The sequence below is a fragment of the Drosophila rhopaloa genome, unplaced genomic scaffold (genome assembly GCF_018152115.1).
Source record: "Drosophila rhopaloa isolate 14029-0021.01 unplaced genomic scaffold, ASM1815211v1 contig_178, whole genome shotgun sequence".
In the NCBI taxonomy this organism is placed as follows: domain Eukaryota; kingdom Metazoa; phylum Arthropoda; class Insecta; order Diptera; family Drosophilidae; genus Drosophila; species Drosophila rhopaloa.
Genome location: NW_025335059.1, coordinates 5,843,512 through 5,894,668, shown reverse-complemented (window position 1 = coordinate 5,894,668; position 51,157 = coordinate 5,843,512). Strand labels below are relative to the sequence as shown.

Genomic DNA, 51,157 nt, shown 5'->3' with positions numbered 1-51,157 from the left:
AAAATGTTGTATTTAATTTAGATTTTGACACAACAAAAATATTTTTTTGAGTATAAGCTAGGTAAGAAAACTTTTAAAATATGGGTATATATCAGCAATAAAGTGCGATATTGCCTACTTTACCTCTCTTGTATTAAGGTACATTATTATAATTGAAACTACAATCATTTAATGGACTTTCTTTTAATTGACAGTAAATAAATAGCAAATACTTTAAAAGGTTATTTAAATTCACGTGCAGTAAAATTGAAATGTTCGTATATTTTTAACAACTAAAAATAATTAGCCATTTTAATACCATGCTATCCACAAAATTTGTGAAACAATTAATCATTGGTGAATTAAGTTAAATATTCCCAAGAGATCTCCTTGAGTATTAATAGCATCCAATTTAACGAGCGTTACCTGATAGTCCCATCCCCACTCACAAAAAACTTAACAAGGGCGCATTTATTAAAAAAAATCCTGGGTTAACATGCTACAAAATGCCAACTTCCATCAGCAGCAAAAAATATTAACAGCATGTCAAGAAGGTTTTCAAACTTGATTTCTTTAAGTAAAAATCATTGAATACCCTTCCCAAAGATTTTTAAAAATAACGTTATTATAGAATATTTAAAAACTTGACAACAAACATTTATTTTTTTCGTACTTGTAGTTATTATATATGAAGTATTTTGAATTATAATATTATACTCCTTTAGTTTCCTTTTAAATTATTACTTTAAATGATACATTTTACAATTTATACTTTTAATAAAACACAATTTTGTATAACTTTTAAATTTACGTTACATGTTTTTACTACGCGTTAGTTATCCTTTGGAAGGGTATTGAAATCAGTAATGTTTCAATCAATCAAGCGAGAGCGGTGTGAAAATCATACGAGCTGCGTGAAAAGGAAACGGAAATTGCTGCGAATTGTGTGCTGTCCACAGGTAAACACATCCGCATCCACATATATATTTATATATATATATATGGTACGTATTGGATTCGCTGCTTGTGCTTGGGCAGCTGAAAATGGCACTTGATTTCAATATTTCAATCAGCGGTGTGCACAGTTAGTTAAGCTTTTTGCATACATTATGCAATTTGAGCGGCCACAAATGATGCAGCTGCAGCAGGAACAATAACATCATTAGATGCAACCGCGGCAGCTCATCGCAGTTGGTCTGCAATCCCGCCAATGGCGACATTAAGTCATCGATCCGACAAGTACCTGTTAAGGGCTTTCGCCGCATTTCGACTCCGGCTCCGTTTCGATTTGCAGTCCGGGATTTTTGTGTGCCGACTTCAGACAGAGAAAACAATTTACTAAAAATTGACTTGGTTTCTTACAATACTTATAAATCTAAAACAACATAAATACTTTTATAAAAACAGTTAAACATTTGATATTTTATGTGTTTATTATTTTCTTACACAATAAAACTAGTTCGTTATAGAAGTTAGAGAAGCCTTAGTTATATATTTCTTTATGAAATAATATTACCTTACAAATATTTCTAAGTTTATCTATCTTTAGACATTATTTTTACAGTGTATTGGGTGCCATTGGAGTTTTATTTGTTGCTTGTACTCGTTGCTTGTGCATATTGTGAATGCGCGCATTTCGAGCACGTGATTGAGATTTTTACATTTAAAACGTGACTGAAATATTTTGCAGTTTCGTCACTTCGATGCCTACCGCAGAAGGATACATTCTCGCCATTTACCATTCAGCCAGCCCACTCGTCCTCCATTATCCTTTCTCCGTTCTCCATTTCCCGCTCTCCGCTCTGCACTCTCCATCCCGATTCCCCATTCCCCATTTCGTATTCCGCATGCAATGAAATGTATTCAATACTCCGTCAATGATGTCCGAAGGACCGTTGGCCTGCGGCTGCCTTTTATTATTATTATTTTTATGTGCTGCCCTTCCATTTGTTCGATCCCCTCTCTGCCGGTCAGCGATGTCCTTTCACCTTTTGCACCCCGTCCCCTCCTGCGCTGTACCTCTTTCGTCCTTTTCAATCAACGGCAAATGGTCAAGTGTTAACTAGATTTAAATAATGCATTAGTCGTTGCTGAAATGTCCGTGCCAAATTCTCGTCAATTCTACTCTTAGAGGTTATTTTAAATGTAACATTGCAAGTCAGTGAGAAATCATAGAAAGAATTAGAAACTTCTGTCAAAATTAAAGTTATTCTTTTTCCCGTCACAAAAAAAAAGAGTTTTAAATCGAAGCCAGTTTAATAAATAGCAAAAGTACATTAAGAAAATTAATCATGAAATATTTAATTTTTATGTAAATATTATTTAATAATTAATTGGAGTAAAGTGTAGAAGTTTTCTCTTTCAATTAAATCGAAACTATCAAGACTATCAATAAATGGAAATGGCAGTGCAAGCTGGTGACATGTGTTTGGCTGGTGAACCTGACAACAAGCCGAAACAAAAATGGCAATTGAAAATTTTTGATTAGCCGAACCATTTGGGGCTTCGACAGGAAGTTTCCGGCAACTGAAAACTGCCACAAATTCTCAGTTGTCGTTGGTTAAAAACTTGCCAAAAAGGACCAAAGACAGTTGCCAGGCTGTAAATAAAATTTAATGAAATGATACGATAAAGTTGCGAGTGTGTGATTTACACACAGCAGACTCCAAGATGGTAGAGCACGATTGCATATACACTGTGAAAAATGAATCTTAGAATAATGTATTAACAATTTTTCATCTCTTTAAATGGTATCCATTTTTGGCAAAATAAGGATTTATTAAAAAGATTTTAATATAATTGGTGAACAATATTTCGAAAGCGGGATCAATAGAATGCGAAAATGTAAATATATTTAGTATGATTTTCAAAGTACATATTAAGAAAGTAAATAAATAAAATAAATAGAATGTATAAAATTGCTACAAACCTTTTGACCCCAACTGGTTTACCTAATCTCTTAATAATCATAATTTGATTGCTAGTCATAATTTCTTTCAGTGCACGGCTTGTTAGTCAAGTTTATTTTCTTGGGGTTTTGCCTTCCTTGTTCTGTAGAAGTCTAGCTCTCGCTCGTTCTTTGTCTCAGTGCGTAATTTCAACATTGGCAATTAAAATTTTGTATGAGTTGCTTGCAATCAGTGCACAAACTTGCCACGCACAAACAAATACACTCGCAGAAACACCCACACAGATGCCACGCCAAACACACACACAGAATCACATGCACACAGTTGCATGCGGCGGCAAACTCAGCTGGTGTCTGCATAATTTAAAGCATACATTTAGGCTGCCGGTCCTGGCTGTGTGATAAATGCCAACCAGTCGGTACACCAACACACACACACTCAATCTCACGAACACCCATACACATACACCCGTGCGAAGGACATCAGTTCGCTGCTGCTGACAATTTCAAACAATTTGCCGAGTCTGGCAAGTATTTTGGGCCTGGTTCTTAGTTGGTAGCTGTGATTGCCGTCTTCGGCGCTCTGCCTTGATTATAAGCCACGCCCACACTAACACGCAAACACCATGATGCACTGAGAATCATGGATTAATCAAAAATATCTATATGATTCCATAATTATTATGCTTTATAAAAAATGGGAACTGAAATCAAAGCTTTCAAATCAATATTTGCATTACTATCTTTTATTAAAACTGACAAATACAAAAAAGTCAATGTTTTAATTAAAGATAACTAATCATTTTCGATAATAATATTGAACTTTTAACTTAAAAATGTTTTTCGATTATTTAAATGCCTAGTAAACTATTTCTACGTGTATCCACCCAGGCGTTAACTCCATGTAAACTACGAACAAATGTTTAGAGAAAACTTGCTTCTTGTTATTCTGAATATTTGACAAACACTTCACATGCTCACAGCTAACTCCTGGAACCCCTTAAATTTGTTCAATTCAAAATCTCCATCAAGTATTTCAAATTCGAATTATGAGCACAGATACTTCATTTCTTCGCAATTGGAACTTTGCCCATGCGGAGTTTACATTGAGATTTATTTAATTGCATTCAGACGTTTTTATTTATATTCTGAGCTGTGTATAAATAGGATTATGAGCTGGACTAAATTCTAGGCAAGTCAAGTGATTGAGATTTTAGTGGATTGTTTGAATCTTAGTGAGTTTAGTGCAGTATTTACATGCGGTAGGCCTGTCGCATCATCAAATCAAAGTACAAATCGTTGTCGATTGAGGCACTAATGGTGGCATAGTAGTTGACAAACTCCTCGCGGGTTATCTGTAGTTTATTATGTTATTAAACAAATTATTATAAAATAAATTCAATCAATATACCTTTCCATCCAGGTTGCCACGACCTCCCTCAAAGTTGTGCAGAAAGTCGGTGAGGATTTCGTCCTCGGACTTTTCTCCGCTCTGGTACTTCGGATGCTCTTTCACCGAGTACACATTCTTAAGATCTTGAATGGTGATAACACCATCGTCATCGCGATCCATCTTATCAAAGGCCTGATCGATAATGTTGAGACGGCTCTGCGGCATTGGAGGCTGAAAAGAAATAAATCATGAACCCACATTGAATAAGTACTAGGCTTGAGCTTAGTAGGCTATGATTAATTAAGAGGCATTCTAGCATTTCGATGGATATTACTTACTCTTAATTTGAGGAGGAACTCGGTCATGTTGATGGATCCACTGCCATCCTCATCGAATCTAAAAATCGGGATAACTTAATACTTTAAAGTCCTAAATCAGAGGCACATCTGTCACTCACGTGTCGAACATCTGCTTGATCTCCTCCCCCGTGACGTCCAAGCCCGTGTCCCTAATCCCAGTGATGAACTCCTCCTCGTTCAGCGCCTTGCTGCCATCGTCGTCCATCGCGCGAAAGGCCCTGCCATGAGTTATCCAAAATTAATCGTTTACTATTGCATAATTCATCGCAGGTCCGATTGAAATGTCGTTAGAAGGCAGTAAAGCCATCATACCTGCCCAGTCCCAAAATGCCTGTTGCTCCGCGACTGAAGCAGAGCAGTCGCAGCTTGGTAATGGGATCCTTGTCGGCGCCATCTGTCAGTTCCCGGAGCGCTTTGTTCGCCAGGTTCGCCTCCAGGGTGTAAAGGTCTCCATTTGGGGCCTTTTGGTTAAACATTTCCAAACAAATATATCAGTTCAATTCAATTCTATGTAGTTGTTAGGTAATTTTAAGCAAAGCCTCTGTTTATTCACACACCCTGGACTAGTTTGTATTGAATCGAATGAATCGGAACTTGAACACCTGTGGCATTGAGTTACTTTTCTGGGAACTTTCTAGGCATATAATTAAAGAAAGTTCACCATAAATAATAGATTGCATGTAGTAATCATATGTTTGGTCTATTACGGCGATAGGAATAACAACAAAAAGCAGATATTAACTAGACTAGGCACAATCTATACCAAATATGGAAAGTAATTCAAATAATTTACTAAGCCCTTAACCATTTCAAATCATTTTTTTCCACAAATGTAAAGGGCTGATTATTATCGTAAAACCAATTAATTATGTTAAGTGTTAAGGTAATGAATAAGTTTAGTTATTTTACCAAGACCTTGACTTAAAAGTTTTAAAACTTAATATTTTTATATCTCTTTTTTAAGACCATAATGTTCATCAGTAAGAATTGAGTCCGAGTGAGTAAACATCATTATTTTCCTAAAGTATAATGTGGCCTTTCCACGGTAAGTAGTTTTACACCAACGCGCCGTAAAAAGTGACTAACAAAAATATCCATTTATGGATCAAGTAATTAGAGCTGCTGGGTAAACGCAAACCATATCAACACAAAATATCACTGGAGCCGCAGTGAATCATTCGCATCGCCTCAGCTGATATTTCTCAAGACGCTCACTTAAAGTTTCGTCACAATTCCAAGGCAGTGGCTTTCAATTAAGTGGATTTCGTTACTAGACAAGGGGGAAAAAGAAAGCAGTGTTGCGGGGTAGGTTTTTTCAATTTCGTGAAAGCCCTTTTAGCAATTTCTCTAATTGGAGTCCAAGGTGAAGGTCGCCGACCAAAAGTTGAGCCCCGCAAATAGCGAACAAATGCGGGAATAAAAAAATAAGTCAAACCCCTCACAACTTACCTCCATGTTGGGTTTGGTTTTTTTGTTTTTTTGAATAGACCTTTTCACTAGTTTTTTACAAAATTTGATGGAGTCTTGTTTTTTTATAGTCGCCCAACTGAATGGATAACTGCAAGATACTTGTTACTTTGGCGGCTTTGAAATGCAAACTGAAAGCGAAAAATAAAGCGGCGGCAATGAATAAACAGCCAGGCGCTCGTGGAGAGGGAGATGGGGAGATACGGCGATATGGGGGTAGAGCGAGAGGCACTGAGGAGTGGAGCACGGGGGAACGAGTGGAAATGAAATATGAGCGTTGCCGGCTTTTGTGGCGAGGGAAAAACTAGTTACTAAAAAGCATTTACGCTCATGCAGAGCAGACAGTTCGCCCAGACAGAAAGCCACTAGCCGCTCACTCACCTGACTCATCCGCCTAATAACTCGCTCGCACTGCCAGTGATGGCAATTTCACTCCACAAAAATATCCAAAAATTATACAAATATTAATATTTATATTTATTAAATATTTTGTATATCTTTAAGAATATATTTTATCAATAACAAAATATTTATATCTTTTGATTTTAAATTATAAAAAAATCTTGACTGTATTTCTATTACAGAAAAAATTATGCAAAATTAATCAAGATCGTTGGGCTTAAAAGCTATTTAATAACTTTAATCGTACTAAAATTTTAGTCCTTTTGGAACGAATAAGTCTTTTATATTTATATCTTATCAAATGCAGTAAGATATATTATTTTAGTGATATTTGGATAACTTATAAGCTTGTTTATAATTGTAATTTCTTTTTCAAATAGCTTCTTTTTGTTTATTACATTTTCGAAAAGTGATATAACTCAAACGTAATCGAAATGTTAATGGAAAAGAAGGAATTATATTTCCGACATCTAAAAACAGCTAGATTGTGAGCAGCACTGTCCTCGTACCCAATTCGGCCTTCTAAACATTTTATTTCAATTAAAAAGTGGCTAGTTCCCAGAGTCTACATACCAATTTCGTTACTGTGACTGGCCAAATGTTTACCTGCGACCAACACGAGCCGACAGAAAAAATACCAACGCAATGAACGTGGTCTGTAAAATTGATCTAGATAAAAAAATAAGAGCACCTAAAGGTATGCAATTCAAAGTGTCCAACAGTTTCAAATTTATTTGGTTTGATTTTATTGCACATTCAACCAAAATGGAAAGGTCAAAGTTAAATAAGCAATGGTTTTGATTAGTGTCATCCACAAGAGATCGTTGAATGAAAATGGAATCGTGCTCTATTTGGACTAAGTGTTATGCTTAAACATTTGCCTTCGACTCACAAAATGTAATGTAATTTGACGATAAACTTTACCTAGCCAATAACTTTTTAAAATTAATTTATTTTATTTTATTTACCTTTCCTATAAAAAAAATATTAACATAATTATGGGCATACACAATTAAATCATAGCAGATGATATCGTAATTTATTGTAATTTTGTAGGTGTACATCAAAAATTTCAACAAAACTTTATTACTGATAAAGCTTACTAATGTAAGGTAAACTTGAAAAATCGATACGAAGGTCAATAAGGGATCTTAAATTGTGTCCAATTACATTTAGAATATAAATGTGTTCTCATTGTGGTTTAAGTCGCTCATTATTGATTTTTTTTCAGGGTTGCCGTTTGTTTTTATTGTGTTTGAAAGTCGCGGGACTCATTTACTCGTAAGAGGGACATGTAATTTGCAAAATCTATTTGATTTGAGTTTCAATGGGAGCTGGCTTAGCCGCTACACGTGTTCCACGGGTCGTATGTGGCTAATATAGTATGCATACGCCCCTTTGGCACTGCCATGTCACTCGACCATTAACGGAAATAAGACGGGCAAACATGACAGCACAATATTTTCACTTCGACTCGTGTGTTTGTCTATCGTGGCCCATATAATCAGCCATGAATCATTGCCTGCGGCTAACACTGCGTATGCTTAATATGAATTCAAATAAACACTATGAACTCGGCATTTCGAACGGTTTATCCGCTTTAAGTCGCTGTTTTTGTTTGATAATTGATTAATTTATAACAACCTTGAGGCTCCAGCCCTTTGTGCGAATGGCCCTCAAGAACATTCCGCCTACCGAATGAAAACTCGACTAAATTCAGGTTGGCGGGCTTTATCACTGAAATAATATAAGCCGCTAAAGTAAATGAACCTAGGCAACAGCTTGGGGTGAACCACAACACACTAAAACGGTGACCAAGGCGTGTTGGTGGTGACTCATCTTGAGTCTCCGAATTAGTCGACAATTAGTCAAAGTAACCACAGAGAGAAAATAAGAAATCAAAAGATTAAAAACTTTAAATTAGAATTGAATATTTATAAGCCAGTAATATTAATAAACAAATTATTAGTTTATAAATTTATTTATTACTTTTTGATTAACATTGAAAAAAAACGAAATCACTTGAATAAATTAAAACTTTTGCTGCTATAAAAAATCCTTTAGGAATGACAGCAGTTTTTATTTCATTGCATTTTTTAGACACCTATAGAATTTATTTCAAAACTGCAATGATTTTTGTGGCACCCCCTAATGGCATATATGTTTTCACTGTTTTTATTGAGAGTTGCTATTTGTTACTTGCCTGAGGTCTTGAAATAACCTTTTCAGAGTCGAATGACCAGTGGAAATGACCTAAAGGTTTTTCACCTTGTCCACACATTTCCCCTGTTGGCTGACTGTCCGTCTGAGTGTGTGGGTGTATGAGAGGGGCGGTGGAACAGGGGGCGGGGCCTCGACGCCAGAGTGTGTGCATTGATGTTGTCAACGCATCAACTGAGCCTGAACTCAATCAGTGAATCACTTCACAATTCGCTGATCAAAAGGAAAACAATCATACGCATTTGAAGTGTCAGAAATTGCCAAAGAGGAAAAGCCGGAGCTGCGGGAGCGAGATGGCCAGACGTTGGAGGGAGACAGCGAGAGTGGCGAGAAGGAGACCAGGACCCTTTCGTCCTTTTTGCCATGTTGCCATGTTGACACACTCAAAACTCTGAGACTGTGTGCGAGTGTCTGACGTGTATTTTCTTTTTAATCAATTTATATGCAAATAAGTGAAATGCTTAACTGAATTTGAGCTGTCTCTCTGACTGACTGACTTGCCCCTCCCATTCAGCTACCCCCTCAATCATTTGGCTGCTTTTGCCTTTTGCCAGTTGCTTGATTGAAAACGTTAAACGCATTGATTAACGAAAGACGCAAAAGCGAAAGGGGCTGGGATTTAATTGAACTTGTTTTCCCGGAATTCCACTGATTGCAACATCCAGCTTTTCCCATCCAAAACCCAAGATCTTCCCCAGACTGTCGCAAACAGTTGTCTGGCCAACACTTCAGCACACACATTTTACTAATATGCCTTAAAGTCAGGCAAACCGAACTTAATTCTAGCGAAACAAGAACTGGAAAAAATATTATTATTATTAATAAATTTAATTATTAATACTAAGAATGAGAAATAATTATTACTAAAACATACAAAATTAATTTTAAATTTAGTTTTTAAAGCCTTTTGAATGGTAACTTTTTTCTCTCAGTGCACTAAGACAGCTCCGTATCCCTTGAGTTTTTCATCAAAAGCGAGAACGACTCTCACCTAATCCTATGGAATACCTTCATCACACCGGCGCCATTTTTGACAGGCTCTCGAAAATTTTTGGGACCTTTGTCTGTGGCGACGCCTGTGTGTAAATTGATAAAATCAACTTTATAACTTCATTTCATTAAGTAAACATTAATCACATTAACTTTTGTGCCTGGTGTCGGTCTGGGACTGGTGCCGAAATTAACCCTAAATGCTCCCCCCTCGTCAGACCGTAAGATCTGTATAATTTTAATAAGAAAATCTGCTTGTCTGCTTTTCACACGCTCTCGACCTTTGGACCACAAAAGGCAAAAGTCTGCCAGGAGTGTGTCAATACATATTCAGCTTTGTGGCTTTGTGCGAAAGGTTGTGGGTGGTGTGAACCCTTGAGGTCAAGGCGCATAAAACTTATTACTTAATTTAACTTGGGTCGGCCTGTGAACTCGACAGAGCCGAGACACCAAAGAATTTATCATGTTGGCAAATTTAATAAAATGCGAAATATATTTTAATACATTTCTTTGGTCGAACGTATCTGGCTTTGTCCTAATTTTCGAAATGAGCATCTGCATATTTCAATTTCCAGCAGATTTACATAAATTTCATAAGCCGAACTGAGTTGAATTGAGTTATTCATGAAAAGGGTTGTTTATTCTCTTTGCTATTATAGAATGATTATGGGGTTGGTACGGCATATAAAATGTATTGGGTATTTAAGGGATAATTAAAAGATGTAAGTGGCTTACTTTTTGAAAGCCTCAATATTTAAATTCAGCAATTCAAAATAATTTATAGTCAACATTTGATAACATTGATAATATTTTATTTTATAAATATAATTTATGCCTTTTTTTTAAATTTTAACATCTTATAAACTGCATTAAAAGAGCATTAAAATTCGGTAATAACAACTTAGCTTTGAACATTGTCCCTGCCGAACTGTCAACTTGTCTGGACCCAAGTCTGCTTTGGGTGTACCCTGTCTGAGTTTTGATTAGTTGGAGATGGACTGAAAATTATTAAAACTGCCATGACCGATCAGATGTGATGACGGACATTCGATGCACACGAATCGGTAAACTTTTTTCATTTGCTTGTCGGCCTTCCGAGTTGGCCAATTAATTGGCGGGATATTGTATGCAAAAAGTTGGGATGCGAATGCCAAGAGCACCGCATGATTTGATAGTTGTGTGCTTATTACACCTGCTGAGTTCTGCATTGGTTTTTTTTTTCTTTGGGTATTATAGGGTGATGTGTGTGGTTGCGTTGTCAAACTTTTCAAATTAAGCAAAGACTTTCTCTTGCACGATTTTACTCTGTCTCCCTCTCTCTGTCTCTCTTTGTGATGCTGGCGTTTATTTCCTAGTTTACTTAGTAACTAAATCACGTTTCTTATTTAAGCTTAAGAGCTCATTAACGCCAGGTTTCAACATTATCATAAAATGAGCCAGGAAACTCGGATCGGAGTCGCGTTTTCGGTGTCTGAGTTCCTGCCAAAGTTGTTTCTTGGCCCTCAACAATCTGTGCCGGCTAATACCTGCACACAAGCAACCACACAATCACATGCACTGAGAAAAATTAGAAATCAGTTGCAAAATAATTATTATTTTGATGTGAAATCAGAAATATTAGAAATAAACAGTTGGGATTGTTGCTTAAAAATAAGCATATTTAATATAGATATCGGCTGTCAAAAAAACACATGTGCTTACAAGAAACACGAACAACAATTTTGCTAAGCAGAAAAGTTTAAAGTTATTTTTTACTTATACCGCCTTTTTTTCTTACAGTGCACACACACATGCAGCCGTCATCAATCGCCATTGAAATTCAATCCGCAAATTCTAACGAGCTACGACGAAGGCGACGAAACTCACACGCACACAGGCACACACATACACACACACACACGCAGTTTGATGGGCACCGGCAATCAACATACATCAAACACACACTCGTGTGAAAATAAAAAAAAGGAGGGGATAGCGAATTCCTCACACGTTGCCATAAAAATGTAAAAGGGAAATAATATAAAAATAGAAAGTTTTCGCACTTCACGTGTCAAATCCTTTTTAATGAGTTTTTTGAAGCATCAAAAAGTTTGCCATTTCTTGCACACTTTTACAAAGTACCCGTCTTCTCCCACCACCCCAATTTTCCACATCCTGCCGCATCCTTCACCTTTCACTTTGTGTTGTTTTTTCGGTGGCCTGGTGGAAGGTTCTTCCTCCAAGTTTCTTATTTCATTTTGCGTTTTTTGTGGCGTCGCAGCAGGTCTTGTAATTTCTCTTTTAATTTCGCATATTTCATTGAAACCAATTAATTTTTACATATAAAGAACAAGCTTTTACACTTAACAAAAAATTGAATGACAAGATGTAAAACAAAACAAGTATATTTCATAAAATATTTAGTACCTGCGGAAATATTTAAAAACAAACGAGAGATATCTATAAAAACGGAGTTGATTGAAAAGAATTATATTGGCGTGCCAGTATATACATAGGTAATCCATTATTAAAACCATTATGTAAAACCTTGCCAGCTTATAGGTAATCAAATATTTGTTGTTTAAGATACAAATGTTGTGAGTATAAGACATTTTTGAATGTGTACCGTCTCACATAATCACTACAAATCGTTTCGACATAAAGGGGTGCACTCAATTCACTGAACTCCATCCAAATCCACTTCATCAGTCTGGCCCTCGCTCATAAATGATGTGGCACAATTAAAGGGCCGGCGCCCGTCGTTAACCATATTGCTGGCCAGATCTCTCGGCCAGGTTTTGGGCCACGTACGCCACGTTCGTCATGCCATCAGGATGCGTGCGTGCCTGCAGTCCTGCAGTCCCTCGGTCCTGGTGGCCTGGCATCCTGCCCGGCATCCTGCGGACTCGACTCCGTGTCCATGCAGCTCGTCACGCAGCAGCGTTTGAAGTCAATTTAAAATGAGCATCCGAGCGTGCAGTCATGAGATGCACCCAGCAATAAACCCCTTCCTGCCAAATCCTTCACTGGCAATAAAGCGTGCGCAGGTCTGCGATGTGCCAATATTTATCTTAATATTTAATATCGCAAATTAATGATTAATTTATCAATTAAGACCAGTAAGTAAGCTATCGATTTAAGAAAAGCAAACAAGTGTAATCGTTTCTTATTTCAAAGATATTCGTATTATAGACAACTTAAAAATTGCATAAAATGTATTTCTTTTTAGTGTTATCAATACTTTTAACCAATTTTTCAAATTTGTTACAAATTTATTTATGAACAAATTTGAAAAATTTATTGTTTGCCTTGAACTTCTGTTTTTCCTCAGTGTAGCCTGTCAGTACATGTCCGAGTTATCGTTATTGTTGTGATGACTGGGCAGATGATTTGCCACTCGGCCAGCTTCGAGCGGATTGATAATTTAATCAGCTTTGGCCACAACTCTTGGCCAAGTGTGCCAGTCCCTGGGCTCAGACGAACTTCTATTTATTTAATTGATCTGCGACCATTCAAAGCATTGACTCTCCCAGGGTGGACTCATTGCACGGTGGAACAAATAATCTATTTAGTTTTGATACAGAAAAATATTTAAATTTTGTAGATTCGGTTGCTAATATAAGAGTGGTTTTAATTATAATTTCTAAGAAATTTTGCCGATACTGGATGCATTAACCCTGGCATCTCGTCCAATGTACTTCAATGACAAGTTGATGTCCTGATTAGTGAGCTTGCTATCCTTGCCTGTCGAAATTGAAATCTAATTACTAGCCGCACAAATGAAATTTCGTTTGTGCTTACTGGGTTCTCAGTTCCTATTTCTCGGTTCGGGCAACTTTTCTTCGGTTGCCTTGGTTATCAGCAAATGCAGGGACAGAAGCTACAGCCGCTGGCCAAATTAGCCCAAAAACTGTTCCAGTCCCCAGCCCTGTCCCTCTTTCATTAGCCTTTTGCGATGTGACAGGGACCAAGAGCCAACTTCTGGAGAGTCCATAAAATGACATCGCGTCTGGCACGCACAAAAAGTTGCTGAGCACCACATTTTTCATTGCACAACACACACAAATTAATTGAATTTTAAGCAACTTTCGCCTCGGCCTCGCAAACTGTTGTCAAATTTATCTAGGAAAACCGACGAAAAGTAAAATTATAACAAGACAAAAAGAAAACACTAAATTCCAAAAACCAAAAAGGGTGAAGAATTTGTACCAAGAAAATTTAAACACAAATTTGTTAAATCGTGTTAAATTTTCCGAATTAGAACAATTATTCGTATATATCTCTGTTTCTTATTGCCTGTTAATTGCCTGTTAATTGCCCACCATTTCCACCCTTAAGTTAACTTTATTGACTATAACTTTCAAAATCTTGCCGAGCGGGAAAAATCCAGAGGAACGATAATTGAAAGAGGTGAAAAATTTCATTTTTTATTTTTTGTTTTATGGATAATTTATAATTTTTTATAATTTTCCAGTTAACATTTTTGTTATAAGAAAATATTGAATATAATGTTAGCTTAATTCCAATTTAACATATAGTTAATAGAACTAAAGCTCTCATGAAGAGTATTTAAATAGTTGCCCTTTGGTGGTCGCAAAAACTTTTCGGTCGTTGTCACTGGCGGCAGGACATCAGGGGCGTTGTGAGGGGGTGATCCGAAAGTAGGGACAGGAACAGCTTTGGCAGCATCATGTACCGGCTAGCGGCGCTGGGACATCATTAGTCCTTTAATTGCCATAAATAACCACAGCCGCATTCATCGCACCCGCAGTACTGCCGCACCACCCCCCCTTTTTCCCACCCCTCCCCCTGCCACTGACAAAAAAGTTGTCAACGTTATTTTTGCAACTCTCTCGCACACGCACACACTCTCACACAACAATTCCCACGTGCATAATACTAGTGTGTGTGTGTTGGCGCATAGTTTACAGTTTTTGGAGCATCATGTCGAGCATATTTTCAAAGGGAAAACGCACTGCAGCAGGCTCAGGAGACAGGATATAGGATATATGGGGTGCACGAGGAGAAAAATATCCGTAAATCGAGATAAATTAATTTTAATATTGTTTAATAAATCAAATATAATTCTCTCTCCACTCCATATCTTTTCAGATATTATAGAACATACGTGTTTCTAACACTTGATTTTTAATCCCTAAAAACGGAACTAGTTTTTCAACTTTCTTTTAGATTTTACTTAATATTTAACCAAACCAAACAGAATTTTTAATTGGTATTTGGATTTTTTAAAATCTGATAAAAGAGTATTTGGAACATATGGATGTTATAGTTACGTTAATAGTTATAGTTTGTTAATAATTTGTGTAATTAAGATCAATGTGAAGATTAAATGGTCATGCATTTTTCTCCCAGTGGTTTCTATATACAGATAGGAAACTGACTGGGGCACTTTGGCCAAATGCTATTGCTATTGCCAAATGCCTGGCTCGCTCACTCAGTCAGTGGATCCCTTGCCAATTTCTATTGTCAGCTGCGTGTAGCTGCGTAGCCACCAAACCACCAGTGCTGGGCCGAAAATACCCAAAACTATCCAAAACCACCCACAAAATCCACACCATCACTCGTCGACATCCGTCCCATCCGCAGCCCTCTTGTGCGTTTGATGGCATTTTGGATATCAGTCAACAAATGCAACCACACGGCTTCCAACTGCATTTTCTCTTCTGGGAAAATTTGGAATGGTGCCTTCCCTTTTTTTAGTGGGTTGCTTCGGTGACTTATGTGGCAGGCCGTCGGCATTGACTCTCCACTTGACAATTAGTTGGTTGGTCAAAAAGTTTCAAATGCCTCTGCAATTTCGCCTGCTTTTTCAGCTCGACAAGTTTGCAAATGTTCCTGTTACATTATTGTGCACACTGAAATAAGTATTCACATATTTCAGCAATTAGTTTAAATAAGTTTAATTATACAATAATTATTTTTCTTAACATATACACATTGTTTTATTTCAATAGTTTTCATAGATGAATAAAAAAACGATATATAATAACAATTTCCTATTTCCTAACATTTTTAATTATTCCTATTTAAGATAGATATTTGTGTAAGTGTAATAAAGGAGCACCACTTTCAAAGGACCAGAAAAACAAAATAGGAGGCAATATAGAAACGAGGTTGGCTCGAAATAAGCTTCTGCAATTTCAATTAAATAATTGGCAAAGTTGAGCCAATTAATCCGATACAACAATCAAAAACCGGATCCTTCATTAAAACTAGAATCTGTCATTTAAGTAAACCTTAATTAATGCAAATAGAATGACTATTCGGAGTTTAGGTGCAAATCGAATTTGCATAGACGAATATTTGAACAAAACGGACAATTGAATTAAATGCTTCTTGACTCGAATCGAGGCAAATTTCATTACCATTGATAAATCTGGATAAATCAAACTGAGCGCCTGTGTTTTGTTAATCGCAGTGCAGTTGATCCGCAAACAATAGATCAACTGCAGTGATTTAAAGGGTGTGCAAATAATTGTTCTTCGGATCGGGGAGTAGTCACAAAGGAGTCGGCAACTTAATTAACTTTCAACGAAGCCAGCGGCAAATTGGAAATAGGGAAAGTCCACAGAAAAGCTCCCTCTACATCGGCTTGACAGAATGGTAATTTCTGCAAACAAAGGCGGCAAATTATTAACAATAACAATAGAAAGGGCAATAAGCCACGCTTTAGCTGCAGCTGAAAAGCGAGTTGCAGGATTGCAAAACTCTATTTTAGCCCTCTGTTGGCAAATGCGGAGCATTCGAGCATATTAAGTTCACGCTCAGGCGCATCCAGTGACTGACTTTGAGCTGACTGACAGTCCGACTCGTTGGGGATTAAGGTTTAGACAATGGCTCCGACTGGGATTGGAAGAGCTTCGGGGGTTTCGGCCCCGATCCCTGGCATAAATGCAAATAAATACATAAGCATTGTTAGCAGTCGCTGGCTGCTTGCCTGCTTGGATTTGCGAATGTCGGAGGCGGTTACAGATTTCGGGGGTTTTCGCTTTTTTACTGAGGCATCCCACAAAGAAATGTTCCCCCAGACAGACGGGGTATGCCCAGTTGACAGCCACTATGGAAAAATATGACAGGTTCAACATGCTGATGATTTATTAAATTTTGTTTTAATTACTATCCCGAACAACTTCTACCTAAAGCCATCATTTGACGAAATATGTGCAACAAACACTTTATTGGCTCAACCATTTATAGGGCCCATTAACTTAAGTAAAATTTTTCAAATGTAATATTTTCTGATGTCCACCTTGATAGAAAAAACTTTTCGTTTATTAATTTAAAGTTGAATTTGTTTGAAATTGTTGTTTGCAAAAAAATGTATTACCAGATTAAATTTTAAAAAGATAACCGGATTTTACAAATCCTGTGTAAGAAGACCAATTATTTACTTTTTGTGAGAGGACCGGTATATTTAATACTTTAGGCACTTTTTATTATAACACGTCCGCTTTATTCAATGCATATACCAAGAATGATTAACATTGGGCTTCCTTAAAGATTATGTTATACTTAATGTTAGCTTAACATTGACAATCGATAGTTTATCGGGCGTAAGGTGGCCTACTACAATTCGGCCGTCCTGCGACTTGGATCCCCTGATCCTGAGATTCTTAAAACTAAAGTTAAAGCTAATTACAATACTCTTATCTTAATACAAAGTTGTTATGTAATCTTATGTTTTACAATGTTTTCCTTTTTCCTATCCATGGTCTTATATTTTGAGCACTCCAGACACCCTTGTACGGATTTCGCGATACTTGAAAGCCTTCAACGTCTTGCAACAAGAACCTGTCGTTCCGAAGCACTTTGGCTATAACATATGGTCCTTTATTCTTGGGGATCAACTTCCTCGCAACTCCTGCTGTGCTATCAAAGTTTTTTACCATGACGTAATCCCCCTTTCCGTAGACCTTGGCCTTTTTCTTTTTCTTGTCAAAATAAGTTTTATTGTATGCCTGTGCTTGATTTTGATTATCTATTGCTTTTAGTCGAATTTCCTCTAAACTTTCAGTAACAATCGTATCTTTTATTTCTTCTAATTTTTCTCTAAGCTCATCTACGATCTCTCCTTTCTGTTGAACACCAAAAAGCATCTTGCTCGGGACCTGTTTAATGCTTCTATGTATAGTGTTATTAAGGGTATATTCTACTTGCTCAATTACTGTGTCCCAATGTGCACCGTTTTCTGGTTCTGTAAGTTTTGCAATCATAGGACCAATGCTCCTGTTTATACGCTCCACCTGTCCGTTGGCTTGTGGAGACCCTGTTGCAATTTTCAAGTGCTTTACGTTCCTCTGAGACAAGAATTGTTCGAAATCACTAGAGGTAAAACAACTACCTCTGTCTGATACAATCGACTTTGGTGTGCTATAAGCCCTGAAGTAGTCACTTAATGCTTTTAAGACTTCTTTTGTATTTGTTGTCTTAGTTGTGTACAGTCTTACGAACTTAGTAAACCCGTCTACAATCAGAAATATGTGTTTATTTGCTCTTCCTTTATCCACTGGTCCGTAGTGATCGATATGCAGCAACTCGAATGGCTTATCCCCTTTCGGAATACTATGCAGAAAACCTTCTGATTTCCCCGTTTTTGGTGCAAATGCAACACATTTTAGGCAATTTTCAATGTGACTACTGCACTTCTCTTTCATTTTATCAAACCAATATGTTTTTAAAATAGCGTCTAACATTTTATCTCTACCAATGTGTCCAAGTTCATTGTGATATTTATGTAAAATATGACTCTCCATTTCTTCAGGGACATAAAATAACAATCTGTCGTCGTTCCATTTTCTGTACACGACCCCGTTTCTCATTTCAAACATTTTAAGTTGATTTTTCTCTAGCTGGTCTCGAACTTGTAAAATTTTTGAATCTTTTGATTGACAGATTAACAGATTATCTTCAAAACTATTGGCCTCAATCGTCAATATATGACACCTACTTAGAGCATCTACGTGCTGCATTTTATTTCCTGATCGATGAACTACTTCGTAATCAAAATTTTGAAGTTCGAGTGCCCACCGGGCAATTCTAGGGTTTAGGTCGACCCTATTTAAAGTAAGGGTTAAAGAATTACAATCGGTTATTATCTTAAAATGCCTTCCGTGAAGGTAAATTCGAAATCTGCGAAGGGCGTATATGATAGCTAATGTTTCTAGCTCAAAGCTGTGGTACTTGGACTCAGTTTCTGTTGTTCGCTTTGAGAAATAGAATACGGGATGAAATTTTTCATCCCCTTTCTTTTGCATTAAAACTGCACCGAATCCTAAAGAGCTTGCATCGCAATGTAACTCGACATCGTCTTTGTGATCATAAATAGCCAAGACAGGGGACTCGATTAGTTTTTTCTTAAGCTTTAAAAAAACAATTAAACTCTTTCTCTGTAAACGTAAAGTCCTTATCTTTTCTTAACATATCGTAAAGTGGCTTGGCTAAAATAGAAAAATCTTTTATAAAGCGTCTGAAATATGAGCATAAACCCAAAAAGCTTTGAACGTTGTGTAATTTTTCTGGGATCGGAAAGTTTTCAATAGCGTCAAGACCTCTATCATCTGCTCTAATTCCTTCTTTAGTTATGAAGAATCCTAAATATTTTATGCTTGACTGCATAAACTCACACTTATCCAGCCGCAGCTCTAACCTATTATTAACTAAACGTATAAATACTTCCTTTAATGTACTTAAATGTTCCTCTATATCTGTGCTGGCTACCATTATGTCATCCATATATACAATAACTTTATTTTCTCTGGTCAAATCGGAAAAAATCTTGTTTACGAAGCGTTGAAAAACGGCTGAAGCATTTTTTATTCCCATGGGCATCCTCAAAAATTCAAACTGTCCTAAAGGAGTCACAAAAGACGTATACTTTATCGAATCATTGCTCACGAATACGTGGAAATATCCATTTTTCAGATCGAGCTTTGAAAATACACTTTTATTGACTAGCTTATCCAAGAGGTCATCTATTAAAGGCAGAGGATAGTTGTCTTTTATTAGAACTTTATTAAGCTTGCGATAGTCTATGCACAATCTAAGATCACCAGTTTTCTTCTTTACCAACACGATTGGGGAAGCATATTCCGAGTCGCTATTTCTTATAATGCCTTTATCTAGGTATTCGTCTAACATTTTCTGAAGCTGATCCTTTTCACTATATGATAGCCTCCTAGGTGAACAACTAAACGGCTTCGATTTTTCTATGTTAATTTTCATTTCACATCTGATAAAAGGTATTTCTGGTCTTTTTGCAGTACCGTATAACGTTTTAAACATTTTGACAAACCTGCACTTGGTTTCGTAGTCGATTTCATTACCAATGCTATAATCCGGGAATTGATCATCAACTATGTTGATGCCTAACATATCCTCATCAAACGTTTCTGCTAAAATGCTCTTTGTCAGTTTTTCAGTTTGTATTCCTAACAGTTCCTCCTTAAAAGTTTTATTTTCTAATAGTTCGTTCTTAACAGTCTCTTCTCCTACGAGTTGTTTCTCAACAGTATCTCCTTCCATTAATTGTTCCCTAACAGTCTTATTTCCTAACAGTTGCTCTTTAACAGTTTCATTTCCTAACAGTTGCTCCTTAACAGTTTCATTTCCTAACAGTTGCTCCTTAACAGTTTCATTTCCTAACAGTTGCTCCTTAACAGTTTCATTTCCAGTTAAATGTCCTAGACAATCCGTACAAACATCTTCAGATAAATCAGCCATTCTATGTCGTTGATCCTTCGTTCCACAATAAAGGTTCAAGTTGCAAGTGTGAGACAGTGAGTTATTTTTGTTAATATTACAACTACTATCCTTAATAGTGTCAAGGGTGTCTAGATTAATGCTTAAACCAAAGATATCCATGAAATCCCTTCCCAGAATTGCATCATGGCTCATGGACTCATCAGCGACAATTATTAAATCAAAACAAATTTTTATTCCTTTCTTCATGATAAAACACAAAGTTTTTCCTTTTACATTAAGTTGGCTCTTATTTATACCAAAATATGAAGTCTTAACTTTAGTAATGTGTATTCCATATGGGACTTTGGAAAGTTTTATAAATGAAATCGCGCTGCCTGAGTCTATGAGACATTCTGCAATAATTGGTACATTAGAAAACGAAACGAAATAAATTTGCATAGATCTTACATAATTGTTGTTGTCGCTGGCGCTCTTCCTCTTAGGGCATTGCCCTACGAAGTGCCCCATTTCTCCACATGCGAAACAAGATCCGGGAGCCCTTTTTGGCTTGCGGCAATCCTTTGCGAAATGGCCCTTGGAGTTACAGTTTCTGCAGCGCAATTCGTTGTTTCCAGAGGCCTCCATAGATGTCTTCTTCGCTGCGTTGGTCTCGATTATCTGCGGGAGGCAGATATTTGCGAAGGCTTGCTGCATCTGCTCCGGGTTGGCGAATCGTTGAATGCGTGCTTGATCCCTTAAATTGGCTGATGGCACTCCTTCGATGATTTGTTCCAAAAGCTCATCTGTCTCCAGGTTGATGGGTTGAGCCAACATCATCTTGTCTTCGAAGTACATGGCAAAACGCTCGGTTTGTTGCCATTTCCGTTGCTCGAACTTGCGACGCTGCTCGGATTTTGAAGACATTTGCCCGAAGGCCATAATCAGCTGCTCGCATAGCCTCTCGAAAGGTTCCAGCATTCTAGTGGGGTTGGCATGTAACCAACGCTGTGCCTTTCCCTTCAGCTTGGTGATGAACAGCATCCTTAGACAGTCGTCGGCCAAAACATATACCTGACCAATGTTCTTAAGGTGCTCCACCCAGATGCGAGCACACATGTTTTCGTCAAAGTCTATGGCTGCTTCTTTGGCGAAAGATAACGATGTTGCTGATGCAGCTCGGCTGGCAGCTCCGTCGGCGTTGAAAACGGCGGTGTTGTTATTCGTTGAGCCGAATACTGCCAAACCACTGCTGTTGCCGCTCGATGCAATGCCTTGCAGGGCTGGCAAAACGTTTGAGCTTGTAATGCCGCCACCAGATGCATTGTCGTCTGAGGTCGGTAGCACGATCAGACTGGTAGGGTTGCCAGACGATGCATGCATTTGCGACCGCGGTAGAATGTTCGAGTCTCCGAGGTTGCCACTATTGTCAACTGCTTGTTGTTGTGCGGCGCCACGTGTCTGCGCTTGTTGCAACAAAGTGCGATGCGCACTTACTTCGCCTGCAGCTGCCTTATGATGGCAAGAAGTTCATGTTGCTCAAGGGCATCTCGGGAGAACACCCTCTGAGAAGCCGCTGGTGCGATGTTCACGTTGCCCTCGGCGCCCTGAAGTTGATGGGCGGAGGCGTCGCCTTGAACTTCTTCTTCTTCGTTAGCGGGTTGATCTTCTTCAGAATCCTCGTTAACGGGTCGATCTTCTCCAGAATTTGGGTTGGCGTCTTCGCGTGGTGCCTGGCCGCGCTCCTCGGGAGGAACACGCCCAAGACGAGCCATCAATTCGGCCTTAAGGCCTTGAGTTGGCATTCCCAACGCGGAAAGCCATCTTTTTAGTTGAACAACCGAGAAATTGTTGAAGTTTATATCGTCCATTGCGTAGATTTATCCCACTTCTGAATTTGTGAGAGGACCGGTATATTTAATACTTTAGGCACTTTTTATTATAACACGTCCGCTTTATTCAATGCATATACCAAGAATGATTAACATTGGGCTTCCTTAAAGATTATGTTATACTTAATGTTAGCTTAACATTAACAATCGATAGTTTATCGGGCGTAAGGTGGCCTACTACATTTTAAAATCGCTTAAACGGGAAAACAAAAAGGACTTCGCAGATGGGTATACCTTAATTTTGTAAAAGTCCCTATTAAGTTTCCTTCGCTGGCAAATGTCCTTGTAGAACATTGCTCCAATGAATGCTAATTACACGCGCATTTGCCTTGTTAATTATCAATTCAGTTTAGCAGACATCGCCGCCATCGTCGGAGTCGTAAAATACCAGAGCGGCGAACATTAAAAATTGTTGGCTGCCTTTGAATTTCAATTGGAGCATCGGGGAGTACCACCACACGGCTCCTGCACATATTAAATATATTTTTGTATTTTTGCATAAATTAAAATGCAAATCACAAACAGTTTCATTAATAAACATTGCGAGCGGATAAAGTGCGCAGCTTATGGTGGACCGTAAAAGTTCCGTTTGCCTCGGGAGAGGGGCGGCTACGAGGTCAAAGGGGCGTGGCCATAACTACACCCGATGAAAATCCAATTTCTTAAAGTGCCGCACACGCAGCCATTTGTATGCGTAAGCCGAATGGAGAGCGACAAGGAAATCCTTCGAGCAATTAGCAGAATCTCGATGGGTACTCCAAAGTGTGCCTCATTAGTGGAATAATGCGATTCTGGAGGTAACTCAATTCATTCCTCGGAAACGCATGTAAACGCAATGTAGAATGTGGATTGGACTTGACCTACAACAAACATCAGAGTTGGGAACTAAGGCGGAATTGCGCGTCAGCAATTTCTTCCTTTCTACACATTTATCTAATTGTTAACTAAAGGTTTTATAAAAAGATAGCTGTCTGGGACTTTAACAGGGACACAAAAAACTGGTCCTCAGGCGAAGAACTAGAAAACCTAATAAATCTGTTCTACATATCTATACATGAAAAACAAAGTTTTATTGTTTTTAAACAAGTAATTTTTAGGTTTTTTTTAACAGCTACAACCCACTTCGGGAATTCCTGTTATTAAAAATTCAATAAGCTCCATGACCGAAAAACACAAATTGCTTTCCACTATTGGAAATATTGCAATCGAGTTCTTCATGAAAGATTTCAATGGAGCACATGAACATTTTCTGCTATAGATTTTACGAGCTAACTGGATGCCCACTGTGAACTTATTCGATTGTTAAATTCCATTCATGTTTCCGTTCCTGTTTCCATTACCAAGCTATAAAACACATCCAGACATACCAACAGATAGACCATAATCTTCTCGGCGTTCTAACGCATTCATGTCCTGGCCATGGATACTGTTATTGGATACACTAATTCTGACCTAAGCACCCACATCGAGGACACTGGCTTACAAAATCTAACAAGTACTTTGCACTAAATATACTTCATTTAAACAATTGAATTATTTTGAAATTTATAACAGATTTGTGACATGCATTATTTGTTTTGGGCTATTGTAGTTATATTTCAAATTTAAAATTAGAAAATAAACAATCAATCACAATAATAGGCTTGTAAAAAGCAACTGCACATATTTGATTATATCTAATCTACATGAAACAACAAATTATTTACTGACTGTTAAATTTAAAAAGAAAAATTGAAGACCAGTGCAGCATCCCAGGGAGAATTATCTCTCAACTAGTGTAGTCGATGCAGCACATCTGTCTGAAGTCTTTTCAGATTCATTCATTGGCAGCAGGCAGGCGATGCACTGAAATGAAAAATTTAATTTTCATAATACTGAGGAAGAACACTGGAATTCCCTGGCATCAGCCCCCCTCCACCCCGTCTGCTCGCACTTTTGTAATGGAAATTGAAAATATTTTCCCTCGGCTTGTCATGTTTACACTGCTCACCGCTCTCTACTTTTCCGGCTCCCTGTTTTCCCAACCCATCCCATCTGATGGCATTCTGTAGATTGCAGTCGGCGTTGATTTTTACTGCGGCAACCAGGCATTTGTGTGCATTTCCATTGGCATTATTTTGATCGGTAGCTGGCAACGAACCGCAGTGCTGCCCATATGAGTTTTGTGGCCCAGTCTATTAATTGAGAATAAATATTGGTTAGCCGCCGTCGAGTCATAACTCTGGTTTTATTTCAATTTCAATGAAATGCCAAAAACTTCCATCAACTCAACAACCTGTTTGACAGGAAAACTGGTAAAGCGAAGCCAAAATCGAATTACGTTTATTTACTAACAGTGATCAGGACAATATGCTCCTTCGCTCCGGATATTTTTAAACGGATATAAAACCCTGGAAGTATTTATATAGTTTAAATTTCAGGATTCATTTAAGTCTATAAGCGAGAGAACAATACTTTTTTGTGGAGTTATTTATACAGTATATAGTTGGGACTATTTCATGCGTCAATACTCAAATAAAGAATATCCCATCGAATTTTTCCTCTTCAAATACCCAGCTAATAACATATTCATACATCTGCCCTGACAGGCCATAAAGATGTGAATAAAAACAAAAATGTATAAATATGTTGCCATCGTAATGGCCATAAATAACACATATGCATTGCCTGTGATGTGTTATTATACAATATTTTATACACATTTCGCCGCTACCCGTAAATAATTACATGGACGTGTCCGTTCCGCGACTTAGCGCAACGAATTAAAGGCGCAAACGTTGCGTCAAATACGTGACTCCAATGCGAAAAGGATCGGAACATCACACCACACCATCCACTGTACAGTATACCACATACATATAGTATGCAGTCAATATCGAGAGCCAGTTCATAATTCGGTTTCCCTTCAAATGGCCCTGGCAGCCATAAAGCTGCATAGTAGATTGGCCAACGGCAAGATGCCGGCGCGGCGATTAGTTCGAGTTTAACTGCCTAAAAAGCGGCATCGAGCCAGCAGCCAAGCGGTGCCATGTCATTCATTTGTCCACGCCCGACTTCTTGCGGCGCATGTATAAATTTCCCAGCAGCCACGACATCCACATGGATCCCAAGGAGGAACAGGAGCAGGAGCAGGACCAGGAGGAGGAGCCTGGACCCTGGACCGGCTCTTCGCTATCTTTGACTACATAAATCACGGACTAATAAAGCCGCAAGACTGAATGTAGCATGAACAAGAAAAAAAGAAAGGAATGCAGACTTGCCCATCTGAAGTTTGTACACTCTTCAATTCAATATTTATACGTTTTAATAGAATTTCCTATAATTAAAGCTGCAAGGATCGGAAATACATTTAACAGATAATATCTTTCCTTTAATTAATATTCTTATGTAATTTTTGCTTTTAGAGAACTAAGTTCGTTAAAGTAGTATTGGTATTAGCTTTAAATCAAAATTTAGAAAATAGTATTGCACTGGAAAAATTTAATGTTATTCGTTGTCATGTTGTTTGTAAATTGTATATTTTGGTAGTTAAATCGTTTGTTAAAATACAAACAAATTTGTATTTTAACAAAAATTTTTTTAAATAAAAAAAAAGGTTTTCGTTCTAAAACAATCTTCCGGTTACCAGCTTTTTTGGGTTCTATGCTATCCTGTTGTGCACGACAAAGGCCCCATAGGAATGCAAATACTCTGTTTAGAGGTCCACAAAAGAAGGGAACCACCAAGTGAGCAACGTGCAAAAAAGAAGAAAAAATGGCGACATGCGACATATGAAGTTTATTAAAATGACGGCTGAAGGAGGTGGATATGGATGGGCTGGGGGGTCGACACTCCGAGCAGGACTCTTCGCAGGACTCCCTCGGTTAGTCATACGCATAGTTCAACGTCATGTGGCGCGCGTCGCCATAAATATTGTGACCCTCAGCCTCAAAGGGAATGCGAATGGGTGTGGGCTAGCAGTGGCAGTGGCTCTTTCCGTCCAGTGACCAGCATGAGTCCCAGGTCCAGGAATATTTAAATTTTTATTACTACGGCAAACATTTGGCAAATGTTTTATGATAATTTTCGGCCCGACCGTCTTGTTGTTTTTGCTTTAAAAACTTGCTTACATTGTGCATTTCTGTTGTTGCGTTAGCAAAACTTACAATTACGGCCAATTAACATGTGTTTGTACAAGTGCAGAAACACAAACATCACAGCCCAGCCCAGTCCAGTCCAGATAGGACCCGAAAGTGCCGAAAAGAGAGGGCCTGTCCGTATGCAAACAGCAAATACAACAATATTTTATTGCTCCTCTGGCATGGGGACAACAGGCGGGCCGAAAAACAACACAGCCGAATCCCAGGAAGCAAAAAGTAGGCAGGCATCGACTGCCGGGCGGATCCTGGCAATCCTTTGCATTGAGTCCTGAAAACATCCTCGTCGCCTAATGAGAGTCGGCATCAAAATTCATGGCAGCACCTATACCCGTACACGTTCACCGCTCACACAGATACTCGCATAGTTGCAAACGCAGATACAGCTACAGATACAGATACAGATACAGATCCAGATGATGGAGCTCTTTCCCAAAGGCAGGAACCTCGAACGTGCTGATGAAAACGGCACAAAAATGAAATATTTAACTAAATTAACAATCTTGTTTATTTATTCAAAATTTGCATAAACAATTTGGCCCAAAGACGAAAAACCAAAAGTCTATTTTCCGCCCCCAAACCCAAACCTTCCCCTTTAATTTCCCCCCATCATCTGCCTTTGGCCTTGAGTGTCTGTTTGGATTGTGGGTCTGTATAGAAGGCAACCATTTTTTACACCCGTTGATAAGGAAAATAAGTGGATGAGGAAAACACGAAGCACTCCCTGACCTTTGCTTAGCATATTCATAAGCCAAAGGAAAGGAGTTCCTTGGCTAAAAACACTCAGGAATGTCAAATGCCGAATCAAAAACTTCCTTTCATATTGGTTCATTATAAATACTGATAGTTTATCTTAAACTTTAACTTACTTTTTACTAAAAAGTAATATAATTTATAACGTATTAGTTTTTCATTTATTAGAAGGACTTAACAAACAAATAATACCATGTTTTATCAAAGTAGAAAAAACCCGCTTAACATTAAAATTAAAACCTTGAAAGGTGCTGGAATTTTTTCCAGTGTTGGCGTTCTTTGCTTAAGCATAACTTCATCAAAAAACGAAGAAGAAAAGCTTGCAAGTACTTCGATGTCAACCTTTGAAGTCAGCCCATTTATTCACGTTTTAGTTTTCTTGGGGAGTTTTGTTTTTGTTTCGCCGGCACTTCATCAAAAACTTGAATGCTAAATATGTCGGTAAGCACATCTCCGAATGGCAAACAAAAACATGACAAAGCACCAAGCCGGCATATCTATGTGGTATGGGGACATAGGATCCTTTCCTCATCCCTTGGCCGCTTTTCACGCAGTTTTGCGGTGAGTGGTTCTTTTGGTGAATTATGGCTTCCTCGTGCGTGCTGATTTGCAGAGTATTCTCTGACAAATACGCGTGAGCTCTTTAATATTTAAATTTAATTATTTGTGTCCCCCTGCCGCCATTCGGGTCTTATAAATGGCCGGCCATAAATTACGCTTATTAATAGATGAGCGCCGAGCGACTTCCGGGATCTGGGATCCGGGATCTCCGTATTTAATGAGCCTCGGGCAGAAGGCTATATGTCATCTCCTTTTTGGGATCCACTCCCACCTTCCCGCATTAATTTCAATTTTAAAGCGCCTGACAATTATTGGCTATCAACTGGGCTTAGTGACGAGGTTGACAGCCGACTAAGTGATGACAGCCAACTACTTATGCAAGTCTGGATTTAATTGTTGTCCATGTTCTCGTTTCTGATTTATTTGGAATTAGGCGAAATTAAAATGTTTCATTTTCGAAAATCATTTAGTTTATTTTAATAACAACATACGATTTCATCAAATATAACTGAAGGAATTTACAATTTGCTTTTGAATGTGAAAAAAGTGTTTATTGAAAAGTTTTTTCCATTTACTTCTTTATGTACAAAAATTGGAAAAGTATGAAAATATAAAGTCTATATAGTAGGCTTAAAATAAAACAAACTAAAAAGTATTTTAGAACCAAACTCCTAAAAATTGGAAAATCCTTTAAGTTTCATCAGTTTTAAAACGGAAACGAAAGCGGGAACTGGGAATAGTGGGCGAGTGTGGCTGACAGCGAACAAGCGACAAGTATGTCGTCACAGTTGTCAGTATCGACACTCACACACCGAAATCCTGGGTGTGTGTTTGAGTGTGTGTGTAGCCGCAGTCAACCCTTTTGATGTCACTTGAATTTTAATGAAAAATTCACACATGCCACAAGCGTACAAGAAGAACACGAGGCAATAGGAGCTGCCGCCACCACCACCCACATTCACCTCCTTTTTCCCACTCCGCCACCTTCACTACTGCCACTTTGTGCATTACGTCCCCGTCACTTCGGTGGGTGGGTGTTCCTGGTCCTGTAGGTGTGGGTATGATCTGCTGGGGTGTGGTCAAACCAGGTTCTGTCCTGGACATTGACAAGCTTAGTCTCGGCGGTACCGTTCACGATGGACACCGCCGCACACCTCCCTCCCATCCAAAACACTGAAACAAAATCCAATTCTAACTAGATATTAGTTAACACTTTTATTGTTTTTTATTGACAATATTTCTAATAATTATTATTGGGTTTTCCAAAAATCATTTTGGATTTTTATATTTGGTTAAGAATTAAAAGTAACTACTTTAACTTGATTTGGCCAGTACAGATTTATAAGCTAATATTGATTTATTATCAATAATTTATATTACCTAACTAAAGTTAGTCTTGAGTCCTAAATAGCTTGTTCAATTCATTACAAATTTAAATAGCAGTTTCTCTTAAATCAGATATTCTTAAGTCCCTTCAAAGAAACTCCAATTGAACTAAAAACAAAATAAGCCAAACAAATATATTGAAAGCGCAAGTGCATGCTATTTAATTAAAAAATGATTGGATCAAAGTGCCAGGGTGGGATTGATTATTTTCCAGTGGACTAGCACATCCAGTGAGCCACCTTGTCATAGACCATGACGCCGATGACCGACAAGCGCAGACATAGCGACGACAGAAATCGGATGAGCTGAACTGCGACCCACTCTGTTTCTCAGATTAAAATTGGTACTGCCTCAACTTCAAGTCCAACTTCTGAAATGACTCTCTTTGGATTGGCGCAAATGTTTACCGGGCATTCATGACACATTGGGTTTATTGAGTTTGGAAGCATAACCAGCACAAGAGATTATATGCTTGCGGAGCTCTAAAGTTTCTCAATTAGTTTAAGAAAATGGGAACGAAGACACAACAGATTTTACCTACTTATATTCCTACTTATAGAGCCATTCAAACGTTCTGATAATAATAACGATAATGATGTGCACAAGCATTCCGGGCACATTATGAGCTCAAAGACGGTCTAAGCTGCTCCATATGAGCGTATAAATGCTCCTCGCCATCGTATTTCTCCTTCCCGTTCTCGGCTTCACACTTAATCTCACAAATGCACTCTAATATGATTAAGCACGTTTTTAGCTGACAAATAAATCAAGTGGCGAGCGGGAAGCGCGCTTATGAAAGCAACTGCCATCTCGCCAGGCAATCCAAACAAACAAAAGCAGTCGCCCGCACAAATATACGGATGTAGAAATCCCACCCACCGACCTCGGCGAAATAAACGTCTATTTGGATGCGAGTGCAAGTGCGAAATATAAAAAGTGGGTTTGAACAGCCAGGAGAAAGTATAAACATGGCTATTCCGTATATCACGAAGCCAAATTACTCTGATAGGAATTTTATAATACTTAATAAGAAGTAAATTTAATTGTTTCGAATGTTTATGAGATAAGAATTATTATATTAAAAATGTCACATTACTTTTCAATGGCATAAGAATCCAATTTAAAATTTGTTAAAGCTTTTTAAGCTTGTTTAAAAAAAAAATACTAGTAGATACTTAATTAAAATGTTCAAAAAGCGCAAAGACTACAAATATTTATAGGCTAGGCAAATTCTAATGAAATTTGTATAACCGTTATAGATTTTTTTGTGACTCTTGAAAATATATAATAGTTAATCTATTTCAATTACGGTTGAACTAATATATTTTTTTAAGTCTAGAGGCCATAATTGGGAAACAACTATAGACGAAGAAAAATGTTGTTTATTTTAATATTATTAAATATTTTAATATTGATTTTTTACTGTTCTTTCAACGCAAATGTTGTTGTAAGAATAGTCAAACCTTTTATATAAAAAATATAACAAAAATCCAATTAATTTATTAAATATTTTTAATTATATATACCTATATTAAATAACAGTCACGGAAAGATAATATCAGTTTAATTCACAAACCTTTTTAAGAACTATCTTTGCACTCTTTGCAGTTAGGGAAAGCTGGCAATTGCTATGGGATGAGGTCGCGCTTAGTGCCAGAATAGAGAATATCCAGCAGGAAGAGATTCGTCCTTGCCAAGTCCCGGCTAAAGCTAAAGCTAAGGCCAAACTGAAGCCAAAGCCAAAGCTAAAGCCAAGTCAAGCCATCCTCTTACTGCAATTTTAATGACATCTATATGTATCCGTGAGTGTGTGTGGTGTGTGCCACGTGCGAGTGTGTGCGTTTGGCTACAAAAAGTGCACGTGTCAAGGTGTTGGTGTTAGTTTATGAGCTCAACGTGAAGGTAACATATTTCAAGTCTCTGGCAAAAAACAATGGCAAGCTGCGCAAAGGGCGGGGTAGGGATATGTTGGCGAAAAATGTGACACACATACACATTATCTCATTTTCACAGCTCTTGGACGCAACAAGAAAAGCGCAAAAGTTAAAAGCCGCAGTGCCCCCGGGAGGGCGGGTGAAAATGGCTATGGGAGGGCTAGGGGGCGTGGCAGCAGCCATATATAATGTCTAAGAAATTGGAGCATGAGCAGTAATATACGATGCACGAGCCAAGGAACGAGATACCAACAAATGATTGTCAGAAGCCAAATGGGAAGAACCGGGTGTCTAAGACAGTTATCCTTTGCGATCCTGCCGCACTACATTTGATTCACTCAAGTTACGGGCAGCAGTCCACATCCCATCCGCTTTGGATCCGGGGAATGGGTGCAAATCAGGATTCGACCGCACATAATGGGTTAGCCACACAAGGAGTGCAAACATTTTGAAATTATTTACATGACTTGGAAGCGAGGCGGAGTGACTGCATTGAGCCATCAGCCAGCATAAACATCAAAATCAAATATAAATGGACTGACACCGACTCACACAGCCACCCGAGCAGACTTATTCATATGTATCCAATGTCTGAGGAATACATCAGCTACAAAAGCAACAGACTCTCAGTCGGAATACTGAAAAAAAACTGTATAAAGAATTGAAATCAATTAATTATAAATTATTTAAAATGTTACATTTATTTCTGGCAGACTATTTAATATTTATTAACATTTTTAAGACACATTTTTAGTTGAAAATTATGATTATGACTAACAAGTTTAACGCAAGAGGTATTTGGAAAATATATATGGGTAATTTATAAGCACTCTTAAGATACGTATTCTTTCTACACAATAAAATTTAAAATTAAATAAAATATGAAAATAAAATTATAATTGGTGTCTTCTACCCGTTTCTTTCAGTGAGTTTAACACCAGTAGCAGTAACAGCTTAATGTTGGCAAAAGGGCATAACGAGCCGTAACCGTAACATTACACGACTCCCTGTACACTTGCCGCCCCGCCCCCTGACGCCCACATTTGGCCCTTTCCCTGTCCTTTCTCCACCCCCTCCCCCTGTTCATATCTCCTTACTTTCCCTGGGCTCCCGCACACATGCGTATATTTGCTGCAACGGAAACATCCAACATAAATGTAAGATATGCTTGGAATTCTAATCACAGACGCAGATACACAGACACGGCAGCATATACACATGCACACAACACACAAACACACAGGCAGGAGGACACATATCACAAATACACACGCACATTGGGGGCACTAAAACATTTGTAAATGTTGCAAAGTATCATCTTAAAGAGATTTGCAGCTTAGCGGCCGCATGATGCGTCACGCATACGTAAACAACATCTCAACGGGAGAAGAAAGGAACTTTACATTTCCCGCCCACTTTTCCCAATGCTTCCTCCTTTTCCGTCCCCCTCCCCCTCTCCTCTGATCAACACTTTGATGTATGCCACGCATCGCATCACATTGATTTCCAACAAAAGGACGATGGCAGTGGCAATATCATATCCATTGCATTGTCCGTGTTCATCGTATGGCGGGAAAAAAATGGGTCCGGAAAATGGGTGGGGGTTAAAGTGGGCGTGAAAAGCACTCTGGGGGAGTGCATGCAACTTTAATGTGCAATAAATCATGATATCACATTATATAGCATAAAAAATGGAACCGACCCAACAGTGACAGGACCTGAAGGGAGTGTCAATCGATGGGCTATATTTGGTCCAAGTATTGTGTGAAAGGAATGAACTCGAAGCCAGGAAAATAGTACATTATTTTAAAGATATAAAGGTTTTCAATGCATACAATTTACTGTATTTAAAGAGCAGTATAATAGCCAATTTTTTAAGTAAGGTAAGAAAGTCGGACTGCCCAACAAACAAATATGAACTGGAACATTGCCTCTAATTAAGAATTTTAAGTAAGGTACAAAAAATAAATAACCCCATGAAGATATTAAACATAAATGTTAAACATCTTAGATTTAACGCCTCAAAATCGTTGAGAAACCAATGCCGATTTGGTGTTTAAACCAGGGATTGAGGGTTCCTTTGAGTTTGTCACCCGTTTTATGACTGTGGGGCAAACAAATCCTTGCACCAAAAGCAAAATAAGCAACGCACACGCATTACGTGCCGACCCATTTTTGTCATTATGCGTGAACTAATAAAGTCATGGACCTGTCGGCCAAAAAGGGAGGAATGTGTCCTAGTGGGCCGGTGGCTAAAACGTGCTAAGCCAAATGGAGAAACGTGCCTCAAAGTGACTGACAAATAAGCACAGACAGATTTCGTCTTAAAGCGGTTTAAAGTGCGTCCGGATTTTAATTAAATTTTTGGTCTTCGGTTTCTGCTGATAAAGTAAAATATAACAGACTTTTTGGGTCGCTAAGTTTTGAGACAAAGCCCGAGCCAACACACAGACTTTAAGGACCAGGAGAAGCTTTTGTTTTGACCTGGATATTTTGGGCCATTCAGGGGCTTAAGACAACGAGATAGTTTCCCATTCGGCAATTGACCCTCCTCCTCCTCCTCCACCCCCTCACCACGCTCTTCAAGCCAACTCGTTTACTGTCACTTGCTGTGGATTATAACGGATTTCCTACGGCACAATCGTTCGCCATAAAGGCATTAAGGCGGTTTATCATCATTCACTCGCCAAACGGTGAGCTCCGCACTCAAACGACTTCCTTTCGTTGGACATCGCAAAGGTTTCTGCCCAAATATACAGTGGGAAAACATAACAATTAATTAAAATTCATCCTATACTATAATACAATGGTTAAGTTAAAAGAAATTTTCAAATTATGTATATGTCAATAAATATATAGGTAAAGACTTCTCATTTAACTTCTTTATTGTATTTAATGTACTTTAATTGAACAGTGTACATTTTTAAATGAATGTGTCTTAAACTCCAGAATAAATCTTAAAACTGTTAGAGTATTTTTTGTTCTGGTGTATTACTAGTTGAAAAAAAAGATAATTAACATATGTACAAACCAAGCGGAGTCTTACATTTTTCCCTTAAAATTAAAACTTAACAGTTTAAAAGACGAAGTATGTACTTAGATTTTTCTAAAAGTGTACCATTTTGCTTCTTCGCTGGGGCAAAAAGATTATGAGAATTATAAGAAAGCGCTGGAAAGGCGCTATAAATGTCACCGTCAATGGTCATAAATGGCAAATGGATGTAATGTCCCCCGAATTTTCGCAAGCTGCAGAATGGGTGTTAGTGGGTGGAAACTGTACAAGACGATAAATTAACTGGGTGTGGGCCTCGGCAAAGGTCTGTTTGTTTTACATGTGCAACTGACTATGAAAATCGTTGATTGTCGCTGGCACAAAGTTGGGGACCCAAGTCCAAGCCAAACGCAAGCCAAACTGAAACTGAAAGTCACAGTTGCATTCTCAGCCTCAGTTCCAGTTAAAGTTCAACCGAAAGATGGGAGGGGAACTTTTGCAAAGTGATATTAACTTTTAATGGACAAACTGAACGAAAAACTGTGCTCCGCTCTCTGTTGTTCTGACCCCGGACTGGTCTCTGTGCTAAGTGCTGCCAAAAGTGCAGCAGAATGTGTCGTGGCCGATAAAATAAACATTATCACAACTGGCAATGGTAAAAATCATGTGAAAAAGCACAAAGCGTAGCCCAGCTCTTGCAAGTGGGTTGATTCGAAAAGTTTTCGTTCGAGCCGGCACTCAATTCTATTTTTCTATTGTTTGACTTGACTGCTGTAGTATTTTAGTTGTTCAATAGAACTACAAAACTGCTCGGCGATTACAATGTTGTTAAGTACAGCTAATTGCAGTTAAATTATTAAAACTCTTTAGCAACAAAATACTTTCATGGCTATTTTTAAAATCTTGGAAAGTTTTATTTAGTATGATAAATATACTTATATTATTATTTACGATTTTTCATTTTTACGTGAAATACTAGCTTATTAAATTTTGGCATAAATGGCTTAAAATTCTAGCCAGATAAACATTGATTACAGTTTTATAAAGAAAGGATTTCGAATAGGACATTTTGAAATAAACTGATTATTTTAAAACAATGTAAGCCCATTTCCTGAGTTTCTGAATATTAAGGCAGCCCTCGTTTGGCTTGGACACACAAAATGTTTGTCCTTGTTATTGTTTTGACTTCTTGTGCAAAACTTTGTTCTTAATTTCGGTATGCTCGTGCCATCCACATCTCCACTATTCCAGAGCTTCTGATGGTCGTACAATTTTGCGTATATTTTACATTTATTATCATTTGCGAAGCATTGAAATTTATTTATGTTGCTTGCCAGCACAGAGCCACTCACAACACGGGGCGTATGCGTGATCCGCTCTTTAACTCTTTAAGAATTCCCTTCTTTGTTCACCGCCATTGTCGTGTACTTGTAGTACTGATTAGTTTTCCCCAAGTTTCCACTGTTTGTTGCAACATTTCAGTGGAAGAGGGGTCGGAGTTGTTTCCTTATCGCGCATACACTTCAAGTTTTCGACTATTGAGCATTGCCTTTTGTGTATTGTGTTTTCCTCGGCCATTGTCACTGCCATCGCTATTGTCTCGGCTGGAGCGAAATTACGGATGATAAAAAGTGCAAGTGGGGGAGTTTGAGAAGTGCTCTTTGTTTGCTTAAACATCTTGTTTTTAATGAATGCCCGCCGAGCAATTTACCGCCAGGTGGGCAAAGTCAATGTCATTCTTTTCGCCAAGCACTTTATGTTTTAATAAAAATAAATAAAACAAACGGGCGCAAAAGCCGCAATTGAAACTATTTGCACACCACTCACGTAGCTGGCGCTTAAGACTCAGCTAACCGGAAGCTGGCGGCACCACATCCGGCCGAAAGAGAACCACCCAAACCACCCAAGCCACCTTAGCCACCCCAAAAGCTCATTAACATTTTAAACAGCAACGCTAAGCGGCGGCTCGTTTCCATTTCCATTCCCGTCCCCTTTCTCTTTTCCGTTCCCGGTCCTGTTCACCTGCCGTCGTCGTCGGAAGGTGTTAAAACAGCCCTAAACGCCCACACACCACCCCACTGCCCCACCTGAGTTCTGTGGGTGGTTGTGGGCAGGTGTGTGTTGACATGAAGCCGTTAAAGTGCTCGAGCGCACCTCAAGTGGCTTTGTTCAGTTCGCCCTTTGGCGAGTGTTTGAGCTGCTGGAGCCGCTGATGTCCCCACCAGCTGGAAAAGTCCTTTGGCCGATCCTTGTTCCCGTCTTGCACTTCCGAAAAAATACTAAGGGATAAAAAGGTTTTTCTTTAAAAATTCATTTGAGTAATAATGCCCTTCCTTACAGAAAATAATCAATTCAAAATCAAAAAATTGAATCGTTCAAAAAAGTGTGTACCGATTAAGTAATGATGTTATTTCATTTATTTTTGTAAGTATTTATTTAGAATTTCAGTTATTCTTTGTACATTTTATTATAATTGTTTATCATTTATAAAAATAGCCTTAATTTTGATTTGTTGGTTCGAATTAACCGCCTTAAGTTTTGTACATATCCATTGTTTTCATTGAAATCAAATAAAACCAATTTTATATGCCTCAAAGCAGCATTATTTACATTATTTTGTATTACTACAATTATATAATGGCATAACTAAAAAATTGGCTTATAACTACAATGTGCAATGTTAATTAATATACAGTTAAAGTAGTCTTTTCTTTCAGTGTTCCGAATCCAAAGACCTGTGCTGCGGTAGTGCACGTTTCACCACGTCGAAATGAAATGCTAAATTATGGTACTTAACTGCTAGAAAATCGTCTTGGCTCAAGGGTAATTATCATGATCATTATGCCTTGTTTATTAACTCTAAAATTTCGCGTTTTATTTGCGTCATGAAGTTAGCGATTTAGATTCAAAGCTAAGAAGGAACAAGGCAACAACTCTCGTTTGCTGATTGCCTTATCTGACTGGTAGAAGATGGGATTACTTATAGGGAGTTTGGCACACCCTCCATTACCCCATTATGCCAAATTGGTTTCTCTTTAGGCCCGAAACTCAAAGAAGCTTACAATTTAAGTTTCGGCTTAGTGGGCTTATAATTAAATAGTTCACCCCGGTACAGGGCCAGCCAAGGAGCTCAAAGGATAACAACACCTTGGCGCAGTCTGGCACAAACTAACTTTCCTGGGCACCCACTTGCACACACACTGGGGCACATAATAAGCAATTTCGGGGGGAGGAGGGCAACTTTTATCAGCATCATTAAAATTCTGACACATGTAACACGAAATCAAAACTTTGACTAAAAGTGCAGAAAGTGTTGTTGCCAACGCAAGGAACGGTCCTTGCTACTCGACACTTTTCCGCCCTTTTCCTTCCAGACTCTTGTCGTGAGTCCTCCCCCTCCAATACCCCCCTCTACGCCTCTTTCTCCAGCGTTTTCCAGCTCCGACTTTCGTGGATGCCTTTGGCGCATTCTGACTCCTTATACTAATTTCCATATAAGTAGCGTTAACATATCATTTGCATAAATTCTGTTGACATCTTTTCAAAATCACACGAAAATGTTTTAAGGTGCCGCCTCTCCGCACACACTCGCACACATTGTTATCCTTAAATTTTACAGGGATCGGTCTTTGAATTTGGTGTCGTGCACTGAGAGAAAATCGTTTTCTAAGCAAAGAGGACTTTCACGTAATTTAATATTTGAACAAAAAAATTTGAAAATATTTCTACTGCAAATATTATTGTTATATTTTACAAGTTCACATTTTTTAAATATTAAAGATTTCACGATTCCCGAAGTAACCAATTATAAGAAAAGGACTTTATATTATCTGGAATCTTAGTTTTTTAAACGAAACATAAATTTGTAATCGCTTGGAAAATTCATACAAGGTAAATCGAAATAAATAATTTAAATAAGCTCTAAAATTCTGCAGAGGTCTTAAGCTTCTTTGTTGCGATATCGTTGTTTTGTTTAAGGAGTTGCTTTTAAATTTTGTTTTTTAGTGTAAGCCAAATGTCTATGCCTGCTAACGCTAAACGATTATTTATGCACATATGTGTAGAAATGTATACGTACTTATAATATATTTAATGTGAAAGATAAAATTGGTTCTAATTTAATTGATTTTAAACTAGACGTTTTACGGAAAGTTATACAGCTTTCAAATTGACCTGTTGTAAAATGGCTTCTCATGAAAGAAATGGAATTCCTGTACGAATTAATCTTACCTAATTCAAAGCATAATTAAATCAGGATGGAAGTGAATTAAAATTATAATTAAATACATGCCACAAAAAGAAAAAAAGTAAGAGAATTCGCACGGTAATCCCAAGTCGCGGCCAACGAATGTAAGACAATTTTTCAGCATTTGTCAGGTGGAAGAGAGACAAGAAAATGGCAGGAGAAAAGCGACACTCGTTGTAATTTTATTGAAATGAACTGAACTTTTTTTGCCCCTAAAAAAATTACATGCGCGAATTGCCAGCGGCGGCGGCAGCTGCTGAAGTAAAAGTGAAAAGGGGGGAGGGGGGTCGCAGGTAGGGGGCATTTAGGCCCGCTGATAAATTTTCATGACACGCTGCACACTGTCATGTGACAAGAATCAGTGTCAAATATGTTGTCATTTAATTTCGCACTCTCACACACATGCAGACTCAGATTTGTGAAAATGTTAATAAGCTTTCGCCTTTTGTGGGTGTATATGTCTGTTGAGGGCACTTCAATCTCTCACTGCCTTTCATTCTTTCCCAGTGTGCGTGAGTCCTTTAATTGCTGTTTTTTGCCATCAACGTCGCATTATGAATTTTACATAGGCGTGTGTCCTTTTGCACACTTTTTACACATTTTAGGGGTATTACTGCCTATGAGATAAATCCAGCATTAAAAGTATAACATTAATTTATATTATTGGAATCATTAGACTAAGCTTGGCGAGCGCTATATATGATATTGTTAGCAATATCTTTTAACAACATTTAACAAATTTAAATATGTTTTGATTTTAATTCAAATACCTTTTAAAACTTCGTTACTATAATAACGACGACAAATAAAAAATTAAATTTATGGATTTTTAATTAAAGCGACAAATATTTCTGAAATTATGAAAGCAAAATGGAAATTTATCAGAAAGTTTTAATCTTGATTTTATATTAATAGGTTGTAGCATCGACTTGTTTCCTTAAAATTGTGCATCATATCAATTGCGGAAAATAATTAAAGATTCCCTCCTGTATCTGTAGCGATTACAATTCCCTGTAACATTTGCATTATACAAAATTATTTTGGTCGGCAAGAGTATTTCAATTATCGTATTTCCGAGCCAGTCCACCTTTAATTTCGTTGGCTGCCTGCCTGCTGGTTTTTCAGCGGCTTTAATTGATCGGAGGCAGCTAGCTGCGTCCTGGCATTTAGGCATTTATCACGGCAACATGATTATGCTTTTAATGGGCAGGTGAGTGGGCGGAAGTCGCCCAGATAAGGGGATTGGGGGCGGGGCGGGGCGGGGCAAGGCTGGGAGACACTTTGCAGACAAAAGGGGCGCACAAGGGTCTTGGGCTAGCATATGTGACAGTGACAGTCGCAGGGGCGACAATGTTGGCGCAGAAACCGCAAATATGTCCTTGCGGATGTGTTGTTGTACCACAAAGGAGTACCTACACACACACAAATATGTACATTATATATATATAGCCCATATTAACATATAGAGGAGGACACACATTAGCAGCCAACAGGATGTCTGGAGCAGGCGAGGATAAAAGGCAGGCTGACTGCCGCCACCGACAATGGAACTTGTCTTTTTAATTAAATGCTAAAGGAAAATGCAAAAGATAAATGAAGTTGTGCTAAATGCGTGCTGTGCTGTGGAAAATCGGGAAAAGGGGGAATTGCTCAGGGATTTCGCCGCATCAGTTTACCCTTGGATTGGGATTTCAGCTTTCGACTAGTAAACTGGCAACTTCATTTAGCGCCCGGCGTCTCTGATGTGGTATTATTATTGAATTATGCGTCTCAACTCGGAATAGAGGGGAACACCCACCATTCGCCACCCAGCGAGCAAATCGGGAAAACGAGCAATTCTGCGCCGCGGGCTATGAGATGGGTTTTGGTTTGGTTTATGCGGATCTTAATGGCGGCCACATGTGTATGCCAAGATTTGATTAGTCCATAACTAGAGCGAGGACAGGCAATTGCTATTAAATTAGAGATGGCGTTTTCAAACTTAGTATGCTCGAAATTATACTGTACTCTTTAAAACCCATTTAATAGATTTGAGTCTGACTTTTCACTAATTTTTATATTTTTACCCAAGAGAAATGATTGTTAAGTTCTGTAAAATACATTTATTATCTCATTCAATGACCACTTATTAAGTAGTTTAATTGTCTAACTTAGTTAATTGAAAGTCATTTCTAAGCTGCTAATAATAATAACAAGCAAATTGCCCAAAGAAGAAAACTTTTTATTCCACATAAAATTGAAAAGTTTAAAGATGAACATTTTTGCAAAAATTACAAGCCCAAATCTGGAATTTCTTCTTAATTTCACTGTACGTTTTTCCCCCTCTTACCCGACTGTCAATAAAATGAAAAAAATACAGCAAACAATAAACCCAAAATGGACAAACAATTAAATCCATGTTGCTAGAGAGTAAGCCCCCACAATTGTTGTGGCATTTGTAATCGCTGTTCAATAATTTTTGTCATTTTATGTAGCCGGCTTTGCGTCGACATATTGATACTGGGCCTAACAAGGATTCGATTACAAAACGCTCGCTTACAAGTGTCATGTATCAGACTGAAGAGGGGCGGAAGTAAGTAACATCCTACATATCGTATATATATGGGCCAGGAACTCCTATTCGCAGTTGTGGGCGGTGCGCCATCGATTACAGATCAAATTAGATGTATAAATAACAAAACGATTAAGCGATTGAGCAGCTAAGCCAGAGCAAAGTCTTCCAGTGGGGAGAAGTTTGTTTGATTTTATTGCCAAGGCGGATTACTTGCGACCCGGCAATTTCTGGTCTGTTGTGTGCGGCTCATTTGGATTATAATTGATGTCCTTGTCCCGTCGCAAACTAATCGCCTCTCCGGCCATGTCCAAATATTTTCACTTGCCATTATTCTGCGGCAATTCCCGTCTTGGGACGGACTTAATTTTCAAGTTATTTAACGCCATTGATCCCCTTGGGTTCCGCCATTCGCAGCATGTGTATGTTTGCTCTTCTCCGGCAGACTAAATCCCCGCACTGATTCGCCGTATAACAATAATTTGGTTTTGTATGCGTAGTTATTCTGAGGCGTAAGCTACGATCTACACTCAGAAAAAATAAGAAAAACTAAAATACAGAAAAATATGCAATTGTTGGATTGGATGTATTATATTAAAGAATTTTAAAATCACATTCCACCGCTTTAACTGATTCTGGTTTTATGTTTCTTCTTTATTTTTTCGTGTGTGCTAGTCCTGTTTTGGGGTCCACGCGACGTATGATGAATATCATGAACAATGCCTAATCAACTGCAAATGAAATGGACAATTGCCACCGAATGAGCTGGGTGATTTTGACTGGGAGGTGAGGTGACCACTCGCATCGATACATCAAATTGACACTGTGGATGCCAAAACCAACACAATCACACACGCACCCACATTGGAAAAACAACGAGAAGGAGGAGGAATTTGGTCGGCGCTGATTTTCCGCCTTCCTCTCCAGTTCGCCTGTTCATTTTACGCTTTTGGCTTGGAAAATAAATTGCCTCGGCTGTTTGTGCCAACAAATCCGCTCATTGCCGTTTTGGGTTTGCTCTACGCCGCTCCTACACTAAGAAAAACTATTACCCGCCTCTGAGAAATTTAACATTGAATCAAAATAATTGTATTAAATATGTTGGAACAATCAAAAAAAGATAAGAACATACCAAAAAAGATTTAATTTAATAATATCACAATTTATTTAAGTATTTATAAATAATAAAGGGTATATTATAAATGAATAGAAACTTAATTAAATAAATGTAGTTTTCTTATTCGATATTTAACAAATATTTAGAAATTTTTGGTATTTTTCCTTTTGTAAAAAGTTATGTTGTAAAGAAGTACAGGTTTAACTATACAAAATGTTATTATTGTTATAAAACATATAATTTCATATGGTTCTTGTTCATTTTAATTTCTATATTTCTTACGACTTTTTTCTGTGCATAATGTTTTTCCCGTTGCCGCTTAATAACCATTGTCCGCCAGTAGTCAGTAGAAGAGGACCTAAAACGTGTTCAACGTGGGAGCTATAAACTGTCATTTAAGTTGTTGTCGATGTCATTCCGCCGGCCTTTGTTCCTGGGCATTGTTTCAGTTTTGGCCAAGATTTGTGGCTGCAACTAAAGGCGGCGGCGGTGGCGGCCAAGTTTCTGTAACAGCAAAAAGCGAAAGTAAATATATTTACGAGTCCAGGAGCAGCAATGGAAAAAGGACTAAAAATACTCCTGTGTAAAATAAACAAGCTTTGCCAACTTCTCTGAGGGTGAAGTGTGTAAGGGACTTGCCCCTTGAATAACTGCTGCTCCTTCTCTTAAAAGATTTACACACCGTTCAGGTGGATATATTCACAAAATGCAGGATGTAACTATAAATACTTTAATGGCAAAAAATTATCATTTGTTGTCAGGCACAGATACAAATTTAAAAAAAATATCAGTTTTAATTAACAGTGACATTGCGCTTATTTTTGGAATTGTTTTTGCATAATTCACTTTGATTTGTCAGGCCATGGCTTTTAATTATATTACATGCGTAATGTGTGCGAGCGAGAATTAATTCGCAAATAATTTGTAAACAGATTATTAATTGGAGCTTTTTCCATTTGTTCGCGATCCATAAATTAAATTGCATTTAATTGAATTTTAAATCAAGCCAAACAACGCAAGTGATGTCAAAGTATTTCAAATACCAATTGACAGCCTTCCCATATCAAGATGAAAAATCCTCGGCAAACATTTGATGGATGCACATACTATATTTGCTGGGGAAATCCGTCAAAGCAGACTTTAATTTATTTGCTCTGCCAATCGCTTGTTAAACTTTTGCACAACAAAATTCAATTTGTCTAAAGTCAAATGTGAATTTGTCGGTTATCAAGTTGATATTTAATTCAATTTTATTTGATTATTGATTGCACTTACTTAATCTGCGTTGCTGTGCGAAAGATATGCGTATCGCATTGACAACTACTTAATGTGAAAATTAAAATGTCAATTGAAATGCTCAATTTCCTAAATGACGATACTGAATAAACACAATTTGAATAAATTTCCTATTTTACTTAAATAAGTGGGAATAAGTAGGCTTAATACTGGCCACTTGCTTGATTGCCAATGATTAATTGTTGGTCAGAAATTCAGATTGGGTTTAAAATAGGCGAAGAAAAGGGTATCGTAGAGGTAAATGTCTAATATAAATGTTTAAATTGATTTACTGAATAACAAAATTTAAAGATTTAAAAAATTGAGGTTTTAGATAATTGCAAAAATATATAAACAAAAGCCCAGTCGTTTTATTTATCACAATTCCGCCATTAAATATATTCTGTAAATTAGAGAATGAATATGGTGTTGCATGTAGATCATCCCATTAAATTGTAGTACTTTTTAAGCAGCCATACCGTTTTTTGCTTACTCATCCAATTAGTAATAGTTAATCAGCAATTTTACATTTGTATATGTATCCTTTGTGAAAACCGTGTTGGGCTGTGTTCATTAAAACATGTTAAACACATAATGGCTATCTAACCGAGTTCCCTGTGGCAGCTGGGCATGGCAGGGGCGGGGCAAATGGGGCAGCAGCTGCATTGGGCCGCAAAACCCGAAATGCTTTCAATAATTGTGGCTACGTCTGTGCGGGGTCAGTTGTTTTTGACCCCGCCGGACACGAGTCGCTGATCCATAATGTGAGGCTAATTTTTCAGTTGAGTTTTGATGCCGCGCCACTTGTGTCAAATGCATGGCAGCATTTGTACAGAGAACAACTTCCCTAATACGTATATGTGTTTTGGGTGGATATGTGGGCAAAACTCTATTTATGAATCATACGCCACGTTGCCCCTCAAAGGACCAGTCGTTGATTTAAGTGACCCCTGCTCAGACCGCTTTTCATTCAGGAAATCCCATGTGCCTATTATAAATGGTTGAGCGATTTCGAAAATCATAAATTTTAAGTCCTTTAATACCAAATAATCATCTTTGATATTTGAGTATTTAAACATCACATCTCTTAAAGGTTTGCAAAAAATTGTAGTGCCTGCTTTAACCTTAAAAATAAATTGTCCCAGTCAAATTGAAAACTCTCATCGATAAATCCAGACTTCCATTTAGTTCTATTTGTGTGTTTCAAATGCATCCAAAACAACCTAAGCCCCAAACCATTGATTTCAATTTAGTGTTAACCGCTTCTCTGCGAACTGACATTGTTTTATGTGTGCGGTGGCGACTGCAATTCGGTCAGCAGGTGGGCTTCCAGCCTCCTATATCCTATATCCTACATCCTCTGGAACTCAGCATCCTGCACCTTGCGTGCTGCGTAGGCCGGGCCAGAGTCGAAATCAATTAGTTTCGGGGCCAAGCAGCTGCACAAATTGCAGGCGACAACAGGCCAGACCCTCGACCCCGATAAATCGAATCCTCGCAGCAGCATCCAGTGGCTGAGACAAATTGAACCGAGCTCTGGTCAGGCTTTGTGGCTGCGGCTGTCAAAGGCGCTAGCCCTGGCCCATATTTCCGAGTCGCTGGGCTTATTACCAGTAAGACTAACTGCGCACTGCGAGAAAAAGGACATTTGTATAGGTTATATGAAATATAGGCTTTGGGGTATACTTATTATACACTTATAAATAAACCGAGTGTACAATTACTTATAAAGGTATCCAAAAGTAGGCATCAATATAAAGTTAGTCCATAAATGTTTAAGATAATTGCGAAAGAATGACGTTTTATAATGTATAACCAACTTTTAGACACCATTCAAAAGATGGGCTTATTTTTGTATAGATATTTTAAATAACAAGACTTGATGCATTTATGTAAATATGTATAGAAAAAAGTGATATTTTTTCAAGAAAAATTTACAAATTAGTCTTTCCTAATACTGTTTACAACTTTTTCTTGCCTTTATGCTTTAACCTCTATTAAATATAGATTTCTTTGCAGTGTAAGCTCTTACCTTCAACATCCGTAGGCTGGGCAAACATTTGCACACATCTCGGTCCCATTTCGAGTGTGCTCATACACTTCTTTTTGCCTCTTTTTTTATTACATGTGTACTTTTGTGATTACATGAATATTTTAAAAGCGCGCCCTCGCACAAAGGTGAAAAAGGTGGAATGGAGGGGTTCTCAAACACACAACTGACATGAGAACTACATTAAAATAATTTATTTTAACGCATTTTTTGTCATAACCCGATGGGGAAAAAACTCATTTCCTTTAATGATTCCATCTTGTACACGCACGCTGTTAGTGAACTCGGCCAGGAGATCCAGCCCCCACGCACATGGTTATTTCATTAAAATTGCCTTTTGTTGTTTGTGAATGTTGCTTATTATTAACGCCGTGCCGTATCATCTGTATCTGTATCTGAATCTGTATCTGTATCTGTATCCGAATCTCGCGTATCTGTGCGCTGCATTTTTATGGGGCCAAAAGACACAGTATTTGCATTACTGGTACGTCGACTCAGCGCCCTGCAGCTTAATAAAGACTAATTGACTTTTTCACCATTCAAGGGGTGAAAAAAAGGGGCATGGTCCGGTCAGCTGATTGGCAATTACGACAAAGACAGCGCCGGCTTGACAAAACGCGATAAACGAATTAACATTTAAATTAAATTATGGACCAAGTGTTGGCTCTGTATTTGTCATGAGCGGCGACAAATTTGAAATTTGAGGGAACCCAACATGTCCGACACAATGTGACGGCCTTCACAAGTTGCATTCAAAATGTATGCAAATGAAGCCCGCTTGTAACTTCGTTGTGGGCGTGTCCTTGGTGGGCGGCGACAGTCGCTGCATCTAATTAGCCCAAGTGAATTACAAGACAAGCCGGGACAAGGGAGTCCAGCTTGAAAACCCATCTCCCGGCGATTGCTTCAGATTGCAGTGCGAGTAAATTGATTAAGCCACTGAATTGGATGCCTGCAGTTTGGGCAGATATGTTTTAAGGAAGGAACTCCTCACATTTTTATACAAGATTCCTAGAGGATAAGAAAATAAGCAACACACTTTTGCATTTACATTTAACGTGATACTTCACCCTTTTCGTACAGTGAAAGCCAAACCGAAGAACTGTGGAAATACAGAATTTTTTTAATGTTTGACTTGAAAGATTCTTGTTATTTAAAATCAATGTCTTAAATTGCCTAAATGCATTCCTTTATGTAAATAATAACTTGTAATATAATTTAAGTAAATACTTTACCGAAAACTTCATGATGAGATGATTTAGAAATTATTTAAATTTCTTTGGAGCCCAACAAGTCAGTGTCCACTAAGCCATTTGAATTTAGGGAATTTCTCAACAAATTAACTGCAAAGAAATTGGGCCTTCGGGCATTTTAATGTCTGTAATGATGATTGCTAGACAAACGTCACACCAGGGCGATATTAGGCCCCCGCAATGATGATTGGGAAGTGAGCACAGCCACATTGCGCATACGCCCCGTAACCAACAGGCAGAAACAGCTAACGAGTCACCAGAGAATCGGTAAATAGTTTGCCGTCAATTTGCCAGCAGAGGTCGGCCGCTTAAAGTTGGTCCAACTCATTGGCAGTGGCATCGACAAGCTATTTGAGCCAATGTTAATTGGGTTTGCTGCATCGGGCTTAATATGGCGCGGCAGCAATTTATTTACGTGCCATTAAAAATACACATAACAAGCAAATTGCATTTATACCATACACTCGCGGGCTGTTCGAATCTGTTCTGTTTGGGGAATGGCTCTTAAGTAAATTACAATAAATTTGGCGCAAAACTTGCATATGAAATGTGCAATGTTCGTGTTACAAAAGCCACTCGCTGTCGGCAATAATATAATTAAAAATTAAACTGCAAATTAATTGGTGAAAAATATCAAAAAGACTTTCTACGCAAGCCGGCATTTGCGGCATTTAAAATGCCATTAATATTGCATCAACACCTGCAGTACAAGCGCTTAAATAAACATGCACAAAAAGCCGGCGCACTTTACATTAAAACGGTGCGGCCAAAAAACTATTGATGAATAATGAACGTGGCCAGGAAACAAAGCCAATGCGACCGCAGATACAGATGCAGCCCCGATTCCAGTTGCAGCTGCAACTGCAACTGAAATTGCATCCCCACAGCAACACTGCAGCAGCAGCGGCACCAACAGCTGCTGTTCGACTTGTAAGTGACACGACCCGAGTTCAACTCCGGCCATAAATCAGGGACCAACTGCCAGGCATGGTTTTTTTCACTACATAAACACACCCAAATGGAGCACGATCATATTTATCGCTTGTTGTTGCATATAAATGCAAAATAATTCCTCGATTTATTTCACCAACCAGGTGGAAATATAGTTTAATGCCCGCCTTACAGAACTGTTAAATCTTTGTAGGTCTGAGATCTAATAACAAAAAATTGAGGCACTTTCCTATCACCAACATATATACAAAATAATATGTGTTATATGATAAAAAGCATTAAACTTAAAAAGTATTTTAAATGTTTAAACTATTATTAAGAATTAAACTTAAATATTATACTTTCAATTAAAGTGTGTAAATAAATGCACCAATTTTTTCGCAAGTACCAACATATGTATCCAAAATAATATGTATTATAAGATAAAAAACACTAAACCCAAAAATTATTTTAAATGTATAAACTATTACTAACATTTTGAGCTTAAAAATCCTTTTGACTATTCCAATTATATTTTGATTATCATTTTCCTCAAAAAACATTTATTAAAGTTGCTCATCCTCAACAAATATTTCATTGTTTGGCGTATCCTTTGTTTGCTTTCCGAAAGCCCCAACATAATCCCCTTACCGCCCGGGTGCCTTTATTATTTTATAATAAAGTTGAAACCCATTCAAGGTGACCATTGGGTTGACTAAAGTGTGATATTATTAAGGCAGCGGCCGTGGCTTTTGTTGCCTTGCAATTAGTCAAGATAATTAGGTGGCAAACGGCATTCGAGGGCTACGCCGTACATGAGTTGTGGCTCTTTAAAAATGCAAAATAATTACATTCACGTATTCACGTGTGTATCTCTGCCCCACGCCCTTTCGTCTATCTCCCTGCGGTTTTTTATTCTCCCATTTAATTCGTAGTTGCCTTGGTTGCCGTGTGTCTGTGGCGAAAAGTTTCAGGCATGTTAATAACACTCATAATTAAAAATTAAATGTTATAATTTCGTGTGTGCTGCCGTGCGGCTTTTTCCGTTTGGTTGCAAATTATTTCACAGCTATGTGGCAACAGACAATTATTCACGCAGCGCTTACCGAATCTGATTTTTTCCCTATTTTCCAGCCCCATTTCCCATTTACATAGATGTTGCCCGCAAACTTTGCCAGTGCAATTATGCAATGAAAAGGCCATGTTTGCCGAGATGCACAGCAAGCCATGTATTTTTGATGGTCATCAAAAGAAAAGTAGAATGATCACCCATTTCCTCCATTTCCAAAGGCCCATGTCGACAAGCACTGGCCAGGCAATAAAAGTTGGCAACTACTTTGCAAGTTTTCCCCGATGTTTTATGGAAGGGAGAAGGTTATACAAGCCAAATACTTAAAAACACAAACATCCAAACTGCTACAAAACATTTTCGCCCAGAAGCCAAGGCTATGAAATATATGTAGATGGTAAGTAAGGTAATTATTTTGAAGTCTGAGAAAGACTTTTCTTTGTTTAATTTTCTCCGATATTGATGCTGTCATCTCATTAAATAAGGTATCTTCGCGTGAACTGCGAGAAAAAGTGTCATTTTAATAAAGCATATCGTGATCTTAATCATTGCAAAAACATTTATTTATTTTTCCTAAGATATATAACAAAATAGAGGTCGAAATATTAATACTTTTATGTATATTTGGATTTTAATTTAAATAATCAATATTAATTCATGATATTTTCATCCAAGATCCATAACTTTTCCCAGTGAATTCGATGACAAATTGAAGTCAAATCAATTAAATCCGGACCTTAAATTGTGTTGCAAGGCACTCTCAGCAGGAGCTCCATGCACTGCCACTTTGAATAATTATTGGCGCAGAGACAGAAAGTCAATCAGTGGGAATGCAGCGGGCAATTTAATACAATTGCGGGCCAAGGCGCTTATTCAATTAATTACTTGAAACAGTGCGTCAAAAAGCGGGCAAGTAATGCAGAAAAAGCCGAGTAATTATTTTACACTTTGCTACCGCTGTCGTTCGACGATTTTCCGCCATTTTCCACCGCCCCACGAAGCGGAGGCTGCATTTTGATGAAGTTTTTCCACGACACGGCCAGTTGCACTCGCGCAGTTGGTCATTCCATCTGTCGCCTGTGCATAATAAAGTTTACTTTAAGTTTGTTAAACCCATGCCAGCCAGTAATGTGACCCAGTTTTCGGGGTAGGACTTTGCAATTATCGACATCTGATTAAATGAAATCAAAGACAGGCCCAGCAGCCAAAGGCAATATAAATTCGCATAAATTCGCCGTGGCGCTTTAAATGTCAAGTGCCGGTCGTCCATCGATTTTTCAGCCTCGCTGGCTGCTGGGGTCATTTATCAATATGTAGATTTCCCTGGAAAAGTTCAATGGGTCCGCAGGCACACACCCATGGACCAAGCGTATAAATTGCGTAATTTTTTTACACACACACACAATTGGAGATAAATTGACTGATATGCATGTTGTGGGCCGCCGTCGTCTGTCTGGCAGTTTGATGTATGCGTCTGCCCGGAAAAGTGTCCTCCCACTCCCCCACCCGCCCACTCTACACTCCACTTTCGCTTTTCTGCTCTTTGATTTTTTCTTTAAATAAATCGACGCCCCCAGCGACTTCCGGTGAGTGCACTAAAATGCCAGACAAGAGCGTAATGGCATCAATTTCCTGCAGCCGAAATTTAAATGGTTTCACGGAAACTCCTCCTCTAAACTCAATTATTAGCCCATATCAATTTTAATTTTTCCTGGAATTCCTTGCCAAAGGAAAACATTTAGATTACCTTGACTTACCTTACCTAAGTTTCCCCTTGTAAAAAGTTAAAGTAAAGATTTAAAGATGTCCATTGATAACTGAATTTTAAAAGTGATCTTTTCATTTAGTATCAGTTAGTTTGGAGTTATATTATTATTATTGAAAGTTGAGTTTTTTGCGTTAACACAAGTTTAAGATATTTTTAGCACATATTGCGTTTCGGTTAGTTAATTTTGCAGCCAGTAAAAATGAAGTTAGACCTCACGATGAACGATCGCCACAACCTGCGGTTCCAGTCGGTATATAGTGGACTGGTGCCCCAGATCGCCCGGCTGGTGCCCTTCAACGACTCGGAGGTCACCTGCATCCTGCTGATCTACTACAAGTACAGCCTCCAGAACGGGCCCTCCGCACGCCGGATTACCTCAACCCAGTTGGTCAACATCGTAATTGGGTTCCAGCAGCTCTACGACATGGATGTGGTGGATCGCATCGTGACCCTGATCGCGGGGGGCAGGAAGCACGTGACGCCCTTGGAGTTCGTCCACTACATGACCATCCTTATGAGCCGGGACATGGAGCGCAAGATGGAGTTTGCATACATGGTAATGGGCTTGCAATCGGTAGTTAAATAATGCCATTTAACGCATTCATCAATCTGAACGGACTTAAAATTGTATTTAAGAACAAGAAAGAATGCATTGCATCTGTTACAACAATACGATGCGTGACAAGCTTTTGAGTTAAATTAAGCGTATACAAAAATACAAGCTAATTTTTAAAAGCAGATTTAGAGAATTAAACTACTAAACTCATTTAGAAGTATGCCACTTTAAATCGGACACTTTTCTGCAAGACCATTTTTTTTAAAATTAAAAATTACTAAAAATCGACCAAA

General features: G+C 38.2%; 3 protein-coding genes across 3 annotated transcripts in view; 1 reads left to right on the top strand and 2 right to left on the bottom strand.

Moving 5' to 3' along the window:
* Positions 1-3,950: 3,950 nt before the first annotated feature.
* On the bottom strand, positions 3,951-6,242 carry LOC108042820 (calcyphosin-like protein). Its single transcript, XM_017121280.2, has 6 exons — positions 6,089-6,242; positions 4,952-5,100; positions 4,738-4,857; positions 4,619-4,676; positions 4,299-4,511; positions 3,951-4,242 (listed from the first exon to the last, which is right to left on the bottom strand). The coding sequence occupies exons 1-6, from the start codon at positions 6,092-6,094 to the stop codon at positions 4,141-4,143; spliced, it is 648 nt and encodes a 215-aa protein (XP_016976769.1). The 5' UTR covers positions 6,095-6,242; the 3' UTR covers positions 3,951-4,140.
* A 14,010-nt stretch (positions 6,243-20,252) lies between these two features.
* On the bottom strand, positions 20,253-22,266 carry LOC123037575. The gene is made up of 3 exons (XM_044458986.1): positions 21,893-22,266; positions 20,867-21,749; positions 20,253-20,811 (listed from the first exon to the last, which is right to left on the bottom strand). The coding sequence occupies exons 1-3, from the start codon at positions 22,264-22,266 to the stop codon at positions 20,800-20,802; spliced, it is 1,269 nt and encodes a 422-aa protein (XP_044314921.1). The 3' UTR covers positions 20,253-20,799.
* Positions 22,267-50,425: 28,159 nt separating this feature from the next.
* Positions 50,426-51,157, top strand: part of LOC108052751 (EF-hand calcium-binding domain-containing protein 1) — a 1,523-nt gene continuing 791 nt past the window's right edge. The window contains exon 1 of the mRNA XM_017135225.1: positions 50,426-50,864. Coding sequence (XP_016990714.1) covers positions 50,508-50,864 — 357 coding nt within the window. The 5' untranslated portion in view covers positions 50,426-50,507. The remainder of the gene's footprint in view (positions 50,865-51,157) is intronic.

Excerpts from the sequence above, each read along its gene's own strand:
- LOC108042820 (XM_017121280.2), bottom strand. Across the intron at positions 4,512-4,618 it reads AGTTCCTCCTCAAATTAAGA|CCTCCAATGCCGCAGAGCCG; the intron begins GTAAGTAATATC and ends ATTTCTTTTCAG. Across the intron at positions 4,243-4,298 it reads GTGGCAACCTGGATGGAAAG|ATAACCCGCGAGGAGTTTGT; the intron begins GTATATTGATTG and ends AATAAACTACAG.
- LOC123037575 (XM_044458986.1), bottom strand. The coding sequence starts at position 22,266 with ATGGACGATATAAACTTCAACAATTTCTCGGTTGTTCAACTAAAAAGA. Across the intron at positions 21,750-21,892 it reads ATAAGGCAGCTGCAGGCGAA|TCTGATCGTGCTACCGACCT; the intron begins GTAAGTGCGCAT and ends CAACCCTACCAG.